General features: G+C 42.4%; 1 long non-coding RNA gene and 1 other non-coding gene across 5 annotated transcripts; one reads left to right on the forward strand and one right to left on the reverse strand.

Annotated features, from left to right (window-relative positions):
- Window positions 1-26,398: 26,398 nt before the first annotated feature.
- LOC143840688 (uncharacterized) lies at window positions 26,399-48,536 on the reverse strand. Of its 4 annotated transcripts, none has more exons than XR_013232318.1 (5): window positions 48,419-48,536; window positions 45,851-46,011; window positions 39,063-39,142; window positions 34,787-34,864; window positions 26,399-26,502 (listed from the first exon to the last, which is right to left on the reverse strand). It is a non-coding gene; the product is annotated as an uncharacterized LOC143840688 (long non-coding RNA). The 4 variants fall into 4 exon arrangements; XR_013232317.1 differs by lacking the exon at window positions 26,399-26,502 and adding an exon at window positions 34,504-34,601; XR_013232319.1 differs by lacking the exons at window positions 26,399-26,502; window positions 34,787-34,864; window positions 39,063-39,142 and adding an exon at window positions 42,670-43,352 and having other exon boundaries at window positions 45,851-45,922.
- Window positions 45,988-46,094, forward strand: LOC143840849 (U6 spliceosomal RNA). The gene has a single exon (XR_013232443.1). It is a non-coding gene; the product is annotated as a U6 spliceosomal RNA (small nuclear RNA).
- Window positions 48,537-72,089: the final 23,553 nt, after the last annotated feature.

A 72,089-nucleotide genomic window follows, 5' to 3' on the forward strand; every position in this document is an offset into this window, starting at 1 on the left:
GCTTTGGCTTGTCTGGTGTAGGACTAGGGCTGCTTATTCCCCAATGAGCTGGATGACATAACTGCTTCCTACATGATATCATAGTAAATGCATACTGAAATTAGAAAGTAATAAGTGCCATCATATTTTGTGGACTGAAATAAGAGACATAATATTCACCCAATCATTCTGTAACTAAGCCTGAGTGTTGGGCTCAGGTTTCAGCTCTCTGCTGTAAGGAAGCTCAGATGAACTGACAGGAAGGCAGGGAAAATTAATATCCAAAACAGAATGTCATGAGGACAGACAGAATGTAAGGTCAACCAGTCCAGTAAGTCAAAGGATCATTCATGCAGTCCAAGGGCATCAGAAAACAGAGCTAGTCACAAGCGGCTGCAAATTTACACCCACAACCCAGCCTTCTTAGCCCCAAGTTAATGTAATTTGTCAGCAGCCTCTCTTTCCTCACTTTGACTTCTTCTGCAAAACCAAATAGGCTCAGATCACCATTAGTTGTGTGCATCTTTATTTCCTGTTATGCATGGAATAGGGCCTCTTCTGGCAGGGTCTCATGCTTGTCCTGCCTTGCCCCCTCAGTTTGCCCTGCAACAAGGGAATGCAGAGAAATCCATGTTCCTGTTTCCATTGTGGGATCCAACGGGATATATGTTGGGGCTGGGTCATGTGTAAGCAGAAAAGTTGGATTTTCCACAATCAGCTGCAATTGTTCCCACCTCACTGACCTGTAGCTGCAATGTGGAGCTGTGGGAGAGCCACAGGGAGCCATTTAAAAAAATAATCTTTTCCCTGCCTGCTGCCACTTGGAGTGTTAGCAATGTAAGCTTGGCAGCTCTCGTCAGTTGTCATGTTCACAAGTTATGGTGAACACACACACAATCCATGTACCCTCTATTCTGATGTATTATGCGTTGGCTGTTTCTAATAAACAAGTTATGCACATACACACAGATTGCTTGTTAAAACACCAGTGTCACAACGCAATAACCTTAAAAAAATGATTTTGGACTTGGAGGAGAGGCACTCATATGTGACAAAATGGTGCTGGAAGTTGATTGGGAGTTTTGTTTACATCCCAAACTGTGGAAATCTTCACAACAGATGTTTGGTTTGGAATTTCTGCAATGTTTTTTGTCCTCCAAATTATACTAATTCATCTTCCATCTTCTTAAAGTAATTCCTTGGTAGTTTAATTCCAGTTGCATTGGATTGTGTTCTGCAAATGTATCATCATCATCATCATCATCATCATCATCATTATTATTATTATTATTATTATTATTATTATTATTATTATTATATTTCCCGGCACTCCCTGAAAGGTTCATTGTTGTTGTTAGGTGTGAAGTCGTGTCCGACTCATCGTGACCCCATGGACAATGATATTCCAAGGCTTTCCTGTCCTCTACCATTCCCCAGAGTCCATTTAACCTCGCACCGACTGCTTCAGTGACTCCTTCCAGCCACCTCATTCTCTGTCGTCCCCTTCTTCTTTTGCCCTCAATCGCTGCCAGCATTAGGCTCTTCTCCAAGGTGTCCTTCCTTCTCATGAGGTGGCCAAAATATTTGAGTTTCACCTTCATGATTTGGCCTCCTAAAGAGCAGTCAGGGCTGATTTCCTCTAGGACTGACCAGTTTGTTTGCCTTTTTATCATCATCATCATCATCATCATCATCATCATCATCAGATTTATTTCCCGCCACTCCCTGTGAGGCTCATGGCGGTTAACAATGTAACAATAGTCTTGCCCCATTAAAATACCCATTAAAAGACTTTAAAAATCCCAACATGGTGGGAAAAAAATCTTGTTCCCACCCCCCACTGCCAGAGCGGTGGGAAAAATGGAGGGAGTGATGTAACTTCTAATCCCAGGGGGGGAGGCGATGGAACTTATTCACTGACCCCAGCCTCAACCAAAAGCCTGGTGGAAGAGCTCCATCTTGCAGGCCCTGAGGAAAGCTGGTAAATCTCGCAGGGCCCGCAGCTCACCCGGGAGCTCATTCCACCAGGTAGGGGCCAGGACCAAAAAGGCCCTGGCCCTGGTTGAGGCTAGACATGCTTCCGTAGGGCCAGGAACTCCAAGGGACTCACAGGAGTCTTCTCCAGCACCAGAGTTCAGAAGCCTCAATTCTTTGACGCTCGGCCTTCCTTATGGTCCCACTTTCACAACCATACATTGCAACTGAGAAGTCCACAGCCCTGACTAGATGCCCTTTGTTGGCAGGGTGATGTCTCTGCTTTTTAGGATGCTGTCTAGATTTGCCATAGCTTTCCTCCCCAGGAGCAAGCATCTTTTAATTTCTTTGCTACAGTCCCCCCATTGCAGTGATCTTGGAGCCCAGAAAAATAAAATCTGTCACTATCTCCATTTCTTCCCCATCTATTTGCCAGGAATTGAGAAGGCCATGATCTTCGTTTTCTTGTTCGCTACTCTCTTGACCTGTGCCTCCATAGTCAGGAAGGCATCAACTGTCACCCCCAAATTCCTGGCCTGGGACATGATGGTAAATTGCGCCCCTGCCAGGGTGGGTAAATGCGTTGCCTGATCCCACCCCCTGCCTCCCACCCACAGGACCTCCATCTTGGAGGGGTTGAGTTTCAGGCGACTCTGCTTGAACCATTTAGTCACCACTTCCAAACATCCAGTGAATGGTTCTGGGGGGGAGTCCGGGTGGCTGTCCATAAGGAGATAGATCTGGGTGTCATCAGCACACTGATAGCAACCCAGCCCAAAACTCTGCACCAGCTGGGCCAGAGGGCACATGACAATGTTGAACAATGTGGGGGAGAGGACCATGCCCCAAGGGACCCCACAGTGGAGTCTATAGGGATGCGAGAACTCCTCCCCCACCACAACCCTCTGGTTCTGGTTCTGGAGGAAGGAGCATATCCAGCACATGGCTGTGCCCCCTATCCCCATGCAGGCGAGGCGGTGGACCAATAACTCATGGTCCACAATGTCAAAGGACGCTGACAGGTCTAAAAGGACCAGTATGACTGACTCGCCTCTATCCAGCTGGCGACGGATGTCATCCAAAAGGGCGACCAACATCGTCTCCACCCCATGGGCAGGATGGAAGCTAGACTGATATGGAACGAGTGCCAAAGTTTCATCCAAGAACGCCAGGAGCTGGTCTGCCGCAAATAAATAAATACACTAATGAAAGTAACATACTGAAGTGAGCCAATTGGGAGAAGTGCTCAAAATTGACATTTTTTGAATGCATTGCTAGTGAACTCATATCTTCTGCAAATCCACTAAAGCTGTAATTCAGGGGCAGTTTCCATTCTTTAATATGGCACCATCACTTTTAGGTGTAACATTTTACAGAATCCATATCCGATAGTGATTGTTTGGGGGATTACTCTCTGAATAGAATGTTTTGATAAATGGAAACTTTAGCCCCATTGCAACCTAATTCATCACTGAAATAGAAGGATTTAGAGATTATCAAACTTCTAGACAGTAAAGAATTCTCTGTGGTTCCTTTGGTTTCTAAGATGAGAAGTATATATTTAATATTTGACTGACTGACAGTGAAGAGGGAAAATCAAAAGAACTGATTAGTCACACTATCTTCAGAAATGTTTCAGGTTGGTTCAAAATAATGCTCATCTCTTGAACTCTCTGAAGCATAACTTCTTCTTTGTGGGCACTGAAGACTGCAAATCTGAAAACTTTCAATAAAATGCTTTATTTTGACACCCTAGAGCTTCCCTTGCTATGGAGTACAAAATGACAGCTTTTTGATTCCTAGTTCTGTTGCCTATTCTCTGTGTTCTGTTCAGAAGAGCACAAAAATACTCCATGGAGATTAAAAATCAAAGCCCTGTAAAGAAATGAGAAAGACATCTCTGTTCTGACATTAAGCCAAAACTGCACTGTGACTGTCTCAGCGAACATGTAAATCAGCATATTCTGGTAAAAATGATTATTCCTTATTGACATCTGATTTTCATTATGAGTAAAATGGACACGTTTTCCAAGTCCAACCTGTCAGTTGTACATTTCCCCCCATTATTTTAGGGTTTAGGGATCACAAAGTAAATTTTAATTTTTTACAGTGACAAAAAGGAGATTTCGGTCTAAAAGTCACAATTCAAAAATAAGTAACAAATAAATGTTCTAAATAAATATATACCAAAAAACGTGCTCTCTCCCACACTTTTCAACATCTTTATGTGCCCTCTGGCCCAGCTGGTATGGAGCTTTGGACTGGGTTGTCATCAGTACACTAATGACACCCACTCTACCTCTTCATGGACGGCCACCCAGACTCTCCCCCGGATGCACTTGCCAGATGTTTGGAAGCAGTGGCTTAATGGCTTGAGCAGAGTCCCCTAACACTCAACCCCTCCAAAATGGAGGTCCTGTGGTTCGGCAGTAGGGGGACAGATCATGAACCGCGCCTCCCCACCTTGGCCAGGGCGCAACTTAAGATCGCGCCCCAGGCCAGGAATTTGGGTGTGACTATCGATGCCTTACTAACTCTGGAGGCTCAAGTCAAAAGAGTAGTGGGCCAGGCATTTTATCATCTTTGCCAGGTCCGGCTACTAACGCCCTACCTGTCCTCTGAACACCTGGCCACAGTGATCCATGTGATGGTCACCTCTAGAATGGATTTCTGTACCTCACTCTATGCAGGCAATATGGACCTGATCCAGAAATTACAGCTGGTCCAAAATGTGTCGACTAGGGTCCTCACTGGTACATCTTGGAGGGACCACATCCAGCCGGTGCTGAGGCAGCTGCATTGGTTGCCAGTTCTGTCCCGGATCCGGTTCAAGATTTTGGTTTTGACCTTGAAGGCCATACGCAGTCTGGGCCCAGTATATTTGAGGGACTGCTTGTTGCCCTATGCCCCCTCCAGGGCCTTACGCTCTGCGGGTGTGAACCTTTTGGTCATTCCTGGCCCCAGTGAAGTGTGGCTGGGCTCGACCAGGGCCAGGGCCTTTTCGGTCCTGGCCCTGACCAGGTGGAATGAGCTCCCAGAGGAGCTGTGGGCCCAGCAGGAGCTATCAGCTTTCCGCAGGGCCTGCAAAATGGAGCTCTTCCACCAGGTCTGTGGGTGAGTCCGAGCAGCCAGGTAGATCAGGGTCCCCCCTCATAGAAGTGATGGTAGTTAGTGCCATCGGTGCCCTCCTCCTTCCCCTTTCTCCCTCCGCCATTAAGATGCTGTTAGGGGCTGATCAAATTGGGTTGAGATTTTGCGCCAGGTCCTTTCTTTTCTTTTTTTTAAATGTTGAGCATGTTTTATTATGGGGGTTACTGGGGTTTTATTGTGGTTTTAATTAATTGTAACCTGCCTCAGGGAGCGGCGGGCAATAAATCAAACAGACAGACAGCTTAGATAGATAATTCAATACTATAGAATTAATATAAAACAAAACATATTCCAAAGTATAATTTAAGTGTATAAAAACATTTTATACATTTCTATTGAGACACCATTATTCACTGTGCTCAGGAAATCCAAATTCTTTTGGTTATATGTTGGGTATTTTTTCCATAGTTTAGCTAAATCAAATTAGTTCTCTTATAAGTATACATGGAGGCTGCAGGATTGGCCACCACAGGGGTTGGAAACTCCCCATTCCAAGAACAAGGGAGTAGCAACAGGCCGGTGGGCTAGCAATTACATCTATCAGCATAAATTGTAGAACTGACAGCCTGACTGGCCTGCTACAATATGATCTTAGGACCTTTGCATGAGGTCAGTCTCACAGCCATGTTAAAAGGAAGCTGCAATTATTCTTTCTCAGCTAAAAGAAGACCCACTTAAACAACAAAAGTTCAAATGAAACCAGTGAACACAAGAAAATTTTCTACGTGTTTACTTCTCATTTTAAACTGGTTAAACCAGTATGATATAGCAGTTCATAGGAGTAGTTCCCTGTAACATGAGGCCCCAAATTTATATTTGTGACAGTTGTTTGGGAAAAAATGCTTTGCAAGCACTATAGATCCCTTTATGATAGCTCTTATACATTGGTATCTGGACAATGGACAATGAACTACTGAAGGACAGAAAACATACCTGTGAATTTGTACAAGCCTTTATGTAGGGGAACTGCAGACCATTAAAAGGTACACTGATATTTGGTCTTAAACTACTTTTCAGAAATATGAAGAATTCAGTGTTCCTGGATTATCAACTAGGAGTCCTCATACCAGAGCCTCAAATCTTCAGTTTTTAAAAACATTCTTTCTATTCTATGATTTATGTACCTGAATGGGAAAAAAATTATCTGTGATGCTCAAAGGATACCATAAGTTTGAGTGTATTTACCCACAATTTACTCCTTGAATCTAAAGATCAACAGAGCACATGCAGCAGCTCTTGACTTCTCTTGGTGGGACTGGGAGATCTAAGATCTTAAAAGCTGAAGCCATAGCTGTGGAATAGATGGATCCATAGCCCAAATAACAGTGCAGTCCTAAACAGAGTTGCATGACCTCAATGGGTATAACTGTGCTTCTGATTTCACTATAAATACAAGACAGCTTCTCTGTCTTCCTATCCGATGAGCTCTCTCTGTAATACTTTTGGTTCCTTTATGTTTGTGAAAAAGTCTAGTTACTTGCAAGGTTCTCTGCAAAATGTTGCAACCATTGCAAACAATGAGTTTGTCAAAACCAATTTTGTGAGTAGTGAATGAGAGTGTATTTAATTAAGTCTGTTCTGCTAAATTGCTATTGCAAGGCTCATACTACAATGAAATAACTTCCTGTTTTCCATGCCCTTAGCCCAAATACTCTAGCTGAGAGTTTGGCAACCAAGTGGGGTTGGCCATAGTCAGTATTTATATGGATGACCACCAAAAAAGACTGAAGTTGCTTTGCTAAAGAAGACACTGGCAAAACACCTCTGCATGTCTCTTCCTTGAACCACCCTGTGGATATTGTCACCATGAGTCAGTTGTGATTTGACAGCACAGTTTTGTTTTTCTTTTCCATGCTGCACCCTGCAAACTTCAGACCAAATACTGTGAGTACCTTTGATGAAACTGCTGTCTTTAATGTGCACGGAGAATGACAACAGGAAATTCATAAGATCTGTATTTATCAACATTAAGTTATTTGAAAGTTTAAAGAGTTACTGCCCTTAAAATAATACATTCTGGATACTAAAGTCAGTAAAGTGAGTTAACTGAACCTTTTTATAGGTTTGCACTGGCTGCTTCTCAGCATTGTTCAGTCTTCCACCTCAAATGCCATATCTAAGCTCCACCAGAACAGGATACCACCTTTACCATCATTCCTATTGTTGTGGTTGGAAAGACTGGTAAACTCAGATATTATGTTTTTCCTATAGATACTTTTGATTTACATACAGCATTCATACAAATTTAGGATGGAGGAAGTACAGATGGGCATGCTCCCATTTAACATGGTGAAATTGTTGTAGAATTACGCATTCTGCTATGACAGAAAATGCTTCTGAAATGAGAACTTTTGTTGAGAGGCTTACCTTGTCAAAGTGAAATTTAAAGCATTTTGTATTTTATTGCTATGATGTAGCCATGGCTCTGGTTCCCTATTTATTCCTCACAGATAGCAAAAAAACCATTCAAGTGGCAGCAAAACCATTCTATTAGCTTCTTTTCAGCTGCTTTGGATTGGATTTTAAGGTTGTCATTTTTCAGCAGTCTTGCTTGAATTAAAAAAGAAAAAGGAGCAAGTGAGATGTGCTCAAAATGATAGCTAGACAAATATCATAGCACAATGGCATTTGAAATGTTTCCTGAAGGCTATTAGAAGTGCTTTTGAATCCTATTCTTCAAAATGTAATCCTTTATACTTCCGTGAACAAATGTAGCCAAGAGAGATTTGCCCCTTCTATTTCCTTGTAGAAACCACTGTACATTATGACATAAAAAGTCTGCACATAGGATAAACCATATTTTCTCCTGCCCTGCCCCAGCATCCTGCTCTTTCATAAGGTTCTTGGTGAGATTCTTATTAACGATATTCAAGAGTAAAGATGTTCTAGGGCATTTGTTTGAGTCTAGCATAAACTTAGCATAAACTCCTATATTATATATTCAATATTGTAAGTTATGAAAGAAAGTTACTGTTTTATTTCTGAAATTACCTAAAATGTAGACCATGAGAGCAATCATAAACAGGTCTACTCAAACTTCCACTATGCTCCATTCAATGGGGACTACCAGGAATATGTTTTTATACAGCACATCATAATAGAAAGCTTAAAGTCTGAGCCAAGTCCCTCAGCCTCCATGTCCCTATCCATGCTTAATAGGGGAAGAACTAGAACAGTCTTTTTCTATATGACTTGTCTCTCTAGAGTGGAACTTTTATTTTCAAATATCTGAACTGTGCCAGTGTTTCAATTCTAGATGGAAACAAAGGGCAACTCCAATCATATGTAACCACCCTGAGCCTTCGGGGGAGGGCAGTATATAAATATAAATATAAATATAAGTGTCCCAATAAACCTAATAACTGTAAATGATGTGTTGTGTCTTCCTTCTTGAATACACAAACACATACTCACTAATCTTGGCATTTAAAATCTACTTTTTTGCTTGACACTGTACTGCTAATTGGCATTTAGTGGATGGCTGATGAGGCCTTATAATATGTTTAAGTTCTCCCTCACCCCCTACACTTCCATAGTGGACCTCCATTGCTCAGCCTAGCTGTTCATGTGGCATAAGATGTTTTCACATCAATAATCTCCTGTTTGGCTCAATTGGAGACTTCCTGCTACTTCGAGCACATGTCCACACTGTCTTCAGATGATGAAGAACCATTAAGTTAAGACTATTTCTCTCATGTAGAAAATTTGTTTTTTTCTTTCTGATAAAACTATTTTATTCAAGCAGCTGAAGGGACCAAGAAGGGACCAAGAAGGAGGTGGGTGCCTCTCCTTGGCACCTCAGGACTTACAGTGCTGGGTAGTGTGAGGCAGTGCCATGGGAAGTGGGCACTTTCTCTCGGCACAACAGGTGGAAACTTCCCTGTGGTGAGAGTCTAGCAGCAAGTGTACTTGCATTTCCGGTGGGGGAACCGGGTGGCCCCCAGGGCACTGCTGGCTCTTCCCATGGGTAGGATATCAGAAGCAAGAAGACCAGTTTTCCCAGAAGGGACCTTGGTGGGCTTCAATGCACTGCTGGGGTCTGGGTTCTTGTGGTCCTCTGATTGCATGTCAGGCTCCCTGTCTTATGCTGTGCCAACACTCCTGTGTATTAATAAAAGTGTGGCCTTGTTTAAGCCAATGGAAATTTGTGCGTGTCTTCCTTGAACCCAAAATGCCCTCCTGCAAGTCAAATAAAATAATATATAGTCTAACTGCTCAACAAAAGCATCCACCATCCACCACAATATGTTCACAAACCTGGTATCTTGAACTGACTTCATTATATGCATTATGGATGACTGGAAGTTTGAACTTAAGGCCACTTCCTAAGCAGCAAAAACAAGTTAAGATGTATACAAGTACCATGAGCCTATTGCCAGTTCCTGATCTATGAACAAAACTGGAGACACTGGGATGTCTGTATGGAAGCACAAAACTGCTGAATCTAGCATGGTAAATTGACACACAAGGGGTCTTAAATCTTCAACATAATATCTATCTTTGCCAGTACAAGGATCTTTGTAAGATTTCAATGACAAGGTTTTTTGTTTTTTTTTACTTATGCAAGTTGATTATCAAAATAATAAAAAGCAGCATATAAGTACCAACTCTTTTCTTCATCATCTTTTCCCCCAACCAGTGCCCTTCATTCCACATATCATTGTCTCACCTCTTTTCTCCAAAGGTGTGTGTGTGTGTTTTAATACGGTTGTGGCATTGCAACAAGCAAGACTTTGTTTTCTCTGGAAGATTAGAGAAGCCAGCTGGCTTGCGAAGGATGCGGGAAGTCGGACATGAAAAAAATCTGCACATGCTTTTCTGCATAGAATGGCTGTTAGATCACATGGGGAGGACAGGCATTTAGATCCCCTTACTTCCCCTCCTAGATCTGAGTTTTAGCCACCTCGTCCAGCACAGGCTTGTATCAGGGAAGGGTAGCAAGCAGATTGCCATGCCTCTCCTCCCTATGGGATCTGACAGTTGCCCTGTGCAGCACTGTGGACACTGTAGCATTGTAATGAAATTGGCTTATTTTGTGGTGGAAATCACTGTATGGAAGAAAGGGGAAGGTGAGGGAACATGGAATAAGGGGGCACAATTAAAAGAAAGGTGCAACTAGCACTATTATTCAAAAACACATATACCCTTTTGGAACAGGAAAGGGACCACAGCATTATGGGAGGCTGCCTCCTTCAAATCCCAGTGAGGAAAACATGTAGCAAATTACAGCCTGCAAATAGGGGGAGAAGCCCAAATGTGGAAAGCAGAGTGCCAATTCATATAATCCAAAGTCCAAAGTGAGGCATAATGAGGTATGTCTCCTAATGCAGAAACGGTTAAGAAAATCTCCCACCATAGCAGGCAATCTGACAACTTCAAGGGCATAGATAAACATTTGCTTCGGTAGTTCTATTTTTTTCTCCTAGAAACCTTACAAATTTGTTCTTCTTATTAATACATAGTTTATAACTGAAATACAGATGTATCTAATGAGCTTGTATATCCATCCCACAATGTTGTTAAAAGGAGGTTGAGAGGGGATATGATAGCCCTCTTTAAGTATTTGAAAGGTTGTCACTTGGAGGAGAGCAGGATGCTGTTTCTGTTGGCTGCAGAGGAGAGGACACACAGTAATGGGTTTAAACTTCAAGTACAACGATAAAGGCTAGATATCAGAAAAAAAAATTTCACAGTCAGAGTAGTTCAGCAGTAGAATAGGCTGCCTAAAGAGGTGGTGAACTCCCCCTCACTGGCAGTTTTTAAGCAAAGGCTGGATACACACTTTTCTTGGATGCTTTAAGATGGTTAGGGCTGATCCTGCGTTGAGCAGGGGGTTGGACTAGATGGCCTGTATGGCCCCTTCCAACTCTATGATTCTATGATTCTAATTGAACATATTGTTAAAGCTGTCAAGAAGTCATCATAGTTTAAGCATTGAAAGAAGAAGATAGTTTTGTAGATGGCTTCATTTGTATGCATATTAATTATAGGTATTTTGAGATTTTAATTAGAGTGTTAGGTGTGATGTTTCTCTGTTGAAGAGTGTAGAGTGCTATAATGCCATAAAAGTGGCATAATGATTACCCAAAGCAGAATTGCATTAGTAGGAAAAGCTTATTGAAACAGAACACTCTAGTGTTAATTTTGATAGTATTCACCTTTATAAGTCTGTCTGCTTAATGACTGTCATTTTGTATGGTTCATTTTATTGCTTGCTTTGAGGTCTCCATTTATGAATCTGTCTCATCACAGTTGGCATGCTAGAAAGTATAATGCAGAATCTGTGTTAGCTCTTTGCAAGCAAACTTTGTGCCAGAATAGCTTCACAAAATATTATGTGTTAACCCTGAACATGGAAAATGATAGCTACAATGGCTTTTGTCAAAGTCAAATTGCCAATCCATTTATTCTCACACAACTGACTTTAAATCACATTTCCAGATAAGGCTTTGGTTTACAGCACTTTAAAAGATGTCCAGATATAATAAAATGATTTTTTAAATGTCCAAATTAACTTCAATTCTATTTATGTAGAGGATAATTGACATCCTTTCATTACTGGACAAGTTATAGTAGCAAGAATGTTCTTTGCCAGTACAAGGATCTTTGTAAGATTTCAATGACAAGGTTTTTTGTTTTTTTTTACTTATGCAAGTTGATTATCAAAATAAATTGCAGTGTTTTCTTTCATAAGCATATTGAAACAAAATATATTGCCTTTCATCTATGATTTTATCTGATAAAGTAATCTAGTTGAAAACAGGATGGACCTCATGTTTCTGTAATAATTATGCATGCTATTTTAGTTTCTTAATCTATATAAATAGTCTAACTCCAAACCCCACACACAGGCTTGAATCTACTGGGAGATTTAAACAAATGCTAGGATCTTTGTGCAGGCAGAAATGGGTCATTATTTTCACCATGTTTTTATACTTGATTTGAAGTTTCTGGAATCTTGTGGGACTAGTTTGTCATGGTTATTATGGCCTCGGTTCTTATGATGTAATGGATGGAAATCTTCCAGAGAGTATTTAGTTATTTCAGACAATTAGTTGTAACACATGCCAAGTGTCATATGCCATGCCAATTTCTCCAGCTTCCTCCTGGATGGACGTTAGCCATGCCAGATCCTCAGCCTTCAATCCCTACCCCCCCCTCCTTTCAGGTGTTCTTTGTTTCTTCAATGTACTGCAGCTTTGTTTGAAGCCTTGCTCTGGCCAATGTCATGTTAAGGTTATCTCTAGCCTTGGAGGAACTGTAAAAAATCCCAACTCTCAGGGATGGCAAAGTTGGGGTGGAATCTGGGAATGGGGGTAGACATCCATTCTCCTAGTTTTGCAGCTTTGCTAATCAAACACTCATAAGAAGATGGCACTTGTCCACATTCAAAAGACTCTCTCTCAATATGGTACGACAAATAATTTTTGACTTAACATTGAAACCAATGGGAAAATGTTTCCATAAGTACTCCAAGAGAAAGAATCCCACAAAAGAGTATTTGGTTGCTCCATCAATTAAAAACATATCCCCAGATCTCATGTGTCACAAATCAAAGTACACATAACTGGCTCAACTTAGAAGTGGGGAAATAGCTTAGGAATGGGGCCTTGACAAGAGTTGAGGTGAGGGGCGGGCTATTTGATAGTAAGAGTGAAACCTTGGCCTCAACCAAATGCCTGCTGGAAGACAAATGTTTTACAGGCCCTGCAGAACCTTGTAAGCTCCATAAGAGCCCCAATCTCTGTCATCAGCTCATTTCACCTGGCTTTGGAAGTTCCATAAGAGCCTGGATTAATGTTGGCAGTTTATTCCTCTAGGCTGAAAAATGGGGTGAGGAGGGACAGCCATGCTTAATTATGCAGTGGTTGAAGGACCACCCCTGGAGGCCCTGCTTGGTGGTTCATCCACTCCCATCCTGACACCATCTCCCACACCCAAGGTTTGCCATGTTTGGCAGGGGGGAATATATAAATCCTTATCTATGGTTCCCTTGCTCAATTCCAGCCCAATCATGGAGTGGCCCCTAAAGCTCACACCCTCCCTGGCCACCCATTCACCTGCCCAACAGCTAGCCCTGGCTGATGAGGACGACGCTTCTCCACCAGCCCGACGCTCTCTTCGCTCACTGGCACCAGAGAACAGGATGGTCCATGGGTGGCTGTGCTGCCTAGCCCATCCTGGGTGCTGCTATTTGACACTCATTCAGAAACACTGGCTCCATTGCCCACCACCCCAAATGCTGAGACCGCTACTGCAAAGACACTGTGTGCACCACCCTTCATTCCAAACCGCTCCGCCACACATCTGCCGGAACAACAAGGTATGCCGCTTGCCTGCCGCCCTATAATGCAGAGATCCACCCCCTCAGCCCCACGACTGCTGATGCATTGTGACAACTGTGACACACAGGCTGCTCTGCCTGCTGCCTCCCTCCAAACAACCATTCCTGCTAGGGCCCGCTGCATTGCACACTGCAGCAGGACTTCCTGTAATGTAATAATAAATAATACTCATAACGTAGCCTACTTTGGTCCTGGCCTGCTTTGGTCCACCACCTCCCATCCACCTACCACACTTGCAGTCCCTACAGGCTGCCCTGTTATATTCACACCAACTCCCACTCACTAGGAGCTGGCAACATGTGTTAGGACCAGTGCATTCCTAGATACAATGGGTGTTACTGTTTTTATATAGAGAGATGATAGAGATATAGAGAGATATTTGAATGAATTAGATTTCAACACACTGATGATGTCTAATAATTCAGTACAATTTTTCTGGCATAACTTTGTTATGCATATTTTAGGGTCATATAAGATGCATTACAATGAAGAAGCACACATATATATTTAAACATGTACTATGCTGTATTATCTTGGACTAGTATCAAAGCCCATTTTTAAAAAATGGGCTTTGGAAGGGGTGGCAGGCAGGAGGGCGTGAAAGGGTGGCCGCAGCTCCCTTTGGCCCGCAAAGCAGGCTAAAGGGAGAGGAAAGCCCCACCACCACCAGTGGCAACAGGGCTTTGTGGCCCGCAGGAAGGCTGCAAACTATCCCCCTCCAGCTCCCTCCCAGCAGGAGCGTTCCTGCGGGCCGCAAAGCCCTGTCACTGCCTCTCTCCTCATGGGCGACAATGGAGGCCACAGCCACAAGGCTTCTAGCAGGCAAGGAGGGAGGGTGGGAGCTGGAGGGAGAGGGCCAATCAGGGTGGACCAGGATGGGCAGGGCCCTGGACAGTCTCCTCCCAGGAGGCTGTTTCCCAAATATATAAGGGAGCAAAATAGTGTTAAGGATATATAAAAACATTTTGTTAACAATCCCTTCACCAATTTTATGCCATATAGAAACAAAAACATTGCCTTTTCACAGATAACCAAAGACCAGTTTAGTTGATTAATTTCCTTATTTTGATATTTCCAAACATAACCACATCATGAATAATGGTGTTTATTTTCACTATGGACAAAATCTATACAAACAGCTGTTTGTCATACTGAAGCAACTTCCTCCCATAGTGGTATCTCTGTGAAAATCTGCCATGTTCTTGCAACTTAATGCTATTATAAACCTATGCCATATGCTCCCTGCATATGGTGAGTATTTTGGAATCCTTAGGAGAAGTTAGAAATGCTCTTTCCTGAAGAAAGAAACAGTTGGAAGCTCACAATAAAGGAAGCCTTCGGGAAAATGTCACTTGCGTGCCTCAAAGCCAAACACATTTGCTTAGAAATAAATCCTTCAATGTAACATACTACCAGGTAAGTATATTTAGGGCTGAAGTCTTAGGTTTGTGTTATAATATAAAATGGTTCTACAGCTGCTCTTCTCACTTGCTGCATTCCCGAACAAGGGCATGAAATCTGGAGAATTTCAGTGGGTATCTGTGGAGGGTCTTGTTCAAGTCAAACAAAAAAGTGACTCTCGTGTTAAGAAGGAGTTATACCAAAGCTAAAGTATCTACCTGCTGTGTTTAACAGACCCACGTAAATTCTAGATTGTGGTTGTCTATGACATGAGTTGCAACCTCACTCCTGACATTTGCTCCTGCAACTTTTTGTGATATTTATTCTCTACAAGATTGGAACAATTTAGTGGAGAACAGCGAGCGGATGCTAGGTGACCTAAGGTGTACTAAGAGTACATCACCAAGCACAGAGAGATGGCTTTTCAAATTTCTCAGCAAATGTCCTACAGAGATGTTGCTCGGTAGATTACAAAAGAGCTGCATGGGAATTCAGTGATCATAACTCTCTTCCACTGAAAAAACTTAAACTTGAACAGAGCACTCAAAAATGCTCTGGGAAGATGGCCACTTCATTTTATTGTCTGTTGGATGGTGATAAAACTAAAAACAAGTTCATAATATTAATTAACATAGCTCATAATTCTCATTTATATTACTATCTGAATCTTGTAGTCTCAAACTTTTTCTGTTGACTAAATGTTAACTCAAACTTGAAACAGAAGTCTCACTTATGAGCTTTTACATGGTTCCTGTTAGGCTTTTTGCTATTTCAAAAGGTACTATTTTGTTATTGAGTTGTTTCTGATGGGTTTGTTTTGATATTATTTCTCCCATTAGTTTTGTTTCATGGTCATTATTATTCATTTTTATTTTATTTCCCATTGGTTCTGTTACTTGGTAAAAGCAATTTGGAAGACTGAAGCAATAGAAATTTCTTGGTTACAGAGGTAGCCAGACTAGGACCTGTGAGGTCTTTATATCCTTTCTCTGCTTAAATCTTACTGAATGTGTTTGGTAGCATCTGAGGGTATAAATACTAAGAAAAGTTAATAAATAACAATCCAACTGTAAATCATCACTAAATGTCAGATCAGTCCACATATTACTGCCTTTATTTTGGTTGTGTAGCAACCAGTCATCTTTCAAATAGAATAATTCAGTCACAACTTGTAGTTATGTTGCTTTTTTTAAAAGCCTCCCAAATAGTCTTAAATGGAATTCATATTAATTTCTCTGTAGAGATGCATATGACCACTTTGCAAGTCAGTAGTGTAGGGTGCCCAATAAAAATATAATAAGGCTATACAACTTATTTAAAAGCCCTTATTATTGCATTGTCATGGAATCATGCTTGCTGAGAAATTTCATTTGTTTTGTCTTTGACATAATGTATTGAAAAAGCATAAGTAAGCCATCCATAACCTCAACACACAATGAAAATTGCTGCAACGACATTGTAGATCCACTGTTCTTGTAATGTGTAAATCAGATATAGGCGCCATCATTCTTGATCTAGTCTGGCCTCCTTTCTATGACTGCCATCTATCCACATAAGCCTGCTGAGGTCTCTGTTTTCTTCTATAAATCATTAATTAAATACAGCAGAAGCACATCTGTTTTAAAATAGGCAGCTTATTAAATAAACACACATATTGACAAAATAGTGAGCCAAGATATTAAGGGCCAATCAATATAATCATTGATGCCTTGCTATTAAACTATTAGTCTCACACAGACTTTTCATCAGAAATGTGCTACATTTATCCAGCATTAAAGACAGATGGATAGCAGATTCTTTATTAAACAAGCAACTGATTGAAAATATGACCACATCAACCATAATATGTGCAAACTGACCACATTTTTGTCATTGTTACTATAAAGGAACCAATGGAATATTGTACTGTGCTGAATAATCTAATCCTTCATGATTATAAAATTGTGTATTTGTGGTATAAATAGTTATTTTATGCCATTATTTAGGTTTAACTTCTTGCTCCACTCACCAATTCATAGCTTGCTGCCCTCACAATATTTAATGAGAGATGGAATACTGAATGAGCTTTTCTACCTCCTGACAGAAGCAACAGTAACAGCAATCATCTAATTTTGCAAAGTGTTGACATAAAACAAACATCATACATCACCATTCTCCACAACGGAGATCCAAAACTGTTTTCCTTTGCTCCATTTTTATTTTCACAATAATCCTGTTATGTTATGCTTGACCAAATATGTGTGGGTGGCCAAGGTCACCCAGCAAGTTCCATGGCAAACATGAGATACAGACCTAGATCTCATAGATCCCATGTATGTCATGTATCCAGGCACAGCAGGGAGAGATGCGCAGGCAGCCAGATAGTTTGAAAGGAGTGAGCTACGACATGGCTGCAGAACAGAAGCCGAGGTCAATAGCCTGAAATCAGTCACTCACACATCAAGTCCAATAAGAGCAAGAAGAAGGTCCATAGTAAAGTCACAAAATGAAGGTCAGTCAGGAAGGCAGGGTCCAAGAAGTCAAGAATAGGCTCTGGAAGTGCAGGTCTAGAAGGAACAACATTGACATCATGGATGGGCTTTTGCACTCACTGCTTTTAAGCCTGATATGCAGCTAATCAGCCACAGCTGACTCTGGGAGGTCAGATCATCCTTGAGCAATTAGCCATGTACTCCTCTGCCTTTCCTGCAAAGCAAAGTGCTGCTTTTTATGCTGTTGCTCTCTAGGTGCAGGATACAAGGGCAGGAAGTTGGCTGTTTCTGGGACTTCAGCAACAGGGTTGGTGTCCAAAGGCTGGAGATGTCAGGTGCTTGTGCCTGGCTGTGATTCAGGCTCTGGGCTGAGTTTGAAAGACAGCCCTGGTGCTTCTGAGGCTATTGGTGGTGGTTGAAGCTCAGAGGCTGATCCTGGTAAAACTCACAGATCTGCCTATTCATCAGAATCAGACAAGGTTGCAGCTGGCAGTACCCCAACACTACCCCCCCAGTACCCTCCCCAACCACAGGGCCCAACTTTTGTGGATATGCCTCATGGAACTGGCAGACAAGGTCTGGTGCATGCACAATGGATGTAGGTTCCCAAGACAGATCTTCAGGACTGTATACCTTTTAATCCATCAAATACTGTAAGCAATCTTGCCAATTGACTTGGTTGACTTCAAATTCTTTGTGACTGTTTACCATGACAGGCAGTGGAAAGGAAGTTGTTGCAGGATATAATGGATGCAGGGGAATCATAGATAGTAACAGAGACTGGTGTAACACTGGATGGATCTGAAGAGTTGGAGGAAGCTACAGATGGAATGTTACAGGATTGATCTGGTCAATGATAGAAAATGGGGTGATGTACCTGGCACCCACCTTCTGTGATAGTCTTGAGCTGGACTGATACCTGGTGGACAACCAAACTTGATCCCCAATATGTAAGTTGTCACCTGACTGCCTTCTGCAAACACTTGCTATCTTGTAGGGTCTTCAGCTTGTTCCAACTATACCTGTAGGACATGATGCAGTGCCTGAAGTTCATGGCTGTGATCACTGGCAATGGGTATTAGCAATACTGGAGCTACTTGTAGAAAAAATTGGGGCTGCAATCCATAGTTTGCTATTATTGGCATCTATTGTGTTGAGGAGTGGACTGCATTATTGTTGGCAAACTTTGCCAGTGTTCACAAGTCCAAATAGTTATCTTGTTGGTGATTGACAAAAAAAAAAACACACACAGAAAACCCACAAGTATTGCTCCAGGGTAGCACTGGTTCTTTCAGTTTGGCCATTTCTCTGTTGGTGATGAGCAGTGAGGGATGAACTTGGGTTCCTAGAAGAGTGTGGAATGTATGCCAGAATTATGAAGTTAACTGTACCCATGATCCGTGATCAGGTATTCTGGAGTCCCATGAAGGTGGAAGACATGGCGTAGATACAGTTTGGTGGGCTCAAAAGTTTTGGGTAATCCTGGACATGGAATGATGTGTCCCATATTGGACAGGGCCCAACTTTTGTGGATATGCCTCATGGAACTGGCATATGACCACCAAAATAAAAGTGTTGCCATGGACCTGCATTGGTAATGGCTATAATAGCCCTGCAGGTTTTCCTGATTGGGTTTTGGCTCATCTGCAGGGATCACATGAAGTCACATAATGACAGACATCACTGTGCACTTGAGGTCACCATAACTCCTGAGATAATAGACGGGGTGTTTTGTGCATGCAAAAATGTCTGGCAGGTCTGGAATCATGGATGAACTGTAGTACTTCTCTTCTCAGGGGTCCGTGTGCTACATAGATCCTGCCCAATTGGTCAAAACATCCTTATGTACTTCAAGACTAGGGAAATGCTTATCCTGTGGATCCTCAAGTTTCTGGGGTTCAGAGATATGGGTCTGACTTCTGTGCTCCTGTATATAACATGGGCTAGCATACAGCTTTAGCACTTCAAGTCCTATAATCATTCAGAATTGGACAGCCCATTTAGATTTATGTTCTGATGAACATCTCAATGGATGTTCCTAAGTTCTATTGTTTTGAAAAAGAAAGAAAGAAGTCTTTCCTCACATTTTATATACACAATGTCTAATTTACAAACTTCTATCAAGTCCCCTCTAAGTAGGAATGGGTCTGAACTTGGAAAATGAGGTTTGGTTCATGGTGTGCCCAATTCACCAACTATGAACCATCATGACCTTTTAGGAGCTAATCGAACTGGTTCAGTACATGATGTTTATGATTTTGTAGAACTCCACCCAGAATGCTAGAAGCATCAAACTTGCAAGGGATCTCTGTTTGACTCTCCTCTACCTTTCCTCCAAGTTTGCTGAGGATTGGATTTACAGGGTCTGAGTTACACCCCCCCAAAGGTGCTCAATTGTTTCCAAAAGAGGAAGAAAAAACAGCAAGACGAGCAAGGGCAATAGAAGCTCAGCAAAACAGAATCAAATTCCCCAAATAATCTCTGCAGAAGAAACTGAAAATGGGGGACATATTTGCAGCCCCAACAGAACCAGTGCAATGTGCCCAGAAAAAACAGTGCCACTATTTCTGTGCAAAGCCAACAGAACTAAAATCAAACCAGAGAATCTCTGCAGTTGAAGGGTGGAGAATGTTTGCAAGCCTAGAAGAACCAGTGCAATATACTAGTGTCCAGCAAACCCAGAAATGTACTAATATCATTGTGGCAATGCCAGATCTACATAACTGATGCAAAGTACAAAAGCTAAGTTGGGGAAGCATGCAAACTCAGTACAACCCATTCAATATATGGAATGGCCAGCAGAACCCTATTCCACGGCAACAGAAGTATAAGAGGGCTACTGTTAAATCAAAGAATCCCTGCAGTTCAAATTTTTTTTCAAGTTCAGAATAGAATGTATAGAATGCCCAGACAAACCCAATAGCACTCTGGCATAGCAAGCTTAAAAGGACTGATCTCAAAGCAGAGTCACAAGAAATCCAAGCAAGAGGGGATTGCAATATTTGTGCAAGAAAATAGGAAGGGAACACAAAAGTTCACCAGCATAGGTGTGTGTGTGGAGAAACCCTCTTGAAACTGACAAGACAAGTTGGAACCCACAAGATTGTTTCTGGTTGACCTGACACAGATTTATTTTGTGAAGCACAAATTAGCCAAAATTCATCAAGAGTTTTAGTTTGTGAGCCAGTTCATGCCTTCCCCTAATTCTAAGTTATTTTTGTTTGAACTGAAAGAAACCAAAGTTCTTTAACCTTTCCTTGTTTTGTTTTATTTTATTTGTTTATTTATTATTCAATTTATTTCCCGCCACTCCCTACAGGCTCGTGGCGGGTAACAATAGTCTTAAAATTCTCCATTAAAACCTCCGTTAAAAGACTATAAAAATACCCAACACGACGGAAAATACCACTCTCCCCTACTCGAACAAGGGCATTGGGGGATGGAGGGTGATGATGACTACTTCAAACCCCCCAGGGGGGCAATGTTCTTCCTTGCCAATCCCAGCTTCAACTATAGACCTGGCGGAAGAGCTCCGTTTTAAAGGCCCTGCGGAACGCTGACAGCTCCTGCAGGGCCCACAGCTCACCCGGGAGCTCATTCCACCAGGTGGGGGCCAGGACAGAGAAAGCCCTGGCCCTGATTGAGGCTAGGCGCACTTCTCTGGGGCTGGGAATGATCAGTAGGTTTTCTCCCACAGAGCGTAGAGCCCTGCGGGGAACATAGAGCGACAGGCGGTCCCTCAGGTATGTGAGTCCTAACCCGCGTAAAGCCTTAAAGGTTAAAACCAAAACCTTGAACCGGATCCGGACAGCAATTGGCAACCAGTGCAGCTGCCTCAGCACCGGCTGGATGTGGGCCCTCCAAGGTCTGGCAGTGAGGACCCTAACAGCTGCATTTTGCACTAGCTGAAGTTTCCGGATCAAGGACAAGGGCAGGCCCGCATAGAGTGAGTTACAGAAATCTAATCTGGAGGTGACTGTCGCATGGATCACTGTAGCCCGGTGGTCAGGGGACAGGTAGGGCGCTAGTAGCCAGGCCTGGCGAAGGTGGAAGAATGCCTGGCCCGCTACTCTCTTGACCTGTGCCTCCATAGTCAGGGAGGCGTAGATGGTCACCCCCAAATTCCTGGCTTGGGCCGCAATGGTAAGTTGCGCTCCTGCCAAGGTGGGTAAATGCGCTTCCTGTTCCTGCCCCCTTCTTCCCAGCCACAGGACCTCGGTCTTGGAGGGCTTGAGTTTCAGGCGACTCTGCTTGAACCATTCTGTCACTGCTTCCAAACATCTGGCAAATGGTTCCAGGAGGGAGTTTGGGTGGCCGTCCATTAGGAGATAGAGCTGGGTGTCATCAGTGTACTGATGGCAACCCAGCCCGAAGCTCCGCACCAGCTGGGCCAGAGGGCGCATAATGATGTTGAGCAAGGTGGGGGAAAGAACCACGCCCTGAGGGAGCCCGCAAGGGAGTCTAAAAGGATGTGAGAACTCTTCCCCAACCGCAACCCTCTGGGTCCGGTCTTGGAGGAAGGAGCATATGCAGCACAAGGCTATGCCCCCTATCCCTGTGCCGGCAAGGCGGTGGACCAAGATCTCATGGTCCACGATGTCAAAGGCCGCTGACAGGTCCAATAGGACCAGCACAGCCAACCCGCCTCTATCCAGCTGTCAACGGAGGTCATCCAGCAGGGCGACCAGTACCGTCTCCACCCCTCGGCCAGGATGGAAGCCAGACTGATATGTATCAAGTACCGAAGTTTCTTCCAAGAAGGCCAGGAGCTGGTCCCTTTCCACCACCTTACCCAGGAACGCTAGGTGCAATACTGTGCGGTAGTTGTCAGGGTCCCGCGGGTCCAGCGTTGGTTTTTTCAGGAGAGGACGAACCACTGTTCAGGAGAGGATGAACCACATTGTGTAGATGATGCCCCAACTTTTGATCAATATGCTTGGCTTTTTGTTCTTTTTCCAGCTCTATAATATTTTTTTAGTGAAAAGGCAACCAAAAATACATTTTTCCTAATGTTCCCTAGAATTGAATTTATCCCTTTCACTGTTACCATGCACTGAGTCAATATTTTCATTGAGGCATTCACCATGACCTTAAGATCTCATTACTGGTCAGACCACAGGATTTCAGACAGCATCACTGTATTGAAAGATGTTTTAATCTTAATGTCCCAAGTTTATACTTAGTTATATAGAAACTCATGTGTTTTATTGTTATACACTCACCCAGCATGTATGGCTCAGAACTCCTTGTGATAAGATTTGATTTAAATCATCTGCAAACAGATGCAACATTTAGTAATGTTTGTAATATATCTATTATCATATCAGGGGTATTTCCAAAGTTCTCCTAATTTACAAATTTTAAACACTATTCTGTAGACTGCAGTGATTTGTTCTGTAATGACCTATTTTGTACTGTTTGTAAAAAAAAAGCAAATGTTCATTCTTTACATTTAAGATACCTGAAAAAACAATTCTTTTGCAATCTATGAGCAATGAGCTTTCTAGTATTTTAACTGTAGTATGTAGTATATGATTTTAGTGTTTACAGTGATGTAGGCTGCTCTGAGATAACAGGTTGAAGAGGGGTTGCCTATAAATATAAACATAAATAAATAAATAAATGTGAAATTGTGGGTCATGTACCACAAGATGCATTCATGTATACGGTTAAATACAGACTTATTTTTTATGCCTATTAGAGAGAATATAAAGCAACTCCTTCACTTAGAAATGTAATAATTACAGATTTTGGTGAGGAAACTGAATTCTGAAGGATGACAATTCTAGTATCTTACTTAAAATAAATAACGTATTTCCTAAATATAAATGGAGGCTAAATATGTACCTTAGTTTACCTTTAGAATAGAGAATTGAACAGAGGCTATTGAAAGGTATCATCATGTTGTTTAGTTGGATGAAGGATAATATTTGAAGACAAATAGCTTATTAGTGGAAAAAGGTAAGAATGAGTGTGTGTGTGCACTTTCTAAGTTCATCAGTTTCTGATTAAAGTTTCTTAGACATCTGCCAGCCTTTGAAGGAGAAGAGAATAATATTAGAATAGGGCTGAACATTGGAATAGGTCTTCTGTGAGACAAATCCCAGTTTTCTTAAAGTGTTCTGCCGTCACTTCTTTTTACAACAGGCAATTGGCTCCATCACTATATTTGCCAAGCTAGTGATGAGATGAACTAAAAATCATGATATATTGTCTTATCTGCTACTAACCAGATGCATCTTTATTTTTTAAAAAATCAACCTATATAATTTGAGTTAATAATCTAACATATGTCTAATTTAAAAAAAAAATGTGCTATTTCACACTTGTACATAGCCAAAATGTTTCAGTAGGACTACAATTACCAGTTTAAGAATCTCTGTGTAGATAGCACTGTGTAAATAACAGCTCTTCAAATCCATTTAATATTGAGAAAAGTCAATTTGGCATTGGAAGAAGAATATGGAAGCCAGGAGATGGTTTTCTGCATATCATAAGTGTTCATCTCTCATTCAAAAATGAGAGATAAGAAGCCAAAACTTTGCTCATTGTTAGGATGTATCTTGTGGCGCAGAGTAGTAAGGCAGCCGTCTGAAAGCTTTGCCCATGAGGCTGGGAGTTCGATCCCAGCAGCCGGCTCAAGGTTGACTCAGCCTTCCATCCTTCCGAGGTTGGTAAAATGAGTACCCAGCTTGCTGCTGGGGGGTAAACAGTAATGACTGGGGAAGGCACTGGCAAAACCACCCCATATTGAGTCTGCCATGAAAACGCTGGAGGGCGTCATCCCAAGGGTCAGACATGACTCGGTGCTTGCACAGGGGATACCTTTACCTTTACCTTTATCAGTAGGCCATGCAAGGGATCTCTCCTACTTTGTTGTCCTCTAAAGTCTCCTATGGCTCTCAAAACTTCATCTGGGGCTCCTGGTCTCACTGGAAACACACTGTCATAGAATCTGTGGCCTAAACCAGGAAACTGAGGAAAATTCAACCTATCCTGACTGCATTTGTGGTAGAACTGATGCCCCCCCCCCCCAAAAAAAAATCTAGAATCCCACTGTGCCCCTGAGGGAGAAAAATCAGGTCAGGGTTCCCCAATGTCCTTTTCTTAGACAGGCAGGGTATCGTGGGAATAATGTTCCCAAGCATGTTGGCACACAACTGACCACAGGAGTGTGACACTGGGGGCTTCACTCTTCTCTCTGGGCCCCTTTTCCCCAGCCAAAATTCTCTTCAGGAGACTATCTTTAGGTTCCATGTGCTGCAGTCAGTTCAGATCAGAGAACTCTAACCCAACTCATACCACAGGTAATATAGCTTGGCCCTGAACCACCTCAGAAATTTGGGAACAACTTTTGGAAAATTATTGGGGGAGGTATTAATTAAAAGTAAAGCATATGAATTCATTTTTACATGGTTCATTGCATCCAATGCAATGTGAATAGGATTCAATTCTGTACATGTTCTGAATGTAGAATAAAAGAGTCTGAATGTTACTTTTCTGTGGATAAATTCATTTCAATGTGAATAGTGTAATATATATGCCGTATTTAACCAGGTCCTTAAAGGTGCAATTAAAAAACATAGTTGTTATTGGTAGCTATTATGCTTATTGCACCTGAAACTGCTGCAACTCATAATGGTATATGGGATTACAGGTGTTACAGTGCATTTTTTCCCATTTGGCTATCCAATCTTTGCAAAACCAGAATGAAATGACTGGGTAATGCCAACCATGCCATACAGACTGTGACTGCAGTCCATAACCCAGAAACAAACCCAGAATGATTTGAATAGGAGCAATCAAGAGAAAATGGATAGTGGAATATTGTCCATGCCATTTATGCCACACTGAGAGCTAAAAGGCAATTGCAAGGCCAAAATAGCCAGCAGGCTATTGCTTGACAACACTTTGAAAGCTTTCAGAGCTCTTCTGAATAACGACCATGACCTGCACACTTCTATAGAAATCACATAGTTATGACTTAGTTTTATTTATAAAGGAATAACTTATCTAATAAGTCAGTACCTGGTTTTATGTTAAACCTCTACATTTACTATTATTTTTCCACTAAGATATTAGGAATATTGGGAGGGGGGCAGGATTGGCCATGATAGGGAACTGGCCTTGGTTATCGATTTAAAAGCCAATGGTATTCATTTTGCTCACAGCCACCAGCTAGAATGCAGGGACCTATTGTTTTTTTTTTTTTGTTTTTTTTTGTTTTACTCTGGTGTACATAATATTAAATATGTAAATATGGTGGCATTTTGATAAGATAATTTATAGTGGGAGTGGCGAAGTGTTTTCAGTTGTGTATAGTAAGATCCTTTTCCACTCATGGTATCCATTTTTTGCTGGTTTTCACTGCAAATTTTATTGCAGCCCCCCCCCCCACTCCTGTCTGTAGACCCCAATTATTGCCCCAAGAAAGTTCAGTTGACCTCGCCCAGGGCCAGAGCCTTCTCTGTCTTGGCTCCTACCTGGTGTAAAGAGCTCCCAGAGACCAGGGCCCTAATGGAACTAATACAGTTCTGCAGGGCCTGCAAAGCGAACTCCTCCACCAGGCATTTGGTTGAGGTTAACCAAAGCCAAACAGCATCAACTGGGCCCTTCCATTGAACCCATATGCTGACCAACCATGGGTCTGTTAGATTGTTTACAGTTTGTTGTTAAAAGGGTATTTTCTGTTTATTGCTTTATTTATTATAGTCACAAGAGTTTTATGTACTGTTCTTTGTTTTCATTTCATGTGAACCACCCTGAGCCTCAAGGGAGGGCAGTATACAAATGAAACAAACAAATAAATAAATAAATAAATAAATACATACATACATACATACATACATACATACATGTTTGTGTTAGTATACTTATTCTGTCATTAATTACCTGAATTTTAAACTAGATAAAGATGGATAAAAGTAGGCTAGTATATTATTTGGTCTATCAGTTGTTAACATAATTCAGCTTGCCCATCTCAATTCATCTCCTTTCTGGGAATGGAATCTCAGCCATGAATTCTAAAGTCAGCCATTAGTACTCAATTTTCAAAATTCCAAGTCACTATAGCCTCAGTGTCTTCTGCGAGCATCTTCTTTCTTGCCTTTCCTCTTTCTATTCCTACAATTACCTGCTCCAGTATGGGAAGTTCCTGAACATTCCTGGGGGGTGAGAATTTCCTACGGAAGGTAAATTTTGAAGAGCTGAAGGAGCTATGCAGATAGGATATCTATATGCCATTACTATAACAATGCACAAATGAAATTACTAAAGATGTACTTCCCCTTCCAACTTGTTTCTGTTTATGAAATTCTCAACTATCTTACCTCCTTCAATGTATTAAAAAGGCATCTATATGAAGATCCTGGTAATACTATAATTTATTCAATGGACATTAGCCAATTAGCCTTAAAGTCAGCCAGTTAATCAACTAAAACTTAATTATTTAGCAGCTCTATAATTAGAGATATAGATTTCTTCAGATAAAACAGTTTTCTCACAGTCAGATATATGCAGTATAAACTCTACATTAGAATGAAGCACAATTATAAATTAGAACCTCTGTGGTTTAAAAGTGAAAATAATTTCACATTGCACAAAACATAAAAAGACTCCCTTTGAAGTAACTGTCTTTGAACCTGTTGATTTGGGCTTGGTCTTATTCATTGAATGCCAAAAGAACAAAGGTCTTCAGGCTGATGCTATTTTTAATGCAAAGTTCTTGACCAGTGGGGTGTCCTTGATGTCACTGTGGAATTAGGATTGGTGTTCCTAGATTCTAATCCTTAAAGATCATATTGACATTTGGATGTCAAATCACACAGACATTTTATACAGTAAATATTTTTGATCAACAATTGATGAATGAATGTATAGTCACAGTATAGCCATTGATTGGATTAACAAATTCCTTAATGGGTAACACATATTGACAAACCACACAGGATCCTCACCTATAGTTACCATTTGGTAAATTACCTACAGAGATATCATCAGTTATATGCGGACTAACAAGTTCACTAATATTCTGCTCCCTTCTCCAAGGGAATGGGCCATTTTTACATTCATTAATATCCTCCACCAAATGCCAATATCTGGATATAATATTTGTGATTTGTCTGGCATACCTCGAATATTCCAAAAAGCATATCATCCTTTCCATAGGGCTCCTCTCTATATACCTCAAAAAGTCCTGCCTATTTCCCAAATCAGCCCAGTTATGTGCTTTTCCAATAATGTGGTCAGGATACCCTCAGTCCTCCAATGACTTGGCTAAATGGTCACACTCCTTAGTATATAATTCAGTCACAGCATTTGTGCTGGTGGAATTGACCATAAAGGAGGTTATTTCTAAGGGATGGAAAATAGAATAGCATCATAGCATATTCCTATCTTTTAGTTTCTTATAGGAAGAAACAATCCTGGGAGAGTTGAGGGCTTTGATGGAACTTGACAGTTCTCTAGGGCTTACAAGATGAAGCTCTTCCACCAGTGTTTCATTGAGGCCAAGTTCCTTCTATTGAGGCCTACAACTTGCCCTTTGGATCTCACTCGCAGTTACTTTGGGACCAGTTGTCCCTCCCTCTTTCACTGGACTGGGCAGCATAAAAGTGGAATTAATGAATAACTATAAAGAACACAATACATTTTAGAATTACAAGATTATCTTTTTTGTCTGAAGCAATGACCCTAGAAGCAGAAACAAGAAAGTTCTGCATAGATAATGATTTTTGAACAAATTGAGCTGAATAAAATTCCCTTATCAGAGGTGCCTTTGAGATGTCTAGCTATTGTAAAGCATGTCAGTAGATAAGGATTAATAGTAAAATTTTCATTAAAGCATATTTAGTCAATAAAACTGCTGAATTAGATTACATCTTGAGGTCATTGGGGGTTCAGGCAAACTGATAGAGAAACTTCATGCATGATTCCTCATTAATTGTTTTATGTTTAGTGGTAGTAACTGACATATACCATTATGGTATTTCCTGTTGCTTTATTATGAAGGCACTAATGAAAGACAACATTTCATAGTAAACCCAAAACTTCAAACAAGCCAGATAATCATTGTAGATAGCCTATGTTCCCTAGAAAATGAACAATTATCAGCTCTGGATGGGATAACTTACTGTCAGGAATATCAGTTACATAGCTAGGGAATGCTCATAGATCTGGCCCTGCCCCAAGGTATTCAGGCAGCCTATATCATGGATTATAGATCCTCAACCCGGTGTGTTAATGAATGTACTGTCAACGTACCCCTAGGAATGATCTCTTGGAAGGTTACCTGCCTAATATCCAACCCTAATATCCCAAGTGCAGGGAAGCTTTTTTAAAGAGGGGGAGTAGATCTTCCTCCTTCTGGCTGACACTCTTTCCTCCAGTGGCGACATACTGGAGTTCACTCTTTTCTAGTGCCTGCAGAAGATGGAGGAGACCAATTGTTGGGCGTTTCTGCCTCTCTATATATGGGCGTGGCACACTTCCACAAGAACTCCTTAAGGAGGATGTGGAAATGGTGAGCAGGAAATGACACTCCAACTCAGGAGAAGGTGGAACAGCTCCTTTCTGTTATTGGACTACGAGGGGACATTAAGGAGTATACCAGAAGTAGGAGAATTTTTGTGAAAGGGGAGGATGATCCTCTCCCAAATCACCATCAGAGACTTCTCCAAAGAGTGTTATCAGTGATTTAAATGCCTCCAACCCCAGTGCACATCCTGACAAATAGCTGATCAGTTGTTTGTCAGTCTCTGTGCTAGGGAGAAGGCCTACTGGGTAGAGAGGCATGCTGGAGGGTACAGCTCTTTGGCAAGGTCTTTAAATGTCTCCCCAGCATATCTATCTGAAACTACAAAAACCAGAATCTCCACAGCTTCAGAGGAGACATTGGGGAGACATTGAAAGACCCCACCAAATAGGAGATCCTCGGGTTCAGATGTTTGGCCAGGTCTTTTTCCCCAATAGACCCCTTATATTCAGAGCCCTCTCTTCACTGTGTCAGAGGGATTTTCTAGGGAGACATATAAAGATCACGCCAAACAGCTGATCTTCAAGATCAGTGTTGGGTTAGTCTTTCTCAGTCAAATTATGAATCAGCCAAATCAAGCCTGAATCAATTCAAGCTTTTCTACTTCAGCTCATTTTTCAAAAAAATATTTTCCAGTTCATATGTTGTCTTCCCCCAAAGGCTCAGGGCAGCTTAGAATCATGGAGTTGGAAGGAACCTCCAGTGTCATGTAGTTCAACACCCCGTACATTGGAGGAGACTCACAACTACCTGCCCACCCACAGTGACTCCAATTTCTTTCTTTCTTTCTTTCTTTCTTTCTTTCTTTCTTTCTTTCTTTCTTTCTTTCTTTCTTTCTTTCTTTCTTTCTTTCTTTCTTTCTTTCTTTCTTTCTTTCTTTCTTTCTTTCTTTCTTTCTTTCCAATTCATTCCAGGGTTGAAACTGACTGAAGAAGGCATTGGAAGGCAGGAGAAGTAGAAGAGAAGGGATGGGAGGGAGTCCTGGTAGTTTTGGGAGATGTAATTTCCTGGCTGGCTTCAACCATAAGCCTGGTGGAAGAGCTCTGTCTTGCAGGCCCTGTGGAATTTAGTAAGTTCAGTCAGGGCCCTGATATACCAGGGAGATTATTCCATTAGGCAGGAGCCAGGACCAAAGAGGCCCTGTCTCCAGTCAAGGCCAAATGCATTTCTTTAGGGCCAAAAATCCTTAGGTGGTTGGTGTTACTGGATCACAGTACCCTCTGGGGTTTCTATTCAGAGAGGTGGTCTTACTGATATGTAGGGCACAGACTACATGATGCCTTAAAGGTTAAAATCTGGAACTCAACTAGGAGCTAATGCAGTTGCTGCAACATTGGTCAGAAACATTTCAGTTGAGCTGTAGTTTCTGGAACAGGGTCAAGGTAGTCCCATGTACAATGAGTTACAGTAATCAAGTCTGGAGGTGACCATTGCATGAATCACAGTGGCTAGTTGCCCTGTGGCCAAGTAGGGCACTAGTAGCTTGTTAAAGCCATTCCATCACTGATTCTAGACACTGGACCAATGAGGTCAGAGGGACATCTGGCTGATCATACATCAGGAGTCCAAAAATTATGGACTAACTGGGCAAGAGGGAATGTAAAGATGTTAAATCATGTTGGGGAGAGAACTGCAGAGGGAGTTGGCAGTAGCACAACTGATTTTCACCAATTATAACCCTTTGTTCTCAACCCTGGAGAAAGGGGGTAATCTACTGAACTGCAGTCCCTCTGATCCCCTTTTCAACGAGGTGGTGTGCAAGAAGCTTGTAGTTTATCACGTTAAATGCTGCTATGAGATTGAGCAACACCAACAGCCCTGCCTGCCACAGTCCAGTTGTCACCAGAGATCATTCAACAGGGTGACCAGAGCCGTCTTGACGCCATGACCAGGATGGAAGCCCAACTGGAATGGATCCAGAATCAATGCTTCCAGGAATATTAGTAATTGGTCCATGACAGCCCTTTCACCTTTCCTAGAAGTGCAAGGTACAAGATGAGGCAGTAACTGGCCAAATCCTGGGGATCCAACAATGGTTTCTTCAACAGAGTGTGAACCAGTGACTCCTTCATACCATCTGGTTAAAACATTTAAAACATTAAAACAACATTACTTTTACTCGTGTGTGTGTGTGTGTGTGTGTGTGTGTGTGTGTGTGTGTGTGTGTGTAAATTACTGCAATGTTCTCAACTGGGTGTCTTACAGATGGTTGTCTTTTTGAATGTATGTAATTAAACTTAAGAGAAGTGCAAGTCCTCAGATAAACATGAAAAATACCTGAATCAGTTTATTGGCTGAGATTGTAATCCAGAAGGGGAGACTGGAAGAGTCTTTCCCACCCCTGGTCAGGTAGCCAGCAAGGGCAGGTGCCTTAGGTTAATGTGCTGCTGGCTGCCACATCAGCAAGGGCAGGTGAGCACACAGAATTCCAGGTGAGCACAAAAAGTTATAGTAGGCTTCTATTTAGTTATTACATAGTACACGAGCATTACATAGGCCCATTCCGCTCCAGGATCAATGTTGCAAATTGGTTTCAGAACGAAAAAATGCCATTTTAAATAGTGGAATCCGTCGTTATGCATACCTGCCTTTGTAGTGGAATCCAGTTGCATTTCAATCGTTTCCCACAGGTTTCCGGTCTCGGCAAAAATTGCTATCCAGGAAGCAATATTTGCCAAGCTTTGTCCCGCCCCAGGCTGTCAATCAAATGAGCAGCCAATGGGCAGCTGTTATCATGCTCCCAAAAAGCCCCTTTCCCTTTAAGGCAGGTTTTAAAACACACACACACACAAGTTGCAATGAATCTGCGTTGATTCGTTGCAATGGAGAGACCCATCTAGCTAGCAGGTGGTGTGTGAGCTGTGCTGTTTCATCGTTGCCACGCTCCCCCGAGTAAAAAAAAATCCCCCCCCCCCCCAATGCACTGGCGCGATTTTCAGCCGAAAATAAAGGGAACCAGTAAATGGGGCTGTGTGGTGCTTGGTGACTTAAAACAGAGGGACTGCAGCCAGGGAAGCCTCGCTGGGTGAATGAAGGCTTGCCGGTTTGTTGCTCTCCTCTAGCTCCGAGAAAAAAAAATGGTGATCGCTTCGCCGGAAGATCAGAGGAGAGAGCCAGGGGGGAGGGACTTTGCTGAAACCGCAACAATGGTAACGCACAGAACTTTTCCGCTAGTGTTGCAGATTGGTTGCAAGAGTGTAGCACTTTCCAGAGGATGAATCCACTTTTTGGAATTTCCCTGGAAGCGCTACAATGAAGCGCTTTTTGCGGATCGGTTTCAGGAGTGTGGCAGATTGTCTACGACGTTGTGCATAACTGCAATTTAGTAGCAATTACAATTTGCCACACTCCTGCTACAATGAATCTGTGCGGAATGGCCCATAGGTATTTGTATTTAAACTGCATTACTCTGTAGATTTAGCAGCATGTTTTAGCAGTATGTTTTCCTTCCCTTCTCTATATCATGTGCATGTATGTTTTTTACTGACATATCTTACGTAGTTTTGTATATTGAGGCAAATCCTTTTGGGGGAGATGTATCTATGTGCTTACCTCCTCCATGTCATGACCCCCCTGGTTCATGCCATCCTGTCCTCCACAAAGCCTGCATATTCTCACAGGCTTTCCCCCATTTGGGAAATTCCTTTAAAGAGTCTTGGGAGTTGAGTTATTGTGCAGTATGCTCAGCTCAGGGGTTCTTCACAGGCTCACCCCAGGTGGAAAATGGTACCACTCAGTGACAGCTGTCTTTGTGTCACCACCAAATATTTGACAATCCATGGTTATCCCTAGCAGACAGGCTAGAAATAGTTTTTCAAGTGGCAGTGGGTTGCTTGATACTTGGAACCACTCCCATGCTTCACCAATACTCCTTGGTATATAATCAATAAAAGCTGTGGCCTTTTTCATTCCACAAAAAATAATGTTGTTGTGTATTTCTTTGCTCTTTGCAAGACCTCTCCCTATTAAGCCCTGGGGCTGCAGTTGTTGTTATGACAAGTGACAGATTGGGGTCATATTGGGGGAAGCCGTATCTGAAATTATGGATTGATTTTCAGTGATTGCCATCTGTGTTCACTAATGTTCACTTCTTATGTCTTTCATCACTCTTTCCTTTTATGCTTTTTAGAAATTGCATAGTACTATAAATGCCTAGTACAAGAGAATGTGTATGAAGCTTTTTATTACATCAAAGTGAAGGGGAAACATTTTCTTTGTGGCCATTATAAATCCCATGTATATGCGGGGCTGCTGCATCAGAGCTACTACGGTCAATTCAAGTTTTAGAACAATCCAGATTGTGTTGATTGTTTCCCCTTCATAAATAATCTGTTATTATCAGCTACTAATAAATGTATGCATGTAATTCTAGGGTTGTTTGTACCACTGGAATCTACTATTTGAGAGGTAGTAAAGGCATCTTTTAAATTGCCCTATCATACTTTTTCTGAAGTATGCAAGCTTTGATAGGAAAACATTGAATTAATTAAATACCTGTGGATTTATTTCCATCTGGTAAACAATTATTATATCAATTTCACGTACAGATAATGATGAAAAGTTTGAATCTAATACGTAGGCTGGTGAAATAGTACAAATATTGTCTGAGTGTAGATGACTGCTACTACACAAGAATTAAGAAATGTTATCAGATAAAAATTATTTGAGACAATACTCACAATTCCATTATCTCCCCCTCCTCCAATAAAACATATGAAACACGTATAATGGAGCAAAACAATGTATTAAGCATTATATAAATCAAATTAGGGGTTTTCTTGGGATTAAAAATTGTATTCCAAAACTATGTCCTTTGTCATTTATTGTGATATGGTCATGGGAAGATTAAAAAGAAGATGATTAGGTATCTTGCTCATGTTTTTGGTAGTTTTCATGCAGAAAAAGATGGTTGTATTGTTCTCAACAGATACATACTCACTATTAGTCTTATTAGATTATAGGCATAATAAAAAGTCACATATTTGTAGATTTGTTGGTATTACACAGGGGAAAATGTTGTTATAGCCCTATTAGACTTCTCTAAGGCCTGGTCACATCATGTAGGCTTGATACACATACAAAACCCATGTGGTTATAGCCTTACTAGTGAAGTGAGCTGTTCTATCCATATATGCAAAAGTAGGTGCATCAGGAGTTTTCCCTACAATTAATTTAATGGATATATCTGGCTCCTTATATGCATTATTTTACTCTCATGCACAATAAATCCACATTAAGTTGTCAGGTTTTGTTTTGGATTTCCCCCCTCCCCGTTTCAGGTGTATATCATGATTGCACCAAAAAGATCACTTGCTCCGTTCATAAAGAGCTGGTATGACAAAGATAAGGAATTCTGTAGCAAGGTTGTCTGCTTGGGAGATTACTGCAACACTCAAAGCACAAATGTGCCTGGAATTCTAAGAAATGTATTTTAAAGTCATCTAAGAGTTGTGCCCCAGACCACAAGGGTTTCCTGCAGTGAAAAAGAATTGACTGTATTGCAGTGGCTGCATCATATAACCTCTATTAGGGGATGTGTATTGAGAAAAGAAGGAAAGTAAGGGAATGCTATACAATGTTAGACTGTGTGGTTTTGAATTCCCTGGAGAGTTGGATGAAGCATAATAATGTATAGACAGAACTGTATTGTTCTCCTCCACACCAGCCATGTTGTGTGTTATACAGTTCCTCCCATCTGATATATTGATTGCACTCTTCATAAGCAAAACATTCATTCTCTCCTCCAACCTAAAATATATATTAACAATTAGAGATACCTTTGTTCACCCCACTGACCATGTTTAATTATCACTTGAAAACAGAACAAGCAGTTCTGCCATTGGCAAGAGTTGCAGCAATACCAGATGAAGCAACAGCAAAAGAGAACTGTCTGTGAACTGTAGCCAGAATCAGATTTAGAACAAAAGTCTTACCTTGCCTTTCTCTTCAATGACTGCCCAAAGTGACTCACACAATGTACAAGATGGATTCAGGTGGGTAGCCATGTTGGTCTGAAGAAGGAGAACAAATGTAGAGTCCAGGGGCACCTTTAAGACTAACAGATTTCAAGGTGTAGGCTTTCATGAGCACAGCACATTTCCTCAGACACAATGAAATGGGAAGTCCACATCATCATGCTGTATACTAATTTATATCTATATATGTGGACTTCTAATCTACATTCGAAGTCCTCATATATGAACATAAATTAGTATACAGCATGATGATGTGGACTTCCCATTTCATTGGGTCTGAAGAAGTGTGTTCTAATCTACATTCAAGAGCCTCTTGTGGCGTAGAGTGGTAAGGCAGCAGACATGCAGTCTGAAAGCTCTGCCCATGAGGCTGGGAGTTCAATCCCAGCAGCCGGCTCGTTGACTCAGCCTTCCATCCTTCCGAGGTCGGTGAAATGAGTACCCAGCTTGCTGGGGGGTAAACGATAATGACTGGGGAAGGCACTGGCAAACCACCCCGTATTGAGTCTGCCATGAAAACGCTGGAGGGCATCACCCCAAGAGTCAGACATGACCCGGTGCTTGCACAGGGGATACCTTTACCTTTACCTTTAATCTACATTCATTGTGTGCTGTGCACACAAAATAATAAATTTTTCTTGTACAAGATAGGTGTCTATTTGTGGGAGATCGTATGTGACCTGATCATGTTGCCATGCTTCTGTAACCTTGAAGCTAGACTGTTGCTCAGTGCAGTATTCTTCTTGAAAAATACCCAGAAGCTACAGTTGATCAAAGTGAGGGCAGCTAGAAGGTAATGGAGGATTGGAGAAAGGCAGTGGAAAAACAGAGTAGAAGGTGTTTTATAGGCAAAAGTCCTGGGGCTCAAAGCTGAAAGGGACTTTTGAAGGGAAAAAACATAGTTGATCACTGCTGGTCCTTGACAAGGAGGCTTTTGGAGGAATATTGCACCTCTTCCTGAGCTGCTTCCTTGTTTCAGATCTTGTAAGGTGTTTTGATATAACATGAATCTCTAAAAGTGTGAATTGTCATTTTATTTTTATACATATATTTGAATTATAATATATCTAGTTTCTATATGGAAAAAATTCACAGGTTAAAAAACGTGTAAACTTATATATAGATTATCATAGATTCAAATGGGTAGCTGTGTTGGTCTGAAGTAGCACAATAAAATCAGAGTCCAGTATCAACTTTAAGACCAACAAAGATTTATTCAGGTTGTGAGGTTTCTGACTAAGGGTGCTTGCACTCGAAAGCTCACACCCTGAATAAATCTTTGTTGGTCTTAAAGGTGCTACTGGCCATTATATAGATTATCAGGTTTGATTAATTTAAACACAGAAGCCCGAGGTGTGCCAATACCAACGCCACACCTCCCCTCTGCAGTGCGGTGCTGGGTGCTTCAGGCTTCGGTTATCACTGAGGTGGCCGAACCACGCCAAAGTGCTCACCCCTAGTTCACGTGTACCTGCTTGTACACTGATAGAATACAGATAGTGGACAGGAATGCCTGCTCACAATTTCTTAGCTGCATGTACTAAGGAATTACATGTATACATGTACAAGAAACAAATTACAGGAACATCACACAGAGGTTCAATCATCTCTCGTCTAAATTCAGCCAGTTGGATGACCTTGGACTAGTCACAGTTGTCTTAAGACTGATCTCACAGAACAGTTCCATTAGAGCTCTCAGCCCAACCTACCTCATGGGATGTCTATTGTAGGGAGAGGAAGGGAAAAGTATTTGTGAGAAGAAAAGCTGGGTTTTTTGTATCCTGCTTTTAACTATGAAAAGTGTCTCTAAGGCCGTTTATGCACTGGGAACTTCACTGCCCCAGCTCCCATGCAGGAGCACAGATTGGGGACAGATGAGGCGCATTGGGACAAATGCTCCCCAATGTGGGTGCAGGAAGAGGTGGAGCAACCTGTCATAACTAAAACCCCAGCCTGCAGCCCAGCATGAAACCTCCAGTGCGTAAATGGTCAAATTGATTTACAGTTACCTACCCTTCTTCTCCCCCGTGCACAACAGACACCCTGTGAGCCAGGTAAGGCTAAGAGAACTCTGAAAGAGGAATGAGACTAGCTGCATATGGAGGAGCAGGGAATCAAATCTGGTTCTCCAGTTTAGAGGCCACCACTCTTAATCACTACACCAAGCTGGCTCTTGGGAGTTCTGCTGCTTTTGAACTCCTTTGGGTAGTAAAAAGCGGGGTTTTAAAAAACAACTCTTCTCTTCCCTGTGCTCAGTAAACAAATTACAACACATTTCCAATTCCATCAAAACACTGCAATCTCATGAGGCATGGAGGAAAATATTTCTGAATTGACATAAATACATTATATGGGTATGTATCCTGTGCTGGGCCCCTTTAGACTATGGTAATGTGTGCTTATTATTCCTTTATGATGCTTGGCTCTTGATCATGCTTGGAATACATCTTGATTTTATACTATATTATTTTCTGGATCCCAGATATTTGCTTTGAAGTTGAGATGTATGTATCAAAATTGGCATGTGCAATATTTCACTCCCTGTTGCCAACCTTTTTCTTATACAATTTTGTTCAGGTGCTGAGACATTTATCTTCTTCATTAAAAATGTTTTGGCCAGTTTTCCATTTACAAAATAGTAGTCAGTTTCTGAAATAGTTCAGAATTATCCTAATTCTATTTTAAAAACTGTTAAATAAACTATATCTTCATTCACACCTCTGAAGTTCTGTCATTTCCTTTCAGGTTCAAACTGATGTCAAAAGGCAATACATCAGTACTATATAACTTGTAACCATGGAATCCAAGCAAAGATGCAAAGTATACCTCTAGAGAGGTGGTTGGCAGGCCATGAGTCAAAGGCTCAAAAACTTTCAAAGTCATATTCAGGCATTTTGACCATTCAAAACCAATGCTGCCTTCACAAGGTGGGTCAGTTCTGCAAAGGCAGAACAATGGTTTTGGCTGGCTAGTTGAACTAGTTTTTCAAAAGAGAAGTCCATATACCACCCCCTGAAAAATTTCCATTAGACATTTCTATAGACCAGGGATTACTAACTAGGGGTCTGTGGACTCCTACTGGTCTGTGGGAGCTCCACAGAGTTTCTGCAGCCATTTTCCTCCTGCCTTAATGGGCTCATCCTCAAGCCAGGAAACCAGCCGCTTCCATTGCTCCCCCACCCCCTTCCTAAATGTGACAGAGTTCTCTCATAGCTCCTATGTCTGGGAGGGGGTGGAGCCTGCATGCCTACTCCCACTTTAAACAACCTCCTGTCCCTCCTCCCTCGAGCCTGGCAATGATGTCACTTCCAGTAACATGTCACTTCTGGGGAGGGAGGCATGGCAGGAAGCTGACACCACTTCTGGGGTTCCTCGAAGCATGAAAATTAAAAGATTGAAAAAGGCTGCTGTAGACTGTAGAATGGTGGGAGGGATACCTTCCCTACTGCTTCAGAGAACCCGAAATGACTCCAGTTATTGCAAACTATGTTTGAGGACTTTCAGGTACAGCTTTCCTGAAATGTTTTAAAATCAAAACTGTTGCTGGCTGAGTGAGTCACAAAAGAAACATTCCATCTTGAGTAAAGCACAAGATGCTGTGCATTGTCTGCTGGAGAATTCTTCAAATGAATTATTTAAAAATGTCCTTAAATGTTCTGAATGACTAGCAGCTAGTTGTGTGCTTTGGTAAACAGAGCTACACACATGGGTTAAAAGCAAAAAAAAAAGAGAGAGAGAGAGAGAGAGAGAATATAAAAAGAAAAGTCTTCATATCAGGGGTACTTCACTAACTCTTCTTCTGAACTCCTTATTGCATGTGAAATCTAAATATAAAAGGCATAATACATTTAATGGGCCACTTGCCCATTAAGATAATACAAGGTTATTCAATCACTGAATGAAATAAAGCCTGTACTATACAATATTACTCTAGAATGCCTAAAAATATATATTTTGTCAAGATAACCTTCACTGATGCCTATGGCATTCAGGAACCTAATAGGGGGTAGAAGGAAATAGGTGTGCTTTATCATTGCCTGGAGCAGCACAGCAGCCTGGGTTGCAAGCCCACTACCAATGGCGTGGTTTATTTAGGTCACTGACAAAATAAAATAGAAGATTTGTTTTTATGAAGTTGTATATCTGAAGCAGTATCAGAGGGAATATGCTATAAGTTAATAAGTTACTCTTTCCACATTCTGTCCAAATGAGATCAATTATGCACAGAACTCACCTGATAACTTTGCTTTCTCTAAATCTTCATATTTTACTTCACCTGTGCTTTCCCTTCGTCCATCAAGTGTGATGTTATTTCTAAGGATAAGCATGAACCAGGAAAATTAGGTTCAGTCAGTTAATGGTTCATGACATGTTGGTCAAATATTTAGGTGCTAAAGAAGTTGATTCAGTTTGTGAGGTTCATAAAGTCATAGATTGCCCATTGTGGCAACATAGAGGCTCCAAAAATCACAGGGGCTCTATGGCTGATGTAGACTGTGTGCCCCAAGTGCATAATTTGCCTGGTGCACATGATTCACATGGTGGTGATGGATACTCTGGGGCTGGGTGCTGTCAAGGCCTCCTGGGACTATGAGATTTTTGCTCAAGACCTGCCAGGACATGGCTCCCCACTTCTCATGCAGCATCAGTATGGCTCATCTGCTTCATAAGAAGCAGGGAGAGAGGAATGAAAAACTCCACCTCTGCCATGATTGCATCTTTAGTAGAGCAGAACAGCACTGTTCAGGATGGCATAACTTCCATGACTATCGGGCATGAGGAAATGGAGCTCAGCATCAGATCCTATGACTGGCTGATCCTCTCCCAAATGGGACATGTCTTAAAGCCCTTCCAGGGTACCATTAATGTCCCCTGTGTCCATTTGGCCAGCCTAGATCAAAACATCCCCCTGATTTGAGGGCTGGACAGGATGCTGGCCTCTGAACTGAAGCTGAACGCCAAGTGGATAGATGTTCTCCCATGTATGAGAGTCTTGGCAGAGAGGTTGAGGATTGCATCCTCTCAGGCAAAAGAGGGAGTACAAGCTGGAATGTATCTTATTAAAAGGCAGCATTGCTGTCTGGAATGCAGAGTTCATGCAATGGAAATGTGAGCTCTGTAAAGAAGTACAGAGGCTACAGGTCAGAAGGCCTGGCCAGAGGGAACAGCAGGTGGAAGATGCTGGGGAGGTGAAGAGACACAGCCAGACATCTCTGCCTCAAAGGCCCAACCAAAGAGATGCCCTACTACTGGCTGTCATTGGTGAACTGGGAGGTCAGTAGTAGCAGGGATGCCAGGCATGCAATGATGATGGTGATGTTGAGGGAGTACCACGCTAAGTCCTCTGAGCCCACAGATGCTGATCCCCTGGAGTACTAATAATGCAAGAGGGTCATCTGGTCCAACCTCTCTTGCATTGCCAAAAGGTCTCCTATCCTGCCGTCTCACCATTATCCAAGGAAAATCTCAGACCCCACCACTCAGCTTGAAGGATTAGGTCAGATCCCTGAGTCCCCCTAACTCCCAAACCCCAGCAGTTATGAACAGATTATGAACAGTTCATAATCAGGGTGGTATAAAATAGTGGTTCCCACTCAAGGCATCCTATAGCTAAGCCCCACCATGCAGCACGAGCAGAAAATCAGAATGGCTCAGAGCCATGAATCCAGTTCGCACCCAAACTGCAGCATAGGAGAGGAATTCACAATCAAGAAGGTACAAAATGTGGGGCCTCACCCAAGATACCCAGTAACTAAGCCTCACTGCATAGCATGCACACAGAGATGGGGTGGCTCAGCAGGGGAGAGATGTTCAAAATGAAGAATAAATTAAAGTCTTTTAATGGGTATTTTAATTGGGACAAAGACTATTGTTACCCACCACGAGCCTACGGGGAGTGGCAGGAAATATATCTAATAATAATGTACCCTGCTTTTAACAAGTACCCTGCCTCTCTAGGCTTAACTTCCAACAATCAACAAAGGAGAGGCTCCAGTGGCAAACTGAGGGTTTAGATAGCTTTCTGTTATTGGCAGTTATTGACAGTCAGCAGTGCCTGTTAAGCTTTGGAGGCCCCATTGGTAGTTCCAAGACTGGAGAAATCTCCACACATGCAGGCACACACACTGTTACTCTGAAGTTTGATAAGCATTTTTTATTGAGCAGAGACCATCTGTCTGGAAATGTATCCATTCATGAACCACCATGAACCACTTGCAAATTTATGGAAAGTTTGTGCCAGTCATGCTGCCATAAACTTCATGATGAACACTAGTTTGTGAACTGTTTTGTTTCCATCTCTAGTTATTTAATTATTTTGGCCCTGATCAAAATATTGAATGTACAGAGTAATGTATGGAATTTTATCCATAACTATTATCTATCATAAAAGTCCTCCTGACCGTTTATGCACTGGAGGTTTTATGCTGGGCTGTAGGCTGGAGTTTTAGTAGTGGCAGATTGCTCCACCTCTTCCTGCATTCACACGGGGGAGCATTTGGCCCAGTGCACCTCATCTGCCCCTGATTTGTGCTGCACAGGAGCTGGGGCAGTGAAGTTCCCAATGTGTAAACGGTCACTGAGATTAATTGAGAACCTAGACACTGATTTTTTTTTTTTTATGTACATGCATATATAGTAAGCGTCAACATTATCTAGCATGCCTTCATGGAAAAGCCCAGTGCCTAAGAAAGAAAAACAGAGGATGCAACTTGATGTATCAAAACTTCTTCAACAGAAGTTCACAAACATTGTTGTTCCATTCGATGTCTGGGTTTATGAGAAAGAGACTTAAAAAAAAAACTGAATAGCTTACTCAAGTGTTATTTTCAAGTAAATGTCCAGGTATCTAATTTTATTATCATGCTAAGGAAAGTGATCTGATTGAATATACATGTGCTTACTTGTGCAAAATTTCTAGTTCTACAGATAAAAACTAACAAAATAAAGAATTACTTTAAATAATTTAAAATAAATCTTATAACACTAAACTAAAGAGCACTGTGTACAGCAGCTATGCTCTAGGGGTAATTAATGGCTTGTGGTGTTATGAGAACTCTATAAATTAGTAGTTCTTTAGCAGTACTAAATATTATAAATTGTTAAAACTGTGGTACTGCTTGCATATGTCTCCAGTCAGAAACCTTGAAAACCATAGGCCAGTTGTTCAGCAAAAAAAGAACAGAGGGAAGAAATAAGTGACAAAGCTGTGAAGAATACTGTGGTATCTATTTTTCAGTATCCATTAGGAAAAATAATTTTTAAAACTTCTTACATAATTCTGATTAAGACTGAATGTAGACAAAAGATTCAGGTTCTTTTGTCCAAATAATATATTCAATATATAAAAAGGTAAAGGTATCCCCTGTGCAAGCACCGAGTCATGTCTGACCCTTGGGGTGACGCCCTCTAGCGTTTTCATGGCAGACTCAATACGGGGTGGTTTGCCAGTGCCTTCCCCAGTCATGACCATTTACCCCCCAGCAAGCTGGGTACTCATTTTACCGATCTCGGAAGGATGGAAGGCTGAGTCAACCTTGAGCCGGCTGCTGGGATCGAACTCCCAGCCTCGTGGGCAAAGCTTTCAGACGGCTGCCTTACCACTCTGCGCCACAAGAGGCTCTTATTCAATATATAGTTAATTTAAATTATATAGAAGTCTGTTATATGAGTCACACAATTAAATGACTACATAGAAAATATGGGTTGCATAATTGTCTGAACAAGGGACCATTTAAATAGAAAGGCTGCAATTCTGCATGGATATGTATCCTTTTAAATAAAAAATGTAATTGCAGGGCAGGAAGACAGTTTCTGGTGCACAAACAACACAAACACCAATATATTTTTGGCAAAAACAAAAGGGCCACAGCTTTATTGTAACATAACATGAGCGTAGGCACACTGCAGGAGAAGGGGTGGATCTGAATATACCCCTCCCCTGCTGTGGTCATCAGACAGAAGCCCCACAGGGAGGGGAAACCAGCAGCAGGCCTGCCTGTGGGTTGAGCAACCCACCTGTCAAGCTCTCCCTAACCATCAGGCCTGCTGACCCTTGGGAAATTAAGCATAGGATGGTCCCACAGGAAACAACCTCGCTTGGAGCCATCCTAGCCACCCCTCTGTGTGAGGCAGTCCCCTTCCTGACCGGAAGTGGTTTCTGCTCACATAGCCACATAACGAGGCTCCCTCTAACATTCGTCAACCCTGTCCACTGGCCAAGGTTGCACTCCAAAGGGATCTGTCTCCAAACAAAATGCCAGCTGTGATGAAATAAACATTAATAGAAACATCAATAAACTATTTTACATATGGGGAGGGTGGGTGGGAAATGCGAACGCAGCCAAGGCAGCAAGGAACAAGAGATGTTGTGTAGCTCTGGTCTCTTTACATTCCTGCTGAGGCGCCTCAGACCCGACCTCTGGTGGACCACATTCTGGTGAGATGCTCTGCTTCCCTGCTGCCTCCTCACTGCTTTTTTGTACCAGGCATTTTCACTCCCGCAATGGCCACCACATGTTGAGCGCTGCGGCAGCACAAATAGAGCAGTCATATGAAGGTCATTTTTATTTATTCATGGCTTTCCCCCCTTACGAACGCAAGAAACAGATCTAGTTTGGACTGCTAATGATCATAACAGTAATAATAAAAATTCAATAGCTATTATTATAGATGCCTTGCAAAATTCAGTCATGATTTTATTGTAGTTAAGCAACAGAGAGCGCTATCTAATTTACCTGTCTTCAAGCATAACTTCAAAGTTTGCATGATTAACAAATTCCATGTGGTACTATTATGCATGCATCATTGTTTTTTGGTCTGGGGACATTTTTTTTTTTACACCAGCCAACTTGATAAAGTGATTGAAGTGGTGGGACTGGGAGACTGAAGTTCAGATCCCCAGTCTGCTGTTAAACTTGCTGAGTGAACTTGGGTCAGACATTTTGTCAACCTTCACAGGGTTGTTGTGAAGTTAAAATGAATGGAAAGTGATGTATGCTGCCCTGAGCTCTCTGGAGGACCCATGGCATATAATGATGTGAGCCCAATTTCAGTTTCTTGCTTCCCTGATGGAAGGATCAGTACTATTCTGAAGAGATCTAAAACCATGTGCAAGTTGGGGAAGAAAACTGTCATCCTGAGTTTATCTGTATTTATCTCTCACCTTTCCTCAAGCACAAAATATCTAAATCCATTTTTAGAGTTGCGTTACTATGAGAATGATCTCAAGGCACATGCTGCAGTTCTGCTGCTGAAAATCAGCTTGCATGGAGATAAGAGTGCTGAAAAGGATGCCAAAGGGGTAACAAAAAAATGACTGAAGGACTGATGCCTGGGATGCTCAATCATTTCTCTGTACAAATTGGAACTCTCACTTTGGAAAAAAAAGTACATTAAGAAACACTGGAAATAACACTGTAAAAACTTTGCACATATATGGTCTCACAGGATTAGATACATGCAATGGTAAAAATGGTAGACTTCAATAATGCTGTGCTGATGATTAGGCAACCTGCATGAACAAAAGCCATATGTGATAGGAGCTGTAATAAGACACAGAATTGGCCAACACTAAATAAAAAATAAGCAAAATGTGGCAGGACCAAAGCTAATATATATTGCCATGCTTAACCTCTCATTGGGCACCTTTGCATCCATTTGCCTTCAGCACACACACACACACCATTCTAAGGAAGGGTGATCTGCTGGCAGAAGGTGGAGGGTTAACTTACAAAACAGGTTCTTTCTCCATTAGGAATAACCTCTTTACTAAGATGACCAGATTTAAACATTGGTAAAGCGGGACACCATTGACCGGGGGGCGGGGGGGGGTTCTTGATTAAAAATGTGGTCTATATGGAGCAACAAAAATGTTCATAGAATGCATAGAATGTAAAAATAAGTATTGTAATATATATATTTAATTTCAACATAAGTACAATTTCCCAGGTGCCCCCAGATGTCCCTCCAAAAGTGGGACAATCTGGTCACCTTACTCTTTACAGTATGGAACATAAGATTATACCAAAAGATCTTTCCTGATTAGATGGCAGCTTGACTGGGGAGCCAGCTTGGTATAGTGCTTATAAGTGCAGACTTCTAATGTGATTAGATGAAGAAGAGTTGGTTCTTATATGCCGCTTTTCTCTACCAGAAGGCATCTCAAAGGAGTTTACAATCACCTTCCCCTCCTCTCCCCACAACAGACACCTTGTGAGGTAGGTGAGGCTGAAAGAGTCTTGATATCATTGCTTGGTCAGAACAGCTTTACCAGTGCTGTGGCAAGCCCGTCACCCAACTGTCTGCATGTGGAGGAGGAGCGGGGAATCAAACTTCCCAGAATAGAAGTCCATGGTCCTAACCACTACATCAAGCTCCCCACTCCTCCACATGCAGCCAGCTGGGTGACCTTGGGCTTGCCACAGCACTGATAGAGCTGTTCTGACCAACAGCAGCAGCGGTTATATCAGGACTCTTTCAGCCTCACCTACCTCACAGGGTGTCTGTTTTGGGGAGAGGAAAGGGAAGATGATTGTAAGGCACTTTGAGACTACTTTGGGAAGAGAAAAGCAGCATATAAGAACCAACTCTTCTAGTTAGTGACTGAATTATTGCTGGGGGTTGAAGTTGCATGGATGTTTGTAAAAATGCTGCAGTTTTATACCCAAGCCAAAGGAAATTCTTGCATGGAAGTGACATTTTTCACTGGGGAAAATATTAGCAATCAGTGTTGGAGGGTGGCATGATCCAGCCTTGAATAGTAGCATCCTTGTTTAGCTTGCAAATCAAAGTGCACATAGAAAGACTTGTACAGTCACATATAATTTCTATGCAGTGGGCTTTCTCAGTATGGGACACCAGGGAAAAAAGGAAGAAATTAGTATTAAAGTTTAAGTAAATACAATTTAAATATTTGTACATAACAGCTTTCATTAGTCACTGCTAATTTCCTACTATGAAACCCAAAATACCATAATTCTGTTCCCCAGTGATATCCCGTTCAGCCACAGGTAAAACCCTTACCTGCTTAGATACAGCACAGTTGATGAATCATGTACCTTCCAACCATCTCCAGGAGCCATGACAGTTTTGCAGCTGTATTCCATACACACAGAAGAAATATAGTTCACAGTTATGACCTTCAAGAAAAGCAGGCAACAGTGCTCGCTTCGGCAGCACATATACTAAAATTGGAACGATACAGAGAATATTAGCATGGCCCCTGCACAAGGATGACACGCAAATTCGTGAAGTGTTCCATATTTTTTAGAAATAAAAAAAACAATTAAAAAAAGAAAAAGAAAAGCAGGCAACTGATTCTACGCTCAGACTCAGAACAAGTTCCACCCAATATATGGAAACAGAACTCCCATGAAATTTGGGATCACATTATTAGAAGAATATAAAGGTCACAAAGAAAACCATTTTGCAAATGTTTTTGAAGGAAAGTGAGTGCAAAATAAATATTAGAAGGGTAAACAGCAAGGGCTATGATTACCACCTTATGGAGGAAATAGTTGAGGTATGTCAGCTTGGTTGTTCAATTCTGAACATTAAGGTTGAGTCTGATCTATCATTTATGTATTTGGAAATTTTTTCAGCTACATTTTCTGGAAATCTGCTGGAGGCAGCTTATAAAATTAAACATAATGAAAATATAAAACACTGTAAAATCCACTATGCAAAACAGCCAAGCATCAACAAACAAAAAAGAACATAAAATATGAAAAATCTTAAAATAGGTCAAATATTTTTAGGCAGAAAATAGACTGTAAAATAATGCTTAAAAAAAAACTCCTTCATAAAACAAAAGTGTCTTGGCTTGGCAGTGTAGGCACCAGGTGGGCTTAGGAGGGTGATCTTAGCTGGAGGCTTGGTCGGTATTTTTTATTCATTCATTCGTTCATTCATTTATTTATATTCCACTATTCTCAGCACAGGTGTCAGAATCCCACCTCCTATTCTGCCATGATAATTGTGATTGATCCATTTATTGTCCTGCCTTGTCAGCCTGTGATGTATCCCAGTTCCTGAGCTGCTTGGTACCCCAAGGACAAACATGCTTTCAGTTCCCATAGCCTAGCACATCCGCCCCAGCCTCCCTATCCCACCCATGCCTCTGTTTTAGATTGCACCAAATGTTTGGGCTCCTTTGAAATGTAGGCCATCACCTTCCCAAGAGAGAGGGGAATGAGGTGTGCTTGGGTTTATCAGAGAAGTCTTTCCCAAGATTCACCATTACTGTCTATGCCTTTGTAATGATGTCTATGTCTCTAAATAAAGAGAAGTATCCTGTTCATTTCAATGAGCACTCTTACAACAGGGTCCCCTTACTCGATGCCATTTAGGGCTTTAATGGTAAAAACCAGCATTTTGAATTGTGCTTTAAAACAGATGGTCAGCCGGTGTAGATCTTTTAGCACTGGGTTCATGCAGTCCCTATCCTGCATTTGACAGCCAATCTGCTGCATTTTGGATGAACTAAAGTTTTCAGACCTATTTCAAAAGTAGCCCCATATACAATGAATTATAGTAATTAATGCTAGATGTAGAACCAGCATGGGAGTATGGCAAATTATCTGGACAACTGGGTTTGATTCCCTAGTTTTTCACATGAAGCCTGCTGGGTGATCTTTGGCCAGTCACAGTTCTCTCAGAACTCTGTCAACCCCACCTATCTCACAAGGTGACTGTTGTGGAAGACTCCTTACAGTAGAGAAAGGTTGGGTATGAAAACCAATTTTACTTCTAATCAGAGCATGGATCACTGTGGCCAGATCATACTTTTCAAGGAATGTCCATAGTTTGTATAGTACATTTTACTGAAAATCCAGTTATGGTCTAGTCATGGTATTGCAGAAGAACATTGTATTCAAGGAGACAGTGACATGCTCCATATTTGCTTACAGTCCATCTTTTTTGCTGAATCATAATGATATGTATTATATGTGAGAAACATATTTTCCTAAATTCCTTGTATGTCCTTAATGGTGTGACCATTATGGTCTTCTTTTGTAAGGTGCCTTTTCTGTCCTGTCATTAGGGAAATGGAGTTTTCTTCAGGCTAAAAATGTGTACAGGTGTCTGCTCTGGGCAGAGGTTTTGGCAGCCTCCCATGACTTTTTGGATGGGCATGAGACTATGAGATAATGCGATAACTTGCTTTCCCAGATATCTGTGCCTTGCTGAGGGTGGGGGAGGACTGGGAGAGAGACAATGACACAATGCCAAGTTTACTCACAGTCAATGACCCCACCTCACTTAAATGTTAAAAATCACACCCATTTTTGATTCCCATTCTCCAGGAAGGCATATGCTGAAACATAATCCAGCTGAATCTCATTGGGGAGATCCTTATCAGTGAGTGGCTGATTAGATAATGACCTTATCTGGGGTGTGGTATTATAACACTATAAAAGCCTGTGTCAGAAGCAGTTCTGATGTTTACTTGTTCTGAGGATGCCACTGCAGAATTCTTACTCTGGAGACAATCAGTGGATAGGAGAAATGTTATATATTATTGATCACAATTAGCACGCAGTTGAAATTCACAGAATAATATAGCTGCAACAATATAGCAGTCATACATACCAAGCAAGACATCTCTCATTAGCTATTAGGAGCACCGGTACAACAGTGGAGATACAGACCCCAGCCAAGGGTGCACAGCATTCAGGCCCAAGCCTGCACTGAAACTCCCTGTGCTGAATCAACACCTCACTTTTTATGCCTGAAATTAAGTGGTATAGAGGGTTGATGGATTACACCTGACTCCCAATTCCTCATTTCAAGAATGTATAACACCTGGGCCCTGTTCCATTAGTAAAGTTAAGAGCAGGTTAATCCAATCCAACTCAGGACTCTCCTTAATGTTCTACAGTTGTAAATCTTCCCCAATTACAAGGAATTTTATAAACATGTTTTTTATGAGAGATACTGCTTTATCACTGTGATTCAGCAGAATAAGCAAAACAAAATACATTTTAAGGTTAGGAAAGGAATATATATGTGATGTGAAGAAAGACGAGTCCTGTCACTAACTCCTCATGACAAAATCTTCTGCATCACCACCCCTACAGCATTGCTGCAGAAGTCTAAGCCTGGGACTTCTCTACCATCAAGAAGGGGCTCCTGATAGCTGAGAAATAGAAGCAATCTTGATTGGAATGTTTTCACTTATGCTATATTGATATCTTGCCTGCTAATTGAGACTAATAAAAATATAGTATCCCCTTTCTACCATGTGCTTATTGCTTTCAGATTCTGTAAAGAACCACTGCCAGGTTCCTTTGGTCTCTCACAGTGATTTCATATAGATGTTGAACAGTATGGAGGACAAGGTGAGACCCTGCATAACATAAATGCCATAGGACCACTAGCAGTCTCCCATCAACAGCAAAGTAAGAATGAAATAACTGAACTTCAGTCTCAGCTCAGCCAGCCTTTCCTGAAGGACACCATAGCTGGTATCAGATAGCACATATATTGAATACATTCCCTTGTTACTCTTCCAGTGAAGATTATCAGTCAGGACAACAATCTCCATTTGATTTGCAAGGAAGCATTGTGGATGAAGGAGGACACGACACCAGCTTGGCAAGAATACAGCCACAGCCTTTAATAAACATCCACACAACACAGGATTGGCCTGGCACGAGGGGAGAAGCCTGACCCACAGCCATCCGGCTGCTCATTCTTGTTCCCTGAGGTGCCCTGAGTCCACTGCACTCCCAGCCAGGAGAGAGGGTCCCTTGCCTCAAAGGAGTCTTCCTGGGGAAGCGGCCTGTAAATGGGAGGGGCCAGCAGGTGCCCACCTGGTTTGGCAAACCTCCCAGCCACCCGACAGACAAGCCCCTGGCTTCCCAGCAGGGACAGCCATGCCCGTACAGAGCCAGCCTCATTAATGAGGCTCCCTATTACCCCAGGGAATCCAGTTCACAGACTGGTTCCCTGACAACAGCTCTTCCTTATGCCCCAAACTGAGGCTATGACCACGAAATTTAACAATGAACCGATGAAACCACATCCAACAATGTAACTCAGGGTGGGAGGGAAGCTTCTGCTGTGGTCACCCGGGTGGAGAGGCAGGCCAATCGCATGTGGCGGCTATAAATACCTGCACATTGTCTGTCCACGATGCCTGGCCCTGTGTCGGGCATGTCACATCCTCCTTCTCCCGCGTCCTGCCACTTCAACCAGCGGGCCCAGGTGAGTCTCGGCCGCTTATTCTAACCAAACCCATATCTGAGTCTAGACTAAAATTGGTCTAATTTGACTTCTTCTGCTGCCTAAAGCTGTGGAGCCACCATCTTCTCATGCATCTTTGCCCAGAAATGGAATGTTGGCAACCTGAGGGTAATTGTTTGAGTCAGTGGGGTCCAAAGAAGCTTTGTTCAGGGGGGATCCTACTCTCTAAGACAGTGAAGAGCAAGATAGTTATCCTTTTGCTAATGGTGAGAAATGGGATCTTTGGCATCTGGTCTTGATTGGATCCTCAGCCTGCCACTAAAAATTGTGAGACCTTTCTGCTTTTTTATAGCCCCCTTTACCTTTTCCTGGTCAATACCCAGCAAGGCTATTTTTTTACAGATTTTCCAAACATCATTACATGCCTCCATGATAGGAATGGGCTGCTGAAAACAAACATAGAAGCAAGATAATGCTCCTTTGAAGTTGCAAAAAGAATTAAAGTAAAAGGCTGAAAGGCAAGAAACAATAGGTACAAAGATATTGAACATTACATTTCTTTGTATTATGTTTCAAGACTGCCTTATCAATCAAAATGCTTTTAGAAAAGGTTGATGTCAAATTCATGTAAAACAACTTTTGACAGGTACATTTTTCATACATTAATATGACATCCTATTCATGCACAGTCAAGTTTGCCAGGTCATTATTGGAAATGTCTATTATCTATGACTTTGTATTATGCATCTAATCTTTCCATGAACAAATGGATCATCAGGAAAGTATATGAGAATGGTAATTATTTTTGACACTCATGCTCCAGTAAGGCACCCAGGGTTCTGATTTTACTGCCTGAATTATTTTACTTACAACAGCCATGAACTCTTTATTTTTGAAGTCAGCAAGCTTGCAATTTGCCAGTATATTCTTACATTGTCAGTAGGCGAAAATGTGGGCCTGAGTGTCATAGCTGACCATTCCTCTAAAGACTCTAAGCTAAAGCTGAAAAATAACCCAATGACATTGAAAGAGCCATTTGCCTTCCCATGACATGTTCTTATAACTATAATCAAAACTTAAAGAAGAAAGAATACCTCAAAAATAATTTACCCCATGCACATTTAGAAGCCACTCATAAAGAAAATTATGAAAAATCCAAGAAAAGCATTATCAGTAATCAAAGGTAAAAGTTTTCTCAGTGAGATGATGTAAATGGCTCATCTCTGCCAAGATTAATTTTTTGTATTGACATCACATGCAAGTCAAGAGAGTACAAAAGGTCCTGAGGTTATTGGAAGGGCTTAATAAGGGATCGGCTCTCTGTCTCCAACTTCCTGCTTGTTTCAGATGTTTGCTGGGTGGAAAAAGAGCTGGCCTAAGTAAGTTTCCATGGCCTTCAGACCTCTTTCAACTTGAAGGAGATGGGGACAGCAAGTTGCCACCTCCTTGGGCAGCCTCTATGTACCAATTGGAGGTAGGGTATGCTGCAGGAGGCCCAGAAATGGCCCCCCTGCCACCTGTCTGGGATCCATGGCAGCCAGGAAAAGCCTCTGTCCTGAGAACATTTGCTCATGAGTAAGTCAAGTAAAGTTTGCAATTTGCAATCTGAGAGGGAGGAATGCTTTGAGGGTAGCCATCACAGGCAATTGCATCAGCAAAAATAATGCTGATATGGGTGGGAATGTGAAGATGTAGACTTTCTCTTTCCATATGAATATGCAGTCTTTCCAAGACCATCACAACAAAGTTTTGCCTCTAGTGTTCTTATAAGGATGTGCCTTAGAGCTACAGCAATCACTGCAGTTTCTAGACAATGTGGTCACATCTCATACCTTTGGGGCGTGATCCTGCTGTTCAACTGAACTGAACTGCAGCATCAGTCTTCAGGCCACTAGAATATTGTAACATGCAAGTAAGCTTTTTCATACAAAGGTGCTTTCATCCAGGGAGCGAAGTGTGGTTGAGCCATTATTGAGGTAGACTTCTTCTGTTTCCATCTATCTTTGCACTTCTAAATGGCTATTGTATGCAACACTTCCAATAGTGCCATACTTTCCCCTTGTCCTTTTTTCCTGTGCTATCTTCCTTGAACTTTTTTTTGAATATTCTAAGATCAGTGGTATAGCTCTTTAGCACAATATTGGCACAATTGAAAAGCCTTGGCACCCATTGAGATACGTTGAGATTGTAGTTGTTGTTACATAGAAACAGGAAGAGAGAAGTATTTAATTGGGTAACAGATGCCCAGGGCAACATTGAATGGTATTACAGAAGCTGTTAACAACAACCACAGTCTCCATGTATCTCAATAGTACCAAGGCATCTCAATGGCCCCACTCTAACACTAAAGTACTATATAGGTCCAGTGCTATAGCCCTCAATTTAGAACTTTTTTTTCAAGTTTGAGGAGGATTGTACAATGAAAAGGGGTTGGGGAAAGCACAGCACTATTTGAAATGGCCAGATTACTTCAGAGATAGCCCATTAACTGAATAAAATTCACTTTATGACCCTTTACTCAGAACCAGGCCAGCAACATGTAACATCCAAATTAGAATAGTAATGTGCAAGGGGTCTTAGTGATCTAAAAAAAGAGAAAATTCTAAATAAGATTTTGAATAAACAACTGCTTCTATATGGCAGTGTTCGTTATAAGCTTCTAAGTGTTATCTATTCCTAAAACAAAACCAAAATGAAATATCCAGCCCAGAAACAAGAATGAAACCAAAAATGGTTTCAGGTAAAACTTTCTCACTTTTCACATCCTACTCGCATCAGGAAACAACTGCTCTGGATTAAATATGGTAAGTTAATGTTGACATGCAGTTCAGCTTTAATACCATAGTGTTTCCTGTATGCACAAGAGAAAAGAAATAATAATGTGTTCTCCTTTTCACTCACATTCACACAGAATTTTCCATTTAGAGCTGCAAGAGACTGTTGTTTAAAAAGAGGCTAGACCTCCTGCAGTTTCTCCTCCTCCTGAGTCCTGATTAAATACGAATGCAGACAATTTCACAGCAGTCCTTTGTAAAAGAGAAACCTGAGACTCACCCACACCGGTTTTCAATCCATTTAACAGTATATAGGCAGTGCCATTTTCACTAGATGACAAACATGGCTAATTGCAAGTAGAATGTGTTTTATTTGGTAATAATTTTGTATTCAAAATTAGGGATTAGCAATTTAGTTCAGATAAACAAAATTCTGATTAGGGCACTTTTGGGGCTATCCAAGCTGAATCGCCCATCCCTATGGGCCTAATCAGCGGTGGCCAGAATGTGTTTCAGCAATTCAGCCATGATTCAGCCAGTTTAGAATCATAGAATCATAGAGTTGGAAGGGGCCATGCAGGCCATCTAGTCTAACCCCATGCTCAACGCAGGATCAGACCAAAGCATCCTCAAGCATCCAAGAAAAGTGTGTATCCAACCTTTGCTTGAAGACTGCCAGTGAGGGGAAGCTCACCACCTCCTTAGGCAGCCTATTCCACTGCTGAACTACTCTGACTGTGAAATTTTTTTTCCTGATATCTAGCCTATAGCATTGTAGTTTAAACCCATCACTGTGTGTCCTCTCCTCTGCAGCCAATGGAAACAGCATCCTGCCCTCCTCCAAGTGACAACCTTTCAAATACTTAAAGAGGGCTATCATGTCCCCTCTCAACCTCCTTTTCTCCAGGCTGAACATTCCCAAGGCCCTCAACCTATCTTCATAGGGCTTGGTCCCTTGGCCCCAGATCATCTTCATCGCTCTCCTCTGTACCCTTTCAATTTTATCTACATCCTTCTTGAAGTGAGGCCTCCAAAACTGCACACAGTACTCCAGGTGTGGTCTGACCAGTGCCGTATACAATGGGACTATGACATCTTGTGATTTTGATGTGATGCCCCTGTTGATACAGCCCAAAATGGCATTTGCTGCATCACACTGCCTGCTCATGTCTACAAGTACCCCAAGGTCTTGTTCGCATACAGTGTTACCTAGAAGCTATCCCCCATCCAGTAGGCGATGTCAAGATCAGTCCCTGTTCTCTGCCCTGATCTCTTGATTATTACATATATGCTTTGTCTTTGTGACCCATGTATTCACACAGTTCCCATGTAACTAAATCTTGTAGTTGTCTCCTTTTATTTGCCTGCTTTGATCCCTGCCTGTTCACACTGCATATTCTCCCCCTTACCGTGAAACATTGTTACAAGGATCCTGTGGTTCCTGTGAACAGCTTATCAGCTAGCCTGTGGCGCTGGCTTGACCAAGGCCACGTTAATTTCAACACCTTTGGCAGGAAGCCTGGGATGGCACCTGGGAGAGGGGGCTTCCCCCTCCCATGGGGGAATACTCAAGTTTTGGGCGGGAGAAAAGTATTGATAAGTGCCTGTTGTTTTTGTATCGGGCAGCTTTGACTTCTAACGTTATAGTGACTAGATCTAACTTCCATTAAAGCTTTCTTTCTATAGTTTTGTTGTGAGTTTTGTCAGTGCTTGACAGGCATGCTTTTCATTTTTCTGACCCAGATGCAGAACTTTACACTTATCTTATTAAATTGCATCTTGTTCTCATTTGCCCATTTTTCTGATATGGGTGGGAATGTGAGGATGTTTAAAGGAAAGGGAGGTGGAAAGTGGGCCAAGCAGTTGATGGAGATGCTGCCAGAGAAGAGGAGACATTTAAAGCAAGGGTAGTCAACCTGTGGTCCTCCAGATGTCAATGGACTACAATTCCCATGAGCCCCTGCTAGCATTTTCTGGCAGGGGCTCATGGGAATTGTAGTCCATGAAAATCTGGAGGACCACAGGTTGACTAACCCTGATTGAAAGGACCTGCTAAGCAGCTACTTGGTGAGCTCTTTAAACACCTCCACCTACTTTCTCAGGTAGCACCTGAGAAGGTTGGGGAGCGAGCATGTTTCATCGTCAGCTGTTTGGCGGTCCCTTTGAATCTTTCCCCAGCCTTCTCTGGCATTGGATGAAACACCAGCTACTTGCCATGCCCTCTAAATACCTCCCCTTCTTTCTCAGGAAGCAGAGACATTCTCCACTGCTTGGGAAGGTGAAGAGAGGCATGTGAAGAAGAAAAAACTGGACCACTTTGGGTTCAGCCAAATCAATTTGACCTGATTCAATTCTGACCAAATCCAAAAAAAGTTCAAACATTTTTGCCATGCACATATGTATTCAGAATATAAAACTGCATATTTTAAATTAATTTTTAAGGGACTATTTACATTGAGGAGAATACATATGGAGAAAGACCCTTCCAAAGTTGCAAGAAACGGACAGTGATGCTACAGACACATGTGTCACCTCTCTTCTTCCAGACAGTCCTTGCTACTCATTAGGTGGGCTGCAAATGGGCTGCAAATGGCTGCATTAGGTGGGCTGCAAATGGCAGAAAGATCTGCTGTGGGCTTCATATGTAATGTTGCAGGTGAAATCCGTACACTCATATTGTTTTGCTTTTTACCACTTGTTTTGTGGGCAAATTGAATATGTGAGGTTTTTTTTTTTTAATCCATACCATTTTCTATTTCTTCACATAAATTTTCTCCATATAGCTTATACATGTGTCATTTAATTTTAGTTAATTATGTATATCAATTAACTGTATTTATAGTATCTTATAGAGCCTCTTGTGGCGCAATAGAGCCTCTTGTGGCACAGAGTGGTAAGGCAGCTGTCTGAAAGCTTTGCCCATGAGGCTGGGAGTTCAATCCCAGCAGCCGGCTCAAGGTTGACTCAGCCTTCCATCCTTCCGAGGTCGGTAAAATGAGTACCCAGCTTGCTGGGGGGTAAACGGTAATGACTGGGGAAGGCACTGGCAAACCACCCTGTATTGAGTCTGCCATGAAAACGCTGGAGGGCGTCACCCCAAGGGTCAGACATGACTCGGTGCTTGCACAGGGGATACCTTTACCTTTACCTATAGTATCTTAAAATATATTTCAAATTCATGAAGGATAGTCCAACAGTAGCTACTAATCCTGGTGTCATCTGAATGCTAGTACATCAGTGGGATGGAAACATTAGGGGAACCTCTTGACTATTGTGTGAAACAGAATGCTAGGCTAAATGGATCTCTGGTCTGATCCAGCAGGGTTGTTCTCATGACTTGTCTCTGTGGTGGGATTTGTACCAGATCAGCTCATGTGTAGGTGACTAAAAGAATAAGCTGTGGTCTGAAAGGTTGCTGATTTAAACTTCTCCTCAGCCACAAACTCAGTAAGCAGCCTTAGATGTTGACCCACAGCCTCATTACCATATATGCAGTGTGGGGAATAAATGATTGGCTTATCCATCTAACTTTTGTAAATATTATTGTGATCAGAACACTATGAACTCTGAAGGTGTTATACAGCTGTTGACTATTATTCTTACTACTACATTGGTCCCTATGTAGCTTCCTTTGGTTTATCCCTTGAATACTATGTAATCAAAATGACGTTCTATTCTAGTCAGACTCGATCAGTGACTTCTGTAGAATGTGGTGCTGTATGGGAGTTATTCATGTTGTACTAAAGCACTTCAGCTGTGGCATCTCAAAGATTAGCTTCAGAGCAGGAGGCATCAGTGTCAAGAAAATTAAACATCACTGCAGAAGAAGCAGTACTTCATAGCAGATAGCAATACTCTGGGGGTCTCTAGTTCAAAAATCTGTCTTCAGTTGTAACTCACGTTCACTGAAGAAAGAGTATTCAGTTGCTGCAGGCAGGTATTACTTTGATTTATCTTATCTTCTTGTGTAATTAAGTGAAATTACAACTTCCATAAGGAGCTAGTTACAATTAATGATTCTGGAATTCTATATTTAATCTATATGTCAATGACAATGGATACAGTGGGGAGGTTTTGTTCCTGATAATTCCTAACCATGGTACCAAATTATTTCTTTTATGTGGCATGGTATATAAGAGCCATTTGCAAAAGAAAATTCACTTCAGCAATTTTAGAGCAAGCCTACTATTATCTTGTTCTTTAAGAGATTGTGTTTAGCATGGCATGAACTATTGGTTATTGCAAAATGGAGGATTAAAAGCAACAACAGCAGATGTGCCCATATGCCACCAATCTTTCATATTGCTTGTCTGGTGACACTTTCTTTGGGCTTGCAAATCCCATGAGAATAAAATGGCTTCAAAGCTTCATAATTGTGTTGCATTTTCAGTGGGTCAATAGAGCACACAGAAAAAGATAATAGTAGAAAGAGCCATTAAGATGAAACAGTCCCTATCACAGAAGCAGAACACAAATGGAATAGCTTATTTTTTATAGCTTTCTTGGGACATCTAAAAAGCCAGGGAATGTTTTCAAAGAAGAAGTCTGCTGAATGCTTTATGAAAGTAATAGGTGAGCAAATCAACTTTAATTTTTATTTTGACCTTAAAGCAGAGAAAGGGATGGCATATGGATAGATAGGGGAAATCAGTAAGGTATAAGGTTGTTTTTAAAGACATCATAATATGTATGTACTGTATCCTCTTGAATATTATCATAAAATGCTTAGTAAGCCTGACCCAGTTTTGTATGATGAATTTAGGAGCCAACAGAAAGATTAAGGTTAAATTTACAGCCGTATGAACAGATGCATTAAGATGAGAATTAACATTAGGGCTCATTTCTAAATGCGATTTTCATCAGATTTGTATACCAACTAACTTGGACTATAGCCATCAGGTGCCACTCATAAACAAGTATCTGTTGTAATTTCTTAGGCCAATTTTGAAGAAGAAGAGTCGATTCTTAAATGCTGCTTTTCTCTACCAGAAGGAATCTCAAAATGGCCTACAATTGCCTTCCCTTTCCTCTCCTCACAACATACACCCTGTGAGGTAGGTGAGGCTGAGAGAGCCCTGATATGACTGCTTGGTCAGAACAGCTTTATCAGTGCTGTGGTGAGCCCAAGGCTGCCCAGCTGGCTGCATGTGGGGGAGCGGGTAATCAAACCTGGCTCCCTAGATTAGAAGTCCATGCTCCTAATCACTACACCATGCTGGCTCTTTTGGGGGGTTTTTTGCTCATTTATTTTGATACGTATCCCATTGCATCTCAACATATAAAATGAAAGAATGCATACAAACAACATGGGTGTATCTAATTCCCAATGTGATTCATTTGTAGCTACTTAAATATAGAAACTGGAAGCCTTAACAGCCCAGGCCAGTGTTTTTCAACCTTTTGACCATGGAGGACCCCCTTCAGGCTTTGATAACCTCAGGAAGTCATATCAGCTGGCCACATCCCTGGAAGTCATGTGCCACTAGAAGTGATATCACTCGGACACTCTCACTGGATGTTACAGGTCAACAGGCCACTCCTACATTGCAGGAAACAGTGTTACCAGGCCTTTTCACTAGAATTGACACATCTATTAGACCCATCCCACCCCCACCTAAATTTGACTTTCACACATTGCTAGAGATGCCAACTTGGAGGAGGGAGGCAGGCCAAAGCCAAGGGACCATCAGGTGTCCCACCAGCAGAGTCAGAACTCCAGAAGCACTTTCCCATAGATTAATTTCTGGCACAGGGACTCGGGGGACTTGTAATTCACATGGTCTCCCTTGTGTGGCATAAGAGCTCTTGATGGCCTTTGAGATTTGGCCACTGTGTGACACAAAGTGGTGGACTGGATAAGCCACTGGCCTGATCCAACATAGCACTAATTTTGTCCTTTTGACTAGGGCAGTGATGGTCTTATTCTTGGTGCTTGGGGGGCAACAGTGGGAGGGCTTCTAGAATTCTCATCCTGCTGGTAGACCTTTTAATGATCCCTGGGATTTGGTGACTGAGTGACACAGTCATGGTCTCTTATCATTAGATAGCAGCCCATCTGGTGAATATTCTCAATCAGAAGTGGGGCTGACGTCTGCAAGTTTACAGTGCCGGAAGGTGAGGAGGAGGAAGAACTTACAGCTGGGCTCTAGGCTTCTGGTGGAGGAAAGACACCTTATCCTACCCAGGGGGGTCTAGCCCCCTTGCTCAGGCTTCAGCCACAGCCTCTTGAATCCATCTCAGGCACCTTTTCCCTGAAGAAGAGCAAACAGCCAGCCCAGGATGCAGGTATTTTTCTGCTCATGAAGCAGAGGAGATCGGTTTGTACTTTTTTGAGATTGCCAGCATCCCAGCCACCCCCCCCCCCCGGAAGGTTGATATCTCTAGCAATGTGTGAAAGTCAAATGTAGTGGGAGTGGAGTATGTCTAATAGATATGTCAATTCCAGTGACACAGGAAGAGGCCTGGAAACCCCAATTCCTGTAATGGGAAAGCACCAGTGAGCACAGCATTGCTAATAAAATTTATTTATTTATTTATTTATTTATTTATTTATTTATTTATTTATTTATTTATTTATTTATTTATTTATTTATTTATTTATTTATTTATTTATTTATCATACTTATATACCGCCCTCCCCGGAGGCTCAGTTAAATAATTTAGTTTCATTTTTGTGTGTGCAATATGCTAAATAGTAAACCTTTCCTTAGCAAAACAAGGAAGTATTCATGTCATCTCAGCTGTCATAAAGCCCGCCAAGGAATATAATCTGTGTGATTTGGACATGTTCTGGGGAGATCCCTAGGCAACACCAGTAGGCTGGCAATCCTAGGACATGAGAATATATTTTCTCAGAGTCAGAAATAGGTGCCAGGGCAAAGGGAAATCTAGAAAGAAAGGAATCTATATGCAGGCTGTGCACAGTCCTTGCGCTGAATCCAGATGTATTAGCTCTTTGCTAGGAATGCCAGCCTCCAGGTGGGACCTTGGGATTCCCTGGAATTACTGCTCATCTCCAGATGACAGAGATCAGTTTCCCTGGAGAAAATGGCTGCTTTGGAGGGTAGACACTGTGGCATTGTACCCCACACAGGGTCAGGGGTGCCAGCCTCCCGCAGAGACTCCCTACTTTCTTCCTTGCTAGTGGAGCATGCAACAGGAGAGGGAGGGGCTATGGGCTATTAAAAGCCAGCCTTCTCTCTTCCCACCCCAGCCACCCTCCCCTCTTCAAGCTCTGGCTCCCTTTCCTTTGCAAGCTCACCAGTTTTAGGCAGCACCCCCCTCCTCAACCGGCTCTCTGCCTTTTTCCTTGCTATGGGGCATACAGCAGGATAGGAAGAAGGATGATCTATGGGTAGTTAAAATCCAGCCTCATGTCTGTCTGTCTTTCTCCCCCCACAAACCTTGGATCCCTTTCCTTCCCAAAGCTCACAGATTTAGGCAGAAAAATAGAACCTCCCAATAGTGCTACAGGAAAGGAACATTCTCCAAGGAGCATACATATTAACAAGCAGGCTTGATGAGGACTGTAGGCAAGGAGAGACAGTAGGCAGTTTAAGTTGGGAATAAGTATGCAAGCGCTACCTCCTCCCAGCCAGGAAAACCATGAGTGGACTAAACCACACATGCTTGAGGGCAAGGGGCAATGAGGGAAATGGCCAGTTCCCAAGTTTAGCTATGGAAGTAGATCCCTGGGGGGTCCACAGAATTCCAGTTGGGAAACACTGGCATAGACAGATCATTCTACAATCCTGAAAAAAGCCAAGAACAAACAATGCAGGCAAGATCCTGCAAAAAGAACCAGACTGTGTACTCTTAACAATAAATGCTCTCATTGTCCATTGCTAGGCAACCATGTCATTATTGCCAGCTGATTCTAGCCTTAGTTTCTGTCCATAAGAGACAGGGGTGGAGACTCTTTCCTGGGCTGTTCTGGCCTTTGAACAGGGAACTCATTGGGGTCAGGCTTGGCAGTACACACCATGTGACTGGATACCACAGGAATTTTACGATTAAGGCGTGCTTGGCTACTCTGCTTTTTAACAATATAGCTAGTGTGGTGCTGGCTAGGATCTGGGACATCCTGGTGCAAATCCCCACTCTCTAGGGGCAGTTTACTGCATGATATTGAGTCAGTGGCATTGTTTCTGCAAAGCCTACATTACCTTGTTGTTGGGATGATATATTCTGAAATCTGCCCGATATAGATTCAAATATCTCTAGATTATGTTGGGACAATTCTGTAAAAAGTAAGGTCTTTTTAAAAATAAAAATAACACTGTATTTTTATTCTTCAGTCATTCCTATCTTGAGACAATCATTAAGATGTTTGAGTGATTATCACTATCTTCCCCTTTGGCTCTTTATTCATATGAGACAAGGTTGGATTTTTTTTTTCTATAAAAGGAAATAGTTCATCCTTTGGAGGACACTTACACTTGAAATGGTTTCTTCACTGATTAATTTTAAGAGGGCTCTAGTGGATTATTTTACAATGTATAATTTAAATGTGTAGGTATTATGCTCTTTTACCCTTTCCTTTATTTTCAGAATGGCAGATTTTAAACTGTAGTAGTTGCTAATCATCATCACACATTCTAATAGTCAAGGTGGCTAAATCTGGGACTATTTAAATCCAGTGATTGGAGCTGGGAATGGGAAAGACAGATCTTTCTACAAACCTGAAACAGCCAGGTTTGCAGAAAAATATGAAAACAATGTAATAAAAGCAATATCTGTAGCTTTAGGAAATAGATGCTCTCAGTGGTTGTTTATTCTGCCTCTTTCTCTCCTTTCTATCTATTAGCCAACCTACCTTTACCTACTGCACTATGTGCACTTTTCTCTCCTTCCCTGTACCTCAGGAAAATTATGAGTCGGTTGTGCAGTGTTAATTGCCAGGCTAAGCCCAGTTTGACTATGAGAAACCTGCAAGGACTTCTGAGGGGCACCTCATGTTGCCCTCCTGGTCATCTTCTGACATCACTATTACCTTCCTCCTGGCAACCTTCTGGTATCACATTTCTCTATTTCACCAACTAACCCTATTTCCAGCAATATTTATTAACTAGTAATCAAGCCTGCTGCAAAATAAATACAGCGGGCGCTAGGCATGGGAGCCCCTGGCAGTCGTGCGGAGTGGTCGGTGGCGTGACGGTGTGACGCGGCGAGAGGCGGCTCGCCGCCGGGTGACTCTTGACCCCCCTCCTGTCAAGGTTTCTGGAGGCCCCGTCCCACCCGGGCCAGGAAGTCACCAGTGGAAATCAGGGTTTGGGAGGGTTCAGACGATTGGGGCACATTGCAGGGCGGCTAAAGGGGCTGTGGAAACACCCAGGTGGGGATCTGTAGCTTTCCACGGTCAGCGAGCAAAACGGAAGCCTCCTTCGGTTCTCTCGGGGCGAAGGAAATTGGTCCCAGTCCACCCAGTCACACAGACGGTCAGGAAGCCCCCCCCCCGGCTGGCTGCAGGCCGCTCCCCGGACTGCGGCTGGGATCTGACGGGATGCAATGCAGCCGCTGGGGGTGGCCAGGGGCTTCGCGGGCCGTTCTGCCTGGAGCCGGCTGCTGACTGCGGCAGCGGCCCCCCTCCTCTGCCCCCCAGGCCCTGCCTCTGCCTCTTCACAGATTGGAACCTTGTGGCGCTGCCGCCGCCGCCTCCCCACGCTCGGCCGTCTGTTGCACAGTAGGGTTTTGATAATGGGGCGCAAGGCGATCGAATGCAAGGTTGCGGCATAATAAAGTGCGGTGAATGCCCTCCTTGCCGATGGAAACGTTTCCCTGCTTGGATGTCATTTGAGTTTCGGTAAGCACAAAACCGGCCGGGGCGAGGCAGGCCGCTACGCACTCCGCCGCCACAGATCCACCCAGAAAGGCGCTTGGTCTCATAAACATGCCGGCGGGAGAAGGCGCGAGGGGATGCCGCATTCATCAGGAGCAGCCGGCGGCGCAGGAAGCAGCGACCCAGGCGCAGACGCCTCCGGGCCCTGCACGTATCCCTAACACCCCCCACCACCACCACAGCGAAGCAAGCCGCCCAACCCAGGGAAACACTCCAGGAAAAGACGGCGCGGCGTTGCATCCCCACCAGCTTTTGAAAGGCCACTTGTCCTCCCTGCCAAAGGGCGTGAAGTCTCCGGACCTCGGTGCCGGCCGAAGGGCTCAGTGCAAATTGAATACCAGAGGGTGCATGCGCCGAGGCTCGGATCTGCTTTCCTCCTGCAGATTGGCTGGCGGTTGTCCTTTTTTTCTTCTGAGCAGATCGTGTTTTGAGTAGCGGCTTTGCAGGGCGATCGCAGAGGTTTCTGGTAGCCCTCCCAGAAGACCGAGGAACAAGTGCAGTCCGGCGGGCAGGGAGCCCCCGGCAACCGCGCTCTGCGCGACTGCTGGGGGCTCCCTTGCGGGCGGGCTGACGCGTCGGAGGCACTTCACGCCTCCACGCGTCAGGCCGGCGGCAAAGGAGGAACTGTGAGCCGCGCTATGCGCGGCTCGCAGTTGCTGGGGCTGGGAATCAGAGGGACCAATCGGCAGGCGCTGTGCGCCTGCCGATTGGTCCCTCCGATTGTCTGTTCAGAGGAAGGGTCCAATCCGGACCCTTCTTCATCACGGATACATCCCGCCCCAGAACCCCTTAGCCTTTTATTTAGTTGGTGTTTAGGCGGTGTTAAGATGTTTTTGCTTCATTTATATAACAAATTCTTTCACAATGAGGGCCCAAAGTTACTTACAACATTCTATCCTTTTCCATTTTATCCTTGTACTAACCCTATGAAGTATGTTAGGCTGAATATATGTGACTGGCTCAAAGTAAACTTCCATAGCAGAATGGGGAGTCAAACTTTTTCTAGGTATCTGCTTTGATCAGTAATGAGCAGCTGGGCCTGGAACTGACATCATATCAAGTCACCAAGTGGTTTCTGGTAATGAATTCTCCCTCAAAGTCAAAAACTGCCATAAAAGGATGATTTTTAGTTACAGAAAAAAAAAATCCTGGAATACTATCCAAACTGTTGTGATTGCATAAAAATGTCTCCTTTCTTAAAGAAACAGGCACCCCCCTGTATCACTTTGTTGTTTCTAATCCCTTATAAGTCTATGCATGCGTTTTGGATTTTTCTGCAAACCTATGCATTTTTTCAGGTTTACAAAAAGATCAGTCTTCTGCATTCCCTGGTACAATCTCTAGATTTCAGTATCCTCAAATCTGACCATGTTAGAAAATACATCTTCTAACCAATGATAAATTCATGTGGAAATTTGTTCCTTCTCCTCCCCCCCATACATTTTTGGGGACTTCAGATTTTTATGCAAATCTATTATAGTTCCCCAAGTTTAGAGGGGAAATCTCCTTTTGTTCAAAGTGTCCCTGATCTGCAGATGGGGTCACACTTAAAACATATGATGATTGGGATATATTCCCTTGTGAATTTAATGAGACTTTATATTCAGGCATCATGAAGCTATTGGTATGTCAAAAATTTCTCAGCACTAAGGGAGGCTAGAGTAAGGGAGGCAAATAGATGAACCAGTCAATGAGTAGTCAATATGGCTCCCTTACAAATAGGTAGTCACTATGCAGATAAATTTATAAGACTGTAATGTAAAGCTGTTAAGATGTTCAAAGGACTTTTTTTGAAGATTCATAGTCTGGTAATGGAGCACATACTTTGTATCTAGAAAGTTCTTGATTCATTTTCATTGTATGATAGATTAAAGGCTTGGGAAATACAGCTGTGAGAATTATGCCTGAATTTGAAAAATTGCCACCGATAGATTCTTAGGACCATAGTTTGGACTTAATACAAGGCAGATTCTTGCATAAATGTAATTGTCAGTGGTACTATCTCAACTCTGCATTCACAATTCCTCCCTCTGATTCGGTTGCTGGGATTATGTCCATGGGTTAATTGTGACATCTGTTCTTTGGTGAGGAAGGAGAAAGTGGGTCTGAGTGATTTACTGTTTTGAAATGGATTCTGCACCTGCAGCCTTGGCACTGGGCCAGGGAAAGGAGGACTTAGCACACATTCCTAGTTACGTGTCTCTTCATCCAACTAGAGACATAAGCCCTGAAATCTACTTTCACGTCAGGCACTTTAGCTAGCTTGGAAAAATTCTGTTTTGAGAAGCAGTGAGAAGTATTTTCTAGATAGCGTGGTTCCTATGGGCACCTTTAGATAAACATTCTGATTACAACCTGATCCTGAAGCTGGCAAACATGGCCAAGCACATATTTATATTGAGCCTGGGACAACAAAAAGTATCATAAGGACTAAATGTAATCACAAATCCAATCTGTAACCTTTTCTCATGACATAATACAGAAATCAGCAGGGCTTTCATCCTAAAACAGCCCAAGGAAAATCAACTAATAGTTACTGCAAATATCATTGTACTTGTGTGAATGGATGGATAATCATTTAGATTCAGGCCAAAAGGAGGCACAATGAGAAGCAGCTGCTGCAGAGTATCATGTTGGTGTTAACTACAATGTAACCATACACAATAGGAATCAGGTCTGCATGATGCAATGTAGATTACGGAATCAAATGCCATTGATGAGGCAAACAAAGGGGATTAGAGCATGGGAAGTTTAAGATAAGGAAATTGCACATACTTGCAAACAGAGATAGTTAAACTAAGCTCTCAGTCAAGAAAAGTGGAAGCAAATCATGAAATGAAAATGGGTTATTATTTTTGAGCATGACAGGAAATGAAATCAAATAGCACTGCAAGGCTGCAGTGCAAAATTTGCTACCTTGAAAAACAAGAACATTAGGAAATTAAGCTTTCAAATATAATGGGTAAGTAGTATACTCCCATTGGAATGTGGGTAGAAGCAGAAGCACATCTAAAGGAAAAATAATTGGGTGGTTGTTTTCCTCTTTTCTCATTTATGTGTCTGTGTGTTGCTGTCCAGTTTCCATTGATTTATGGCAATCCCATTCTGGTTTTCAGGGCCAGAAATGTTCAGAGGTATCCTGCTATCACCTGCCTCTGCATAAAAAGGTAAAGGTATCCCCTGTGCAAGCACTGAGTCATGTCTGACCCTTGGGGTGACTCTCTCTAGCGTTTTTCATGGCAGACTCAATACGGGGTGGTTTGCCAGTGCCTTCCCCAGTCATTACCGTTTACCCCCCAGCAAGCTGGGTACTCATTTTACCAACCTCAGAAGGATGGAAGGATGAGTCAACCTTGAGCCGGCTGCTGGGATTGAACTCCCACCCTCATGGGCAGAGCTTTCAGACTGCATGTCTGCTGCCTTACCACTCTGTGCCACAAGAGGCTCTGCATAGCAACCCTGATATTCCTGCATAGAAGCTCTAGAATACCAAGGGCCATTCCGCACAACAGGCAATGTCACTAAATCTGAGCGCTATTGAAAAGTGCTGCAAGCAAAAGTGGCAGGTCTCGGTAACGCACACAGCCAGTTCTATTGAAAAAAAGGATCTGCCACACTAGCGCTGTTCTCATAATGCACAAGTTTCCAGTCTCGCCGAAACTGCAACAAAGGAGGCAATATTTTTCCGTGCTTCCTCCTTCCTCTGGCCGTCAATCAAACAGATCATCCAATTAACTGTTGTGTTCGTGCTTCCCATTAAAAACTGTTTTTTAAAAACACCAGTAGCAACGCATATTCGTTCATTCATTGTATCAGAAAGTCCTTTTTCGCTGGCTTAGGCACTAGCGCTTAATCGTTTACATGCTCTTAAAGTAAAAAAAACAAATCCCCCCCCCCAGTGCTATTTCTGGCTGAAATTACGGGCAGTGTCAAACAGTGTCAAACAGTGTGCTTGGAAACTTTACGGCCAATTGCTTGTGGAGGGATTTCAGCCAAAGAAGCATCGCTTATTTGTTGCTTTTGCTGGTTTAAGGGGGGAAAAATGGCGATTATGACGCCGGAAGTTCGGGTGCGAGAGAATAGGGTGGGACATGCTTGCTACTGCTATACTGAGAACGCACATGGCTTTTTCGGATGTCTTGCAGGTTGTTCTCAAGAGTCTAGCATTTTTTTTAGGGGGAATACACTTTTGTGGATGTCGCTGGAGTAGGTCCAAAAAGCGCTATAAAGGCGCTACAATGAAGCGATTTTTGCAGGAGTGTTGCAGATTGTGTACGATGTCGTGAATAAGGAAAAATAAATAGTGTTATACAATGGTAACACATCAGCAACATTAACACTGTGCGGAATGGCCCCAATTTCTGGTATTCTCATCCAAATGCTAACCAGGACTAACCCTGCTTAACTTCTGAGACCTAATGCAATCAGGTTACCCTGGCCTATCCAGTTCAGTGCATATGTTCATATACAGATTTGTCATGTCACAAACAGCCACTGAATCCCCTACACTGAATTGACAAAGGATTATCATTGGCTACATCTGGTTGTGACACAGATGTAACAGAATTGTTTTTTGCTATATATTCCCTGTCATATAAGAAGATCATAGTCTGACGAAGGGTGCTTGCACTCGAAAGCTCACACCTTGATTAAATCTTTGTTGGTCTTAAAGGTGCTACTGGACTCATGTTCAAAGATGTCGATCAGACCGGAGCTAACTATCCGGTCTATTAAGTTCATGCCGAAATGCCACAAATGCTTACTGAACAGGTTTCTTTCAGGTTTCTGAAAAACTGTGCATGCATAAAAATGCTGCAGATCTAAACTGATCTCCAGCCATTACCATGACTATGGACTCTTTAAAAGAACACTGAAAGGTAAGATTTTTATTAACATATGGTATAACACGACTAATTTAAATGTTTTGGGGCTCATTTAAATGTCCATTTAAATAGTTGCCTGCTGAGCAGAGCAGACATGCAGCGTGGGGAGGGGTTACAATTCAGTCAGTCTGTGCAAGAACAAGCCTGAACAAAAAGTCAATTGCTCTGCACTGCATGGTTAAGAATGGATATAGTGAAGCAATTTGCTGAACAGCCACATGTGGATCAACAAGTAGTCAAACCAATCATCAAAAGGTCAATTCCCTTTTTTGCAATTGGCAAACAGGATGTCAGGCAAATCTGCAGGTGTCCAAGCATGGAGTGGCTAGAATAGCATAATTAATTCAGTTTTATAATATTCAGCTATCTACAGGCCAAACATAAATGAAGTTTTTCCTTCATATTATTCTCAAAACCTGTTCAGCCTTTATGGGCTAGGGCCCAAACTAGAAAAAACTGTTGTTTAAGGACATTGAAAAAGTGTGTGTGTATATATGATTTAAATCAGGGGTTGTCAAACTGCAGCCTTCCAGATGTCCATGGACTACAATTCCCATGAACCCCTGTCAGTGTTCACTGGCAGGGGCTCATGGGAATTATAGTCCATAGACATCTGGAGGGCCAGAGTTTGACTACCCTTGATTTAAAGGATGACAAAGGATTTACCAGTTAATGGCACATCACACATAAAACTAAATCCAGTAGTATTTAGCTGTCTTCTAAAAAAATAACACTATTGAAAATGTTATTTTTGTAATCACTATTCCCATTAGGGGTCTCATACAAAGATTGAGCATATAAAAAAATGTATTCTGTGGTGTTTCACTTCAGATTCTCTACCCGCTTCCCCCTTACTGAGTGAAATCTACCTAGATGAGTTGTTTTTGTTGGGCTTTCAAAAATCTTATTTATTTATTTATTTATTTATTTATTTTTGATATTGCAAGTTTTTAAAATTACCATTTGTATTTAACAGATTTCAAGATTTTGGAAGATAACTTTCATGAGTTGTTCTGTCGGGATTCCAAGGGTTAATGACATTTCTCTGTGTAAAACATATTTTTAAATGACTTCTTTCTCACTACAGCAGTGGCCCCCAACATTTTAAAGTCTGGGGACCGGCCTGTGGAGATAGGGGGCGAGTGAGGCCTGAGTACCGCACATGCGTGGCAGTTCCATGCAAACGTGCATATGCGGAGCTGCTGCACATGCCTGTTTGCACCCACCAGTGGGCACAAATGCGCATGCACGGCAGCTCTGCAAAAACGCACGTGGGTGGAACTGCCGTGCATGCCCGTTTGTGCCCACCGGGGGTGCAAACGCACATGCACAGCAGCTCCGCGCGTACACATTTGTGCCCACTGGCATGCCGGTCGCCACGCCTCCCTCTTCCGCCCCCCCCCCCCTGCAGCATGGTGCTCGCCAGGCTGTGAGCAAATCAGCTGCTGAAGAGACTGATTCGCTCAAGGCCCGGAGAGCTTCTCGCTGTGGTAGAGGGGAGAGGGAGGCATGGCCTCCAGTGGCTCAGTGCCGAGGTTTTCTTGGCCCGGTACCGGGCTACGGCCCGGGGATTGACGACTCAAGCACTACAGCACCTAGATATATTTTACTTTATCCTTCAATATGAGTAAATTGATGAGGTCCTGCTGAGTATGCCTGTGTGCAGACATGTGATAGAAGGTGGCACAAAACAGGACATATTAGGGGATGGCATTAAGACATTGGGATGCTGTCCTCCATAACCTTTTGCTATTCTGGGAGAAAATTTCACTTTCAGCAAGCATTTGGATGGAGTTGAATAAGAATCCTTCTATTTGAGGCATGGAGGCATATTTAATGAGGCTCATGTCCTTTTTCACTTCTGACCATTTACAAATTTGTATTAATTACTGGTGACTTTAGATATTAGGTCTTATCTACATTTTGCTACTTTATGCCTCTTGGTGATGAGATGCAGCATACAAATGTCTTAAATGAATATCTTACATATGCATATATGTTTGGAACAAGTGTGGAGTAGTGGCTACAGTGTTGGATTAAGGCCTGGGAGACCCATTTTCAAATCTCTGCTCTGCTATGGAAGCTTGATGGGTGACCTGGGGCCAGTCATATACATTTAGCTTAACGTATCTCACAGGGCTGTTATGAGGATGAAATGGATGAGACAAGAATGATGTAAGCTACTTTGAGACCTCACTGAGGAGAAAGGCAGGATAAAATTGAAGTAAATAAAAACTGTACATGCACAACAATGCTGCACATTCTAACTCAGACAACTGAGAGCACGTGGAGAGAGCTACTGGGGAGAGTTGCTGCTGACCAGGTGAGGCTATTGTTCTGCCTGGGTGAGGTGATTGCTGGGTAATTGTTAGGAGGCTTAAAAAAGGGCTGCTCCTTACCAGAGGCAGAGCTCAGACAACTGAGAGCACGTGGAGAGAGCTACTGGGGAGAGTTGCTGCTGACCAGGTGAGGCTATTGTTCTGCCTGGGTGAGGTGATTGCTGGGTAATTGTTGGGAGGCTTAAAAAGGGCTGCTCCTCACCAGAGGCGCGAGCCGAAGAGCGAGAGAGACAAAGGGCTCTTGGCTTGGGGTTCTTGGCCGAGCAATTAGAATCAGTAGATTATATCAGTAGATTATATTTCCCTAGTACTTGCACTGCCTAGACATTACAATGGACCTCCAGGACACTCATCCCATCATCTGCAGTGAGTGTGACATGATTGCCTTCCTCCCAGAAGACAAGATGGACTACAGCTGCCCCAAGTGTAAGCTGGTAAGACTTTTGGAGGAAAAGATTAGGGGATTAGAAAACAGAATTATTACTCTGACCCAAAGTAAGAAAGGGGAGGAGTTCGTAGTCCAGAGCTCTGCAACATGAAATAAAGAGAATAAAGAGAATACAACCAGTCCTGAAGAGGACAAGGAGATTGACCACAATAGGGAGCCTCTGCAGGCAGTTCGGAAAAAGACTGAACGGCGAAGGGCGAGACAGTTCTCGGGGCCTTTGGAGCTCCAGAATAGATTTCAGGCCCTTGCAGAGGAGGTGCAAGGGTCAACAAGGGAAGAGGTCCCAAAACAAACTCTAAGACAAAGGGAAGAGGCCACGGGGACAGAAGGAAATGGAGTTGAGAAGAAAAAAAAAAGGAGAGTACTGGTAATTGGAGACTCCCTGCTAAGAGGAATGGATCGCCATGTGGCTGGGCCCGACCCCCTAACCCGAGAGGTGTGTTGCTTGCCAGGGGCGAAAATTAAAGATGTTTCAGAAAGGCTGCCCAAACTCCTCAAATCTACGGATTTGTGATGGTCCATGTGGGAACGAATGACATGTCCCTGAATACCATCGCTCCTATTAAAAAAGACTATCAAGATCTGGGGAGGAAGCTCAAGCAAATGGGGGCACAAGTGGTATTCTCTTCAATCTTGCCTGTCAAGGGAAGAGGAATGCATCGGGAGAGGAAGATAATGGAGGTGAATCACTGGCTGCGTAGTTGGTGCCGGCAGGAAAGATTTGGTTTCTGGGACCATGGGATAGGCTTTCTTGAGGAAGGCCTACTAGCACCTGATGGACTGCACTTATCGAAACTGGGGAAGAATGTGTTTGGCAGGAACCTGGGGAGATTCATCAGGAGAGCTTTAAACTAAAGCCACTAGGGGAAGGAGACGATCAACATAGGGAGTGTATGGAAGGAAAACGATCGGAGGCAGCCCAACCGGCAAGGCCAGCTCATAGGGAACCAAAAGTAAAAGGATTCAGTTGTCTTTATACTAACGCCCGAAGCATGGGCAATAAAAAGGAAGAGCTGGAACTTCTCATGCTGATGGAAAGGTATGATCTAGTAGGCATCACAGAAACTTGGTGGAATGATCCTCATGACTGGAATGTAATGGTGGATGGATATGAACTGTTCAAAAAAAACAGAATAGATCGAAGAGGTGGAGGAGTGGCACTGTATGTGAGGAAAGGGCTTACCTGTCAGGAAATTCTAGTGAAGGAGAGCATATCTGCAGTGGAAAGCATCTGGGTGAACATAAGCGAGGGGAAAACAAACAGTGTGGTGGTTGGTGTCTGCTACTGACCACCTGACCAACGAGAGGATGTGGATGCTGCACTTTGTGAGCAGCTTGAGAAAATATCCAAACGGCAGGACCTTGTCACCATGGGTGACTTCAATTTCCCAGATGTGTGCTGGGAAACTAACTCTGCGAAGCGTCCTCAGTCATGCAAGTTTCTGACCTGCCTGGCTGACAATTTCATTTATCAAATGGTAGATGAACCCACAAGAGGTTCAGCCATACTGGACTTAATACTGACCAACAGGCAAGAGTTGGTGGATGAGGTGAAGGAGGTGGGGACCCTAGGGGGAAGTGACCATGTCCTCATAGAATTCCTTTTGAGATGGGGAGCCAAGGAAGCTTGTAGCCAGACGCGGATGTTGGATTTTCGTAGGGCAAACTTTAATAAACTCAGAGACATGATGAGTGTCATACCATGGACGAGAATGCTGGAAGGGAAGGGAGCATGTGAAGGGTGGGCGCTACTCAAACAAGAGCTATTGCATGCTCAATCAATGACTATTCCA

This window comes from Paroedura picta, chromosome 6 (assembly GCF_049243985.1).
Source record: "Paroedura picta isolate Pp20150507F chromosome 6, Ppicta_v3.0, whole genome shotgun sequence".
NCBI classification, from domain to species: Eukaryota; Metazoa; Chordata; class Lepidosauria; order Squamata; family Gekkonidae; genus Paroedura; species Paroedura picta.